At 41.4% G+C, this 72,089-nt stretch overlaps 1 protein-coding gene across 2 annotated transcripts; it reads left to right on the top strand.

Annotated features, from left to right (window-relative positions):
* The first annotated feature begins 16,354 nt into the window (after positions 1-16,354).
* Positions 16,355-55,462, top strand: Rab11fip2 (RAB11 family interacting protein 2). Of its 2 annotated transcripts, XM_041661289.1 has the most exons (6): positions 16,355-17,391; positions 22,517-22,959; positions 23,779-24,247; positions 28,534-28,575; positions 45,505-45,550; positions 51,310-55,462. In XM_041661289.1, exons 1-6 carry the CDS (start codon positions 17,039-17,041, stop codon positions 51,535-51,537), a joined length of 1,581 nt encoding a protein of 526 aa, XP_041517223.1. In that variant the 5' UTR covers positions 16,355-17,038; the 3' UTR covers positions 51,538-55,462. The 2 variants fall into 2 exon arrangements, with proteins under 2 accessions (XP_041517223.1, XP_041517224.1); XM_041661290.1 differs by lacking the exon at positions 28,534-28,575.
* The last annotated feature ends 16,627 nt before the right edge of the window (positions 55,463-72,089 follow it).

Here is a 72,089-nt window from a genome sequence, read left to right on the forward strand (position 1 = left end):
TTTAGTACCAGATGGTAAGGAGCTGAAACAGTTAAGGGTCTTTGATTAACACTTAGTGAACACAATCTATTCTAGGTCTGGAGATTAAAATGCTCGTTGGTTTTTGTTTTAGATGGCTCTGGAGATGTCTCTGTATCTTTGATGCATATGAAAAGCCATAATCCCCTCTCCTCCTCTTTGGCGAAGACTTAAACAGAAAAGCCTGCCAGTGAAAAGTCTGTTTGCAGTGGTAATGTGCTTGCGTGAACATTTTGGGAAATATTTGCTTATTCCTCACAACAAATATTTGGCACAGCCACTAAGTCTAAAATAGTAGCTAAAACCGGCATGGAGGTATTGCAGAGGCAAGCTTTAAATAACGCATTTCAATGCAATGAAGCATTGAGCATGGAGTTTACACTGGAAGTGTAAAACACACGTTTCCAAGAGAAGAGATAGAAATATAGAATCACAAAGACAGTTTGTAATTAAACATAAACATGAGTCATGCCAAAGATGCTCTTGTTTTAAGCCCTGAAGGAAGAATTTCTTTGTATCAAGGCTCTACTAAGAAAAGCAAATTTTCCTTACCTTGCTTAGAAAGCTCTGTGTTGTAGTGGGGTATTAACATGGCTCAACACCAATCTGGTCAGAGGGCCACAAGTATTTCATCTTTACTCAGACCTCTGTTTGAACTCCAGTTCCTTCACTCATTAATTTTGTGACCTTGGGATGAGTTTGCTTTTGTTTTTAATTCCTGTGAGTATCCCAATCCAAAAGAGGACAATGACATGATACAATAAACTTATTCAAAGCCTCAGTAAATTGGGACTACCAACAGGAAATGGCTATTTTTTGTCTGCTTGTTACTTCTAGAAATGTTTGGAGGGAAAATATATCTACTTTTCTCATTCAAGACCTAAAGCATTCATAATGTTGTGTCTCTGCATTTAAATAACTGAGGGACTAGAAATATTAACTCTCCCTTTGTGTTCAGATACAGTGAGGCTAGAACAAGCAAAATAACTGAGCTGCTTAGTTCAGAAAAGAGTCGGCTTTAGAAAAAACTAACTAGTAAGGATTTCTATAAAAGATGAGTTGATCCAGCGAACAACTAGCTGATGATTGGCTGACAACTTGAGGAACTTAGCCTTGATTTCCACTTATCCTGTACTATGATGTCATGGCCTATCTCACTCACTGGCTCCACCTCTGTCTTGTGACGTCTACTCTGAAGTCACCATCCTCTGCTCCACTCCCTTTCCAAATTTCCCCACTTAGAGACCCTGCTGGAACTCTTATGATAGTTCTCTTTCAGTAGACCTAAGAAACAGCTCTTGGCTTGACCAGTCGATATCTTGGAGTTTAAATAGAATTAAGACTCATGTTCTTATCCACAACAATGTGTGATCCTCCCGTTGCAGCAAGCATCATTGAAATCTATAATTTACAGATTCAATGCAATGCTTACCAAAATCCCAGCAAAATTCTTCAAAGAACTCAAAAGAACAACACTCAATTTCATATGGAAAAACAAAAAACCCAGGATAGCCAAAACAATTCTGTACAATAAAGGAACTTCTGGAGGCATCATAATTCCTGACTTCAAACTCTACTACAGAGATACAGTACCAAAAACAGCCTCGTAGTAATATGAGCGGTGGCACCCCGGCCGCCTGCTAGCTTATGCCCTGAAATAATTACACGGATACTGTATTCTTTTAAACACTGCTTGACCCATTATATCTAGCCTCTTCTCGGCTAACTCTCGCACCTGGACTAGCCCATTTCTAATAAAGTGTGTAGCACCGAGGTGTGCTTACCGGGAAGATTCTAGCCTACGTCCATCCTGGGCTGGAGCTTCGTCGCTCTGCCTCAGAGAGCAGAGCTATCACATCTGCCTGGGAGAGGGGAGCATGGCGTCTCTGAGCTCACTTCCTCTTCCTCCCAGCATTCTGTTCTGTTTACTCCACCCACCTATGTTCTAACCTATCAGGGCAAGCAGTTTCTTTATTTAATTAACCAATGACCTTCCTCCATCACAGCCTGGTATTGGTGTAAAAACAGACAGGAGGACCAATGGAACTGAACTGAAGACCTGGATATCAATCTACATATCTATGAACATCCTGATTGTTGAGAAAGAAGCAAAAAATATAAAATGGAAAAAAAGAAAGCATATTCAACAAATGGTGCTGGGCATAACTGGATATCAACAAGTAGAACAATGAAAATAGATGTATATCTATTGCCATGCACAAAATTTAAGTCCAAAGGGATCAAACACCTCAACATAAAACCAACCACACCATACCTCATAGAAGAGAAAATGGGAAGTGCACTTGAATGCATTGGCACAGGAAACTACTTCCTAAATATAACCCTAATAGCACAGACACTGAGAGAAACTGGTGTGGGAGGTCCTTCTGTCTATGTGTTTCTTTTATTGGTTAATGAATAAAGAACTGCTTTGAGCCTATGGCAGGGCAGAACAGAACTAGGTGGGAAAAGCTAGGCTGTATGCGGGGAGAAAGAGGGCAGAGTCAGAGAGACTCCATGGAGCCACTGCCAGAGATAGACATGCTAAACTTTAGCTGGTAAGCCACATGGTGATATACAGATTAATGGAGATGGGTTAAATTAAGATGTAAGAGTTAATAAGAAGCCAGAGCTAGTGAGCCAAGCAGTGTTTTAATTAATATAGTTTCTGTGTGATTATATCAGGTTGAGCTAGCTGGGAGACATGGAATGAACAAGTGGCCTACTGCTACAAATTGGTGCCCAGTGGGCCCTCCTCCTACAAGAAACCATTAATAAATGGGACCTTCTAAAAATGAGAAGCTTCTGTAAGGCAAAGGACACAGTCAACAAGACAAAATGGCAGCCCACAGAATGGGAAAATATCTTCACCAACCCCACATTGGACAGAGGACTGATCTCCAAAATACACAAAGTATTCAAGAAATTGGTCATCACAAGAATAAATAACCCAATAAAACATGAGGCACAGATATAAACAAGAACTTTCAGCAGAGGAATCTAAAATGGCGGAAAGACACTTGTTGAAATACTCAACATCTTTAGCCATCAGAGAAATGTAAATCAAAACAACTCTGAGATTCATCTTACACCTGAAAGAATGGTCAAGATCAAAAACACTGATAACAACTTATGCTGTGTTTTTGTTTTTTTAATCTGTGCCTTAAAAGTAGATGCTTAGCCACTGACCTGGTTAGGCACTATTTAAGGTTGTGAAGTTTATATATGCCAGAACAAATGGGGGTCATTTCTCTTAACACTTTCCATGATACTTCTTAAAGACCTTTGCCATATTGGGAGGATCCAAAAGCCAGAGTGAAAAATATTTATAGCATATGAGTGTTATGAAAAAAATGTAATCATGAACCAATAATACACTAAACTGGTAGGACACAGTTTACATTAGATCATAAGAATGAATATCAAAAATATAGGCAATGTTTTTGAAAAAAAACAACCCAGCAGTAAAAAATTTATTTATAATACAAACCAGATACTCCAAAATAATTTGTGGTTTACTTAATTCTTACCGTTCATCCTATATTCTTTTGAATAAGCTGAGGGAAGGCACCCGAGTAACTACCTCAGCTGGTTTTGATTTTAATTCCAGAGTTTCCAGTGAGATGAAAACTCTAGTCTATGTAACAGAAAGAGATGGCATGTTGTTTTTAGAAATTTAGATTTCCCATTCAATATAGCTACTTGTTAAAAAAGAAATGTATTACAATAAATTTCTATATTCCAGAATTATCTTATTATTTCTGGGCAAGAAATAATTGCACAGAAATTCCAAGTAGAGGATGATCACGTTGTCCCCCCGTATGTTCGGCAGTGTATACTCACAGAAAATCATTACAGTAACAAAACCAGCTGCGTAGAATAAAAAGTAAATGATTTACAAGGTTACTATGAGAAACTACTTTATTTCGTATTATCATAAAAAGAACAGAACTGAATATTTGCATGACAAATTGAAGAATCCAGACATTCCAAATGCAACTTGGCTTTTTAAAAGAAGTTATAAAGATGCTGAGGCTGGAAGGTGATTTAAAAAAGCCTACTTCACTAAAGAACATTTAAATTTGAGAAGTCATCATTTGCCCAACAGTGGAAATGGGGAAGACTACAAGCAGGAATCTAAATACGTGGAGTAAAGCGTGCTCCTGTTGTAAACGCTAAAGACGTTAAGAACGTAGCGTTAGTCTGAACTTTATTTCACTTAAGCAGAGAAGTAGAGTGCATTTTTGTTCCTAAATGAAGCTTGACCCTGAAATTTGAACCACACCAAAACCCTTAGATGTCTGTGTTTTAATGTGTTTTATATATTTATCAATCAAAGCATCTGCCTGCCAACAGTGCAGTTCAAGAGAACTGGTCCCCTTACATCCCGACTCAGCTAGGAAACCAAGGCCTCCACTAACTCAGAAACCCAGGTCTCTCCCTCCACCCAGACACGGCCACGGGGCGTGGAATCAGAGCTTCTAGGATGGCCTGCACAAGAAACAAGAGCTAGGTTCATGAAACTCCATCTCAGCCATGGGTGAAAGCAGAAAACCCAAAGTTAGTGCTGCGGGAATTCAAACAAAGTTAACAACTATTGAGGAGAGGCACAGGTCAGAAACAGCAGAGAGCACCGAGACAAAGAGGAGGTGCCAAGAGACGGGGTGGGGGTGGGGGGAGACGAGCCTGAGACACATCAATGGTGGGTCAACCATGCCAGGCATGAGTTCCTGCTGCTTAGACCCTCATGCTCCAGCTCAGGTCTCCAAAATGTGTAACTCAGGATTGCAATTTGGTTTAAGCAACCATGAAATTTCTTATGTCTGATTTTACTTCACTTATATCAATATAATAAAACCATTCTAAGCAAATTAGTAGCTATAATTCTCTGGTTCCTGGAGCTAAAGAACCTCTAATTATATACATATGTGTTAATTATACATAGCCTATACAAAACATAACAATAGATTATTATGTAATTATATACAATACATTCATAAATTATAACATAATAGTTTACTATGGGGTATTTATAAAATTGTAATGATATAGTAAACATGTAGAAATTACATATAGTATGTATGTTTTATATTATACTCTATGCTTATAAAATTAGAGGTTCTTATATATGTCACTAGATCAGAGAAAGGCCCCAGAACACAGACTTTTATGACTGAAAGGTAGAACTGGAGTCTCTTCAAGAAGCTGCCATGTTAGCATTCTCTTTTGCCCTCATCCTTTTCTTAGGCAGGAAATACAAGATACCCAGTGAGTTTAACGGTGGGTACACTGGACGAATATGGAACATATTTGAAGCATAATTGAAAAAGTATATAAATGAGTGCAATGGAACAGCTTTTGGTTTCTGTTTTCATCCCTTTGCTCCATCTGTCACAGTAACACTATGCAGCGATACACCAGACATTACACCGCAGAGGCCCCACACTCCAAATCTTGGCTTCTTCTGTGGTGTCTTTGTTTTGCGAACGTAAACATCAATTTTGCCAATTGATGAACAGTATTAAGTGAGGCTGACTGGCTGAAAGAAGATGAGGACCAAAATATTGGTGTGGGTGGTTATATAGGTATGGGATGAAGACAAAAAAACCTCATTGGGGCTTGTTCAAGCGAGTCCAGGGGAGACAGCAAAAGCATGGGCAAGTCTGCCAAGAATGTTTGCTCTTAGGAGAAAGTAGCTACAGAGGATGAGAGATGGGGAGCATGTGAGTGTGCGTGTGCGTGAGCGTGTGTGTGCATGCGCATGAGCGTGTGTGTGCATGCGCATGAGCGTGTGTGTGCGTGAGCGTGTGTGTGCACGCATGTATGCATATGTGAGAGCATGTGTGCATGTGTGAATGTGTGTGTGTGTGCCTGTGAATAGGTCCAAGAACAATGCTGGGTATGATTTTCCAAATGCTGTTGTTTTTTTCCTTTTTGAGACAGCTTCACACTGATTTGTAACTCGCCAGGAAAGATAGGCTGGCCCAGAAGCCCTGGAGATTCACATGGACCTGTCTCCACCTCTCTAGGACTGGAATCACAGGTGACTGCCATCATGTTTGTTTAATGTAGGTTGTGGGGATTGAACTCAGAGTTTCATGTATGCAAGGCAAGAACTTTACTGACAGAGCTCTCTCTGTGTCCTCTTCCTTTAAAAAAATATGTGTTAGAGACTGCATTTTTTTGATGAGATTGATTCAGTAGAATAGTAAACCCTTCAAGATGGGGGAAAAAGAAAGAATAACTTCAGTTTCCAACAGCTGGAGAGGAAGGGATGCACCCCATGGCCTGCATGCATAAATTGTTCTCAGAGGGGAACACAGACAGGGGCTGGCATTCCTTCGTGAAATATACTACTATCCCTGCAACTCAGAAGGGGCACTGATTTTGTAAAGAAACCTCACCAAGACAATACTTCTTGTCACAGTGTAATCCAACAAGAGCCTAGATATTTTTCTGTTATGCTGGCAAAATTGAACTCAATTCATATGCACTTAGTTCTCAGGACAAGGTCACTAGAGTTATCAAGTTTTGAGCATCTGTAAAATTTAGTCCTAACCTCCTATGACCAGGAACCGACAGAACCCTCTGCCACCTCATGCCAACACAGAAAGCCCTTCAAGTCCTTGGGATCTGGCTATCACTCCACTTTGCTTATTATGCAATATCTCTCATGCTAGCAATACTAACTACACAATCAGGTGCTAGATAAGAAATGTGTGGCTATTGTCCTACATATGTGCCAACACAATTTCTATTGTGTTCCCCATTTCTCTTCCTGTCAAGATCAGTCCAGAAAAAATGTCATATTGGATACAAATAATAATACAAATGTAGTTTTAGGTAGCTTCTTTCTCCTTATGCTCTCTGAAACAAAAACTAAGGTTTATGTCAGGGCTGAAGCTGAGGGCTCAGGTAAAAGTTTAAGTACGAAGGGTCTGTTGGCATCTGTCCCCACCTACTGTTATCCCATTTAAAAAAAAATGTAACAGGTAGAAGGAACCTCACCGTAGTCAGCCTCTGTTCCTTGATTCATATCCTGTGAATCTTCCCGATCCCAGCCAGAAGGGTCCTGTATGCCCATCTGTGGGGGTTCCTGAAAAGGTCATGACCAGCAGTGATCTGATCCACAAGGAGGCGGGTGGGAAAACACAGCTTAGTCGATTTATTCAGTGCTGGGTCAAACTGCTGGAGTCTGTTGCCAAGTGGTTTATTACCAACATTTATAAACACAGTTTTGAAAAAGTTACCTGGTGTAATACAAGCCCTGGTGCACAGAGAGGCATAATTACATTTAAACTTAAAGCACATTTCCTCTAAGAAGATGGCTGATTTGGGGTTGTGAGCCTAGCCTTTAATGGCTGAGCCATCCTTCGATGGTGGCGCACGCCTTTAATCCCAGCACTCGGGAGGCAGAGGCAGGCGGATCTCTGTGAGTTCGAGACCAGCCTGGTCTACAGAGCTAGTTCCAGGACAGGCTCCAAAGCCACAGAGAAACCCTGTCTCGAAAAAACCAAAAGAAGAAGATGGGTGATAAAGATAGATTTTCTGCGTTAGTTTAAGGGCAGAGGGAAGGATCTAGCATGATCTTGGTCATCCAGATAGGATAGAGGTTATTGGGGCTGTTAGTCACCTCTGGTACTGGTTGTGGGTACCTGGGGGAGCTCCTGGCTATACAGATAATGTAAGAGCCATTTTCAATACTACTAGCCACCTCTGGTCCTGGTTGTGGGAGCCTGATATGGCCTGACCTTACAGAAAAATGCAGATCGCAGGCTGTTAATTACTTCCAGTTCCCAACCTTGTGGATGGGAGACAGGTTATCTGTCCTTCCCTTTGAAAGGACAGTCCAGCAAGCTTAACGTTCCTGGTGGTCTGTGGGCACAAGGACCTTTATGCTCCCAACACCCATCAGCTCTCTCTCCATCACTTTCACAGCTGTGGGGGAGATGAACTATTCAGAGGGTCTCCTGTGAGACTCAGCAGGATGCCTCAAACCTCTATCTATCTATCTATCTATCTATCTATCTATCTATTCATCCATCTATCTATCTATTCATCCATCTATCTATCTATCTATCTATCTATCTATCTATCTATCTATCCATCCATCTATCATCTATATCTATCTATCTATTATCTATCTATCTATCTATCTATCTATCTATCTATCTATCTATCTATCTATATCTATCTATCTTGATACCGATATCTTGATCTTTATCAATCTATTCTTTACCCTGCAGAGGAATCTTTGTCTAACCTGCCTCTTTTTGATTACATTCTCTGGCCCATCCCCAGACTGGATCTTTCCTGGAAGTACAGGCTGGCCTTGAACTTACTCACCACGCAGTAAAAGGCAATTCTTTTTCCTTAGCCTTCACATTACTTATTGCAAAACTCTGGCCATTACCTCTTTTCTTCTTGTCTACTTTGAAATAGGAAAGTGGGAACTGATTTTTTTTTTCCACATTGGCTTTCCTTATCTGAGACTCTAAGCATAGCTCACCTTGCACTGGCCTGAAACCAGAAGGTCACCAGACACTGCCAATTACTAGGAATGAGAGAGGTATAAACGGCATAAGCTGTTATCAAGTCATTATCAACCTTATAACTGCATGAGCTTGTTAAGGCATGTGTTTCCAAGAAAGCACCGGGTTTGCCTTCCCAGAATACATTTAAATTTAGCCTCATTTTATAGTGTTTTCTTTGGTTTTGCAACAGACATCAGTTTCAGCCCTTCACAAGGATTTATCTACATAGCCACCGAGCTAGGTTTTGATTCTGTAAGTGCCTTTCCTTATAAAATTGAGTGGGCTTTGATACAGTTTGAATGATGGCAAACTAGAATTTTCTTGCTTTTTAAATCTGTTCAACTCATATCATTTTAAGCAAATATTGATGCTTGAGAAAAATTTGTGAATACTAATGCATCCGTATTTAATAGATACAAACCTGAACCTATGAAAAATTTCATAGTTAATAAATTCTTTCTGTTTATAAAAGACTTTTCCATCCAGCACTGTTCTCTGTTCTGCAACAAATGTTTAATGCTGATTGAGGTAGAGGGTCTGCTTTGATCTCCTGAACGAAACCCAACATTTTTTCACAGAAGACAGCCAATTAGCATTTCATTTTTTTTTGTCATGGAAGCAGAAGGGGTTAGTGAAGGCCTAGATGGTTCTTTTTCCATGGATAATGTCCATTAATACCCTTCGGTCTCTCTGCCATTTATGGATGCCAAACATCACAGTCCAGACCTCTGCTTTCTGGAGAATACCACGGCCTGCAAATCAGTCACTTATCTTTGCTGATCTCCGCGCTCTCACTGAAGCAGAGTTAGGCCCTGGCATCACGTCAAGGATGCTCAGGTAATGTTTACAGTCAATTGAGGTACAAGAGTTGTTGAAAAGATATGGAGGAGCTGCTTTCCAAGTGTCCTGTCTTATCTTGAAATGAACAACACTGAAGAAAATCTTGTGTTTAATCTTGGCTATCCAGATGGTCTATGATCCTTCTGATGGCTACAGGATGATTGTAGTTGAAGTTTTCAATAGCATGTGCTCCGAAAGCGACCCGACACAGGATGTGCAAAAGGATAAGCATGTGCTACTGAGCTCAAATATGTTTGTTATCAAACCCTCAGGCGGACCAAGTCACTGTTCGGTTCAGTTGAAAATTGCTTCAGGAGAGATGGTTTGAAATCTGACCCTGGAACAAGAAAAATTTGGCCTGTTCCTCAAAATAGCTTCTCCACCAGGCTATATATAAAATGTAAGAAATAAGAAAAAAAATGTAACAAATACCTTGGAAGATTCAGTAAACAGAAATGCAAAAAGGACCTGTAGGGCGAGGAACAAAGCCACTGCAGGCTTTGAGAGTAGCCTGTCAGCTAAAAGCTCTCCAAAATAACCCATATCCTAGAAATTCATTTCACTCAGATCATAAAATGTCCTGCTTATAAAATTATTTTTTAAAACAAAGTACAAGAACAATGAGCCAGTCCTTTCAAATTTTATTTACTTTTGGTGTGTGTGTGCATACATGTGAAGGTCAGAAGACAATTTAATGGCGTCTGTTCTCTCCTTCCACCTGACTCGGTTCCGGGGATTGAACTCTGGCCATCAGGCTTGTACAGCAACTACTTTACGCTGAGCCATCTTGCCAGCATAATCACTCTGATAATACTTTCAGTAATAATCAAGATTCCAATCATTGCTAAGCTCTACCTAAATAAATGGAAGCAGTAACATTCTGAAGAATTTAAGGTGGCTCATGATGAGACAGCGGAAATTGGAAGAGAAATAATTTCACTGTTTGGCAAAAACAATAATTATTACTTCAGCAAGTAGGACTTTGAGAATTCTGCAGTTAGAAGGGCTGAGGCACAGGGAGATGATGGTTTGCCAGGCCTACACATGAGAGCGTTGTAGACCCAGGAGTATAACTCAGACCTTCTGATGTGTGGGTCTATAGGCTTTTCTCATTGTCAGTCACAAGCTCCATTGCTGCTAGGAAACAGATATTATCCATTCTTCGGTTCAGGAGGTATCTAGGTTGTTTCCAGGTTCTGGCTATTACAAATAATGCTGCTATATACAGTTGAACAAGTGTCCTTGTGGTAATGTTGAGCATCCTTTGGGTATATGCCCAAAAGTGGTATTGCGGTAGGTTGATTCCCAATTTTCTGAGAAACTGCCATACTGATTTCCAGAGTGGTTGTACAAGTTTGTATTCCCACTAACAATGGAGGAGTGTTCCCCTTACTCCGTATCCTCTCCAGCATTAGCTGTCATTGGTATTTCTGATCTTAGCCATTCTGGCAGGTATAAGATGGTATTTCAGAACTGTTTTGATTTGCATTTCCATGATGGTTAAGGATATTGAACATTTCCTTAAGTGTCTTTCAGCCATTTGAAATTCTTCTGTTGAAAATTCTTTTTTAGATCTGTACCCCATTTTTAATTGAATTATTTGATATTTTGATGTTTAATTTCTTGAGTTCTTTAAATATTTTGGAGATCAACCCTCTGATGTGGGGTTGGTGAAGATCTTTTCCCATTCTGTAGGCTGCCACTTTGTCTTGTTGATCATGTCCTTTGCTCTACAGAAGCTTCTCAGTTTCAGGAGGTCCCATTTATTTATTGTTGCTCTCAGCGTCTGTGATCCTGGGGTTATATTTAGGAAGTGGTCCCCTCTGCCCTTGCATTGAAGGTTTCTTCTCACGTGGGAAGTTTACCCCTCTCTGAGGAGTGGATTGGGAGTGAGATAGTGGGGTGGGGAAGGTAGAGGGAGCAGGAGGAAGGAAGGAAGTGGGAAGTGGATTTGGCATGTAAAATGAGAAAAGATAGATTTTTAAAAATAAGTTTGAAAAATTATAGAAAAAAACAGATACTCACAGCAAACATGATGGCACCATGGAAAAGGTGTCTGTCAGACAATCTAGTTCAGTCCCTGGGACCCACATGGTAGAAGGAGACGATTAACTCCTGCAAGCTGTCCTCTGACCTCCAAGTGTGTGCTGTGGTATGTTCCCCACAAAAATAACTAGCTAACTAAGTAACCAAAAATATATAATTTTTAAAAAGAGGTATTGTTATAAAAATCCCTCTCTTTGCACAGTTCATAAGGAGACAAGTTGCATATCTATGGACTGTTGTTTATGATAGCTGAAAAATTGGAAACAATTTAAATGTTCTTTGGAAGGACAAAAGATCAAATGGGGTTTACCCATCTTATCCAACACCATATAACAGTTGATATAAATACATTCCTGTCCTATGAATTCATATGCATCTATTTGGTTAAGGGAACAAAGGTTGTCCAACATAATATTTTGAGGTCATAAACAAGAAATGGAAAATCTTCTACATGAAGTGTTGTTGCGTGCGAATGTGTACTCTGCCCCACAGATTCGTACCGTCCCCAGCACGTTGTCCCAGTTCAAAGAAGCTGCCGATAACAGAAGTTATATTGATGTCTACAAGAAAAAGTTTAAGACTTTTCAAGACTGCTTGCCCTATATGCAATTTCTTCCAAGTCTTGAGCCGTTGGTGTCATTTCCTCATGCAGGGCCAATTAATGAGAGCTGCATTTGCTTCCTTTCTCTTGTAGTAATATGGGGCAGCAGGGCTACGTCCCTGGCACCCCAGCCGCCTGGCTAGCTTATGCCCCGAAATAACAACACACAAACTGTATTCATTTAAACACTGCTTGGCCCTTTAGCTCTAGCCCTTACAGGCTAATTCTCACATCCCGATCAACCCATCTCTAATAATCTGTGAGCACCGGTCTTACCGAGAAAGATTCAGCATGTCTAACCTGGCGGCTTGCTTCATCGCATGCGTCTGCCCGGGAGAGCGGAGCATGGCATCTCTCTGAGGCGTCTGCCCCCGAGAGGAGAGCTGTGGAGTCTGAGCTCACTTCCTCTTCCTCCCAGCGTTCTGTTCTGTTTACTCCTCCCACCTATCTTCTAACCAATGAGGGCCAAGCAGTTTCTTTTTATTTAACCAATGACCTTCCTCCATCATTCTCTGATCATTAACTGCTTTCATTTGGGGGAGAGAATACATGGGACATCTTGAATATATACAGACATACATATATACACATATTCCTTCCAAATTAGAGGATCCATGATTAATAAATTACATAGAAAGGAAGTCTGCTTTAGTGTATTTTCTGCACCCAATTAGTTAATTAGAATTCAATTTGCTTCTCTGTGCTACAGTTGGACGAGCTGGAGTTGTGGCTTTGAGGGGATGCCCTGGTGCTTGCTAGGACAGATTCTGATCTTACAGATGGCTCTGAGAAGGCAATTTCCTTCCTGAAGACAGGCAAATGTGCGATTCAGACCCAGGCTTCTGGCTCAGGATTTGCACACTACATAGCACATTGCTTCTCATGTATCACAGACTGAGACCTCACAACCTCACAAGACTGATTAATCAGCCCAGTGATGAATATGAGACAAAATCATCCCCTAAACTCTCAATACTACTTCCTGGCAATTAGACTTCAATTTGCCAAATTAATGTCTTTTAAAAAGGGTAGTGTGTGTGTGTGTGTGTGTGTGTGTGTGCATGTGTTTATGAGTTTGTGCACATATGTTTGTGTGCCAATGTCCATGAGTGTACAGGTATGTGCAGGTGCATGTGGAGGCCCGTGGTCAAGTCAAGTTCCATTTTCTTGGTGCTATTTATTTACCTTTCCCTCCTTCCATTTATTAACTGACAAACAAAACCAACTTGATTTTTGTAAAGAAAAGGTGTCTCTCTTTTACCTGGAACTCACTAATTGGGCTAGGCTGGCTTCAGGAGTGAGTCTTCAGGATCTGTCTGTCTTTGCTGTCTCTGTTTCCTGCACTGGTTTTCAGACGTGGGTTCTGGGGATCAAGCTCAGGTACTCTATGCACAGAGTCATTTTTTCTAGCTCTTTGTTTTAACTGTGGGAATACTTATTTACACATTGATAATATAATTCATGGTCTTTGATGTACACAATAGGTTTCAGATTCACTTCAGGTGTGTGTGTGTGTGTGTGTGTGTGTGTGTATTAGAAGTTTGAAGGTTTTACTAATACCTTGGAAAAGCTTCTTGCTTCCCTTTGGCTTCTGCATCTCCATCTGGAAAATAATTAACACACCCATTACATAATGCATACTGAAGCATTAACACGCTGGACCCAGTGGGCTATTTAAACACAGAGGTTCATAATTGTCCTACAGGAGATCTGCAAGATGTGAGTTTAGAGATGCTGATGTTCAGTGGGAAAATCTGTAGCTCTTGGAATGAACTCCCTCATGAGAATGTCCTGAAAGGCACAGTACCTGCTAACTGTTTTCATCTGTGAAATCTTCTGGTGGTATGTGTGCGTGTGTGTGTGCACGTGCATGTGCGTGTGCGTGTGTGCGTGTGTTGGATAGTGGCAAATAGTATTAAATTAGAATTTTCAACATTTTTCTCCTATAAAATATGTCCTTTAACTCAAGCCCTTGTTTTTGGGATTGTACTAAAGATTTCTGTACATGTCATTAGAAGGAAAAAAAAAATAAGTAGCTGTGTTCAATTTGGGGGTTGCCCTTATTCACTCATAGGGTCTTTCTATCTTTAAAAATAACTATACATACACACATCTTAAAAGTGGTAAAAATCATTTTTAAAACACAGAAAGAAACCTGAACACTTTGGTAGATCACTTTGATCTCAGTTCTTATATAAATACTATTATTTTTCCATATGAGCCAACCATATACTTGGCTCAGCTGGCCTATTTTTACATTCTGAACGTAGTGATGCAATAAAAAAAGAATCACTCTAGGAAATTACTGCCCTTTTATGCTGCAATTCTGGACTTTGACTCTTATGGTTTGTGCGTTTGCTTCCCCAGGGAGCAAAATAATGCTATTTTCTTATTCTGACTTAAAATTATTACCCCATGATTTCTGATCTTGCTAGATAGTATATTTGTCTCTACCTAGATTTTGAGAAAATTCAGCGTTAGATGTGATAGAAGCGAGGATAACACTTTCAGTTGTTCGGCTCTTGCCTTTAGAGCATTCTCTGCTTTGTGTTGGAGTTTGTTGTTGTGTTGCTGTGAACTATTGCAGCCAACTTCCACCCTAGAGATGGCTGTATTTCAGCGATGAGTTTCGGAATAATGCTTGTAAACAAGTTTATATTATATTATATCATTAATAAAGCTTACCGAACATTTTAAGCTCTTTAAGAACATGCATCCATTATTATAATTACTTGCCTATTGTTTAATTACAACCTGTAATAGAATTGTGAGGCCTTTAAAATATAGCTTGTAAAACTTCTAAATTTAATCAAATTGGATTTCAAGATGCTTATTGTGTTTTTCTGCAAGTTTCAGGTGTCAAATTATTTCTCTCTAGAGATGCTGGTGAAATTCCACCACTGACTGCTCCAATGCACCCTTTATAAAACCCCGAGAATATTTTCCTTCAAACTTGACAACTGTCCACTCTGGGATCCAGATGCGATGCACGCAGTGTGATGGTTTTGTTCTGTGTGATGTGTTCTTTGCACACATGGCCTTTCAAACACTGTCTCCCAGGGTTGGAAACTCTGCCTGGAAATAAGAGAAATTTTAAAACTTTCCCGAAAATAGGAAACACAATACTTAATAGTTTATGGCCATTTTAAGTTTGAAAAAGCACATTCCAACTTATCATTTGTTTTATTTCTCAAAATTAGTCCTGTAAAGGGAGAAAAAGCATTTAGATAACAGATTGGCTAGCTTGCCTACTAATGCTTAGTTCTCTGAAGGCCTTTAGGAATGTCCATCCTTTTGACATAGCTACAAGATGTGGTCATCTCTCTCCAAAGTTCTCCCTGGAGAACAGCACAATGAAGTTAAATAGTTGCATAAGATGTAAGTAAGTTTATAATGTGTTTGGCCACATTCATAGCCATTGTTGGCCGCAGGCTGGACATAGTGCCTGGCAGTCCAAAGAATTTAATCCCTAGGATGACATGGGTGGAAATAGTCAGCAGAGGTAGTATCTAAGTGTCTCCTGAGATAGAAAGAGCAGGAATGGCAGACATTCACAGTGTTGGAGGGAAAGCGCCACTTAGGATCACACAATAGTCCTCTCTACCCATGAAGTAGGGGCTTGGTCTCTAGGAGCACTCAAGAATGCTCAAGGAATGCTTTTGACACCATGCTCACAACCTAGATTGGAGACCATGGAGAGACGTGCTTCATCGGTGTATAAAAGTGGGACTCAAGGAACGAAAACGACTAAATAGTTCACAGAGAATCATGGTGGCCGGCATGGGGGACAGAACCAGATCTTCTGATGCCACCCCAAAGAGTCTATGATCTTTATGAAGCAATGGTAGCTTTGGAATCTATATGCTCCCTTCGCTTTCCGGCTGTGCTCAGGAGGTCCCTTTGGGCAGTAGAAAGTTTCCTCTTCAAGACGGATGGAGACTAGCTGGATGAAATGTGCATCTGCCATTGAAGAAGAGCTATCTGCGGCATCACTAGCTAAGGACACCAGGGCTGGGCCAGGCACAGAGCACACAGCCCAGACAGAGTCTGGCTTTCCAATATGAAAACTGGTTCTCTCCCAAGTGCAGGCGTTGTGCAGGACCCAGTGCCGCCTCTCAGAATCCTGCTGTCGGCCTGGGCGCGCTGACACATCCCGAGCGAGCTCAGCAACCGCCAGGCCTGCACCCCGGCGCCCACGGTCTAGGGCGCACGCCCCAGCCTCCGCGTCCCGCACCCCGCCGCCGCGTCGTCACGGCAACCAGGGCGGCGCTAACCCCCAACCCCGCCCGGTCCCGCCCCTCGCGCAGCCGGGGGCTCAACATGGAGGAGACGGCCAACCCGGAAGTGGCGCGGCGGCCGCGCGCCGGGTGCTAGGAGCCGCGGGTACCCCCGAGCCAGGCCTCGCCCCGTGCCGCCGCCGGGGTCTCCCCCGCGTCCCGATCCAGGACACGGCGGCGGCTTCCGCCCCGCTCGCCCAGGCCTCCGCCGCTCTCAGGGGTGGGAGGAGCCGAGGCGAGGCTGAGCGGGCGGAGGGAGCCAGGCCCCGCGGGCCGCCAACGGTTCGGTTCGTATCAGCCGGGTCGGAGGAGGAGCCGGGCCGCTCGGGGAGGAGGCCGGGCCGCAGGGGCGCAGGCCCGGGGACGGTGGCGACGCGAGGCGGCGTCCGGCTGCGCGCGGAGGCCTGGACCGGGCGGGCGGCCAGGTGATGTGGCCCCCTGTGCTTCTGCGGGAGAAAGGGACCCCCGCAGCGGCGGCGTCCCCCGGCCGTCCGCGCCGGTCACTTTGACATTAGCCCGTAGGGATCTTGGGGCAACCTCCTCCCCGTCCCCCCCAATTCCCTTTAAGCTTGCTGTCGTGCCCTGAAGGATGCAGTGATCTGGGAATCGGGCTCTCCCTGCGGGAGGGGCACTGCCTGCACTTCTGAACTCTGCAGAGGAAAAAAAAAAAAAACCAACCCAACAACAAAACCGAAAAACGTGACAAAAAACAAAATCCCAGAATGATGTTGTCCGAGCAAGCCCAAAAGTGGTTTCCAACCCACGTGCAGGTCACAGTGCTCCAAGCTAAAGATCTGAAGCCGAAAGGCAAAAGTGGCACCAATGACACATACACCATAATTCAGTTGGGCAAAGAAAAGTACTCTACATCCGTAGCCGAGAAAACGCTGGAGCCGGTCTGGAAGGAGGAGGCCTCCTTTGAGCTGCCTGGGTTGCTTATGCAGGGCAACCCAGAGAAATACATTCTTTTTCTTATAGTGATGCACAGGTCCCTAGTGGGACTGGATAAGTTTTTAGGGCAGGTGGCAATCAATCTCAATGACATCTTTGAGGACAAACAAAGAAGGAAAACAGAGTAAGTTATATAATTTGTCTTGAATGTTGGGCACTTAAATATATGGATATACTTGTTCTTGAACATAGTATGTTTGAGGCATTGGTCTTTGGAATTGAAATAAGATCCAGTTTTAAGCACTTCTATTTGCATGACTTTGAAGAAAAATACCCTTTGCTGTGAAATTATATATATATATATATATATATATATATATATTAAAGTAGAGTTATTAGTGATCTGTTATTTTTCTCATTTCTGTGTGAGGTAAGCAGCTCATCATGGGATATAGTATAGTGGATTTTAAGAAATACTTTTTAATAAGAGGCCTAGAGCATGAACTAGAAAATTGGAAGATTAAATCTATGCATGTAATGGTCTATGGTCTATGTTTGCTGAGCACTGTTAAGAGATAAATTACTAATAAGGGCTGTCAAAAGATAAATTCCTGATTTTAGAACTCTGTATTTCATCATTGTAAACAGTTGGCCTTTATTTTTGCCCCACCAGTTTTCAGGGTCGGTACTTCTTGATAGAGCAGAAAGTTGTTAAAAGGGGGGGGGGGGTTGGAAGTCTGCACAAACATCTTCAGTCTTGAGCCCACTGACATTTTTCCCCTTTGAATATGCAGTATAGTGGGGCTATTGTTTACTAAAGAATCAGATCGGCAAGGCTGGTGTGTTTAGACCGAATTAACCGTTGTAAGATTGGAGAAGTGATTAAAGTCTGGCGATGCAGTGATTTAATGGCTTCTTCCATGAAAACATGGCTTTTTAAACAGAACTTTCAAGCCTCAGTTAGACAGACTTCAGAAACCAGAGTACACATCAACACCAGGATATGTTCTAAGCTGAAACTAGTAGCGTGTTTGGAAAGGTGGGTCTCTTTCTGCATCTTTAACAGTAACATGCTTTCCTGGTCTGAAGACTCACTGAGATGAGTTTGAGGAGGGAGGGAGGAAGGAACTCACCAGAGGACTTCACTTTTCCATTGTTTTCCAGTCCTGGTGCAAGTTTATCTACCCTTCAGAGCACCTTTTTACAATGGTAATTTTAGGTTCATGTTGATTTCTTACATTTAAACAATAGTCATCTTTTTTTGTTTTCTTGTAAAACCTGCCAGCAGACTTCACTTAATAGGAATTGTTTTTGTTTCGTTTGAATCAAGTCTTTACCTAAGACTTAGTGTATGTAAGGTAAAATACTAGGAATACAAGAAGAACAAAAGGTAAATATTCAACGAGGAGAGGAGAAAAAGTTTAAGTTGTATATTTAATGATTTTAAACTTCTTGATATTTAACAAGTAGCCTTTACTTTCTTCTGAAAGTTTTTTCATCATATTTAAAATGAAAATGAATAATAACCAAATAATTTGTCCCAAATTGTCAGTTTGGGAGTGATTTAGTATAAGCTCTATAAAGTGTTTTGACTCTGAGCTTTTAAGTATCCACAGCTTCAGATTTCTTAGCATGCTTTAAACAGTAATTTTAATATTAATGATAATATACTACAGACCTCTCAAATGTAAATTCTCCAAATTTAAGTAGGCCCAAGTGTGTATACAAAGATCCTGAGAACGAAATAGCCTTTTACAATTTCTTGTTTTATTTCTATCTTTGGCAGCTCTGCAGTTACAATAAAGTAGACCATGAACAATCTCTAATATCGCAGTCTGTCTATAAAACTAAGGAGAGCTTTTGGAGGGGGATGCTTTGAAATGCTCTCAACAGAGCTGTGATGTCACTGCATCCAAAGGGATTTTCACATGGTATTAAGCCCTTAATATTTTGTGTGGGTGACTAAATGGGAACTGTGTATTTGATGAGGCATCTTTATTGGTAATATTTCTAGATTTTTAATATATTTAATAGCTTCCTTTTCCAGCCCAGCTGCACATGTGGCCCAGTAAGAGACAGACTTGAGCCACCAGTGTATTAAAAGAAAGGTATTTAATATTCTGCACATTGCTAAATCTTGTCAGCATATTCCCAAGTGCTTTCTGGAAAAGTGGAATGAGTGATGAAGGCTACCAGCTGATTGAGATGTCCCGTGGAACTGCTGGGTGTGACACTTTGTACTTTTTGATAGTGAAAAGACCGTGTTTACACTTTCCAGTTGTGCCATGAGAGGCAAATAGTATTGTGCTTAAAATTGTTTTAACTTAGTTTTCTACTTTGAATATATTCAACTATATATATATGTATATATATATGAAGGGGGAAGGGCTTGAGTCAAATCCTTTGAGCAGAGAACTTTTGCATTTGCCTTCTTTTAATAGATGTCTGGGTTGGTTCTGGCATAAGATTTATGGAAATAGCACAATGTTTAATCATAGAATGGGAAACTCGTTGATGCTATTATGAAATATCCATTGATTTTTTTAAAAATAAGCTATGTTGGTGGTGTCTTTTTTCTTAATGTTCTCAAAAATTAGTAATATCAGAGTACCTAGAGTTAGGTATGAGTTGGACATATGTAGATTTTAGGGTGTGTGTTTGTGTGTGTGTGTGTGTGTGTGTGTGTGTGTATGTGTCTGTCTGTCTGCCTGCCTGCATTGCACCTGCCTCCTGGCCTCTGGCCTCCTTATTGCCAGTCCTGTCCCATTTCTGACCACACAGCACCGATTGCTTGGGAATCATTCCCACATGTGTGGCAGTTTTGGACATGGACCTGTGCCCACTGAAAATTGAACAGAAGCCATATACCATTACAACCCAGCACTCCAGAGGTGGAGAAGAATAGGCATTAATCCAGCAACTCCCAAGTGCTGTGTCTTCATTTGTCCCTTTGAAGCCTGGGAAAACAAACACTATTCCAGGATTCTTGAAGTTCTCATTAAGGTCAGTTTCAAAACAGAATAGCTAAAGTTACTTGTCAGGCCTGCCCTTTAAATCAGTGTGTTTATCAGAGTTCTTTGCAGGGTTTCATTTTGTTTGTTGTTGTTTTGTTTCTATAGGGAGAGAAAGGGGAAAAAAAATCCATTTACACTTACTTGGATTCAAATGCATTGTTTTATTCTTTAAATCTTGCATAGGTGTATAGAGTTTCCCAGTAAAACCAAAATGGTGCAAGGCATGTGTGTTTGGAATTGACTCTTACTGATTTTTTGAAAATAGTTCTAAAAGTAAAAAGTAGAGTGACATTTTAGTGTAAAGCAAGCTTTCCTCAAGGAGCTCTCTTGGATGAGAGAACCCCCCCCCCCCCTTTCTGGTTAAATACAGTGTTCCATAACGTGTGGCAGCCATGTGGTTAACCTTATTAACACGTGTGCTTCATCAAGTAAGAACGAGCTTGTATTTTCTGCAGATGTTTCTCATCGGCTTTAGATGTTTTCCTCATGGGTTTCCATCTGACTTGGGGAAATGGCTTGTCATCCTCCCGGCCTCAGTTTCTTCATCCCCAGATAAGGGTGTTAAAGTAGATAATCCATTTGCTCTTATTTCCAAACTTCTGTGAGTTTTGACCACCTTTTGCCCCCTTCCATTTTGGGGATATATTGTCCTTGACTTGGGTTCTATCAAATTGTTGTAAACTCCACATACATGCTTTTGTTGCTTGTTTGTGTGTGCGTGGCGAGGTGCATTCTTATAAAGAGTGTTTGCTCATTTTTCACATAGCCTGAGATTTTAGAGTATTTCTTGGGTATCACCCATCAGAAGAATTTCTCAGACTATTGAAAATGGCTCTCTTTTCCAAAACTCTAAGTTAATTCCGGGATGTATAGCTTTGCCTCATTTGGAGGTGTTCTGAGAGCTCATGCTTGTGTTTGGTGTGTTCCATTCTGCAGTTCATTGCTGCTTTCTTATTCCCAGTCCTGCTTAGATGTTAGCCATTGTTTAACCTTTTCTTAGTTCAGGGTCTTAGGAGTGCCTTCTATCATAAACTGTTCTATTGTAAGAAACAGTTTGTTTTGGCATCAGTATGATATGTCTTAATTGATTGAGTCATTCCAGTTCAATAAGGAAGCATGGCACCTTCATGGAGCTGCTATAGGTTGTTTGTCGGCTCTCTGTCCTGTTTGTGTGCTAGTCTTTGGCTTGAGGTACAGTAAATTTAACCATCTTTTAGCTATCCTGTTGGCAAACAACAAGAAAAAAAAGTAATATAAAATTAGGTCAGAGTTGCTTTGTAGTAAAATTCATTGCACTCTACTCAAGCTGTATTAAAACAGCAGCATGTCTTCAGAAAGGGGATCCGACTCCGTGGCTCGATGATGAGAACCCTGGGGAGCGTGTGCAGGTTCAGGCTGTTTGCCCTGTGAAGTGACCGCTGGTGACACCAACAACTGGAAGATTCCTGATGGATAAAAATACTATAAACAAAACCAACATAAACCCTGCTTCTTATATTGTTCACTTGGAAATTGGCTGTGTGATGCAGGACGGAAGTTCCTGTAAGCCGGGGCCAGCTTTGTTTGTAAAGTCCTTTTTATTTAGCAGAGTCAATAGCTTTCTGGCAGGAATTATTTGATCTTTTTATTCTTTGAAAACTTCACAAGATTTGTTGTTTATCACTCTTTACATTTTATTCCCATTCCATAATTTATTCAGGAAAAGGCTTAGTTAGATCCATTTTATATGAATATAAGTACTGGTACTTGGAGTTTTGATGATCAGCACACTATGTATTATCCCAATTATTTATATAATTCTTTTACTATAAGTCATATTTTGGAATGGGTATTAAGTATTTTTTAAATGTCATCATTATTTGTCATTTTATGGTACTCAGAAATACTAAGGAGTGACGAATTTATAAGTTCCTGGCTCAGTGTCTTTGAATGTTAAACATAACCTTAGGCCATTAGTAACACTTGTCCCATATGGAAGCATAATTAGCTATTGTTGATAAGAATTTTTTGATGATGATTTTTGAATTATGAGGGGGAAGTTTATCTAAAACCCTTTATAAACTTTCCAAAGGCGCATTCCTTTGGTGTGTGTCACTCTACAGAAACTAGGACCAGTTTGTTTGTTTGATTTGTTTTCTTTTTAAACAATGAGTTAAATTAGAAATTTGTGGTTGACTCGTTCTTATTCAATGTGTAGATTGATGGTTAGTCACTTTACTTAAAAATATGCCTGGATATAACAGAGTTTGCTATTACCATTATATGTTACAACCAACTTTTTCTCTTCTTTTGAAGGTGGTTCAGATTAGAATCCAAACAAGGAAAGAGAATCAAAAACAGGGGTGAGATAAAGGTCAATATTCAGTTTATGAGAAACAATATGACAGCAAGTATGTTTGACTTATCAATGAAGGATAAGACAAGATCGCCTTTTGCAAAATTAAAAGATAAGATGAAAGGGAGAAAAAATGACGGGACATTTTCTGATACATCTTCTGCAATTGTTCCAAGCACGCACATGCCTGATGCCAGTACTGAATTTCCAAGCAGTGAAATACAGATGAAATCTAAACCAAAAAAGCCTTTTCTTTTGGGTCCTCAGCGGCTCTCATCTGCCCATTCTATGTCTGATTTAACTGGGTCCCATTTATCTTGTGAGAAACTGAAATCCAGTGCTGTTGGCCCGACACATCTTCTCAGTCGCCAGATAGATTCCTTTGGAGTTGTTCCAGAAAGCGGTAAGTGGCACTTATTTCTTTATACTCCCTATATTTTGTGTATTTGTGTTTATAGTATAGGTGATAATGAAATGAATCCTAATCTTCTCTCATGGCCTGGCCTTTTTCTTTTTTTTCTCTGTCATTTCTCCTTTTCAAAAGCTTGTAGCAGTGCTAGGTTGGTAAAGCGCTTGCCTTGAAAGCATGGGGACCTGAGTTCGGTCTCCAAAACCCACATAAAAAAGGCAAGGCAGGTGGTGGTGCAGGCTTGTAATCCTGTGCCCAAGAGGTGGAGCAGGTGGATCCCCGGGGTTCCCTGCCCAGCCAACCTAGATTTCTTGACAGATTCCACACCAGCGAAACAAGAAACAGGATGGGTAGTTCCTGAGGAATGACAGTAAAGGTTGCCTTATAGCCTCCACAGACATCCACATACACACCATAAAACAAAACAAAAAACAGTGCAGTGTGTATTCCATTCTGTTTACGTGTTCCTAGAAAGAATATCTATATCCCGAGGAAAGTAAATTTGATTCTAATGATGTAAAAGTTTAAGACTTGCCAGCATGGTCATTGACAGCAGATCCTTTGGGTTGACCTTGTACTTTTCTTGTATGTTGGTTTCTAAGCAGTATGATACTAATTGCCTCACAATACACTGTATTACCTATCTACTTCATCATATCCCTCACCTAATTTTAAGATTGTTTTGACTATTTTGACGGTTAATATCTTTAGCTAATTGCTCTCATTCTGAAGCAGCAGAAGTGTCAGATAGCTTAATAGCATATGTCACCCATCACCTACTAATAGCAAAAAAAAAAAAAAACCTGTTTGTAGGGAGTCTCAAGTCTCCACACCGAAGAACACTAAGCTTTGATACTTCTAAACTGAACCAGCGTGGCAGCACTGTGGACGAAGGCGAACCCTCCTTTGGAAGACAGAGTGACCCATTTACAAACGTGACTGCCTCGTTACCCCAAAAGTTTGCAACACTGCCAAGGAAGAAGAATCCATTTGAAGAAAGCAGTGAGCCCTGGGACAGCAGTGTGAATTTATTTTCAAAACCAGCTGAGGTAAGGAAAGAAAATAAGAGAGAGAAAAGAGAGAAAGTGAGCCTCTTTGAAAGAGTGACCGGGAAGAAAGATAGTAGAAGATCTGAGAAGCTGAACAATGGGGGATCTGATAGCCCCTGTGACTTAAAATCACCTAGTGCGTTTAATGAAAACCGGCAGGACTATTTTGATTATGAATCAACCAATCCGTTTACAGCAAAATTCAGGGCTTCAACTATAATGTCATCGTCAAGGTAAGCTCACCAAGGAGGGGTGTGTTCCATTTGGGGAACCTTGTACTTAAAAGTAATAAATATTTATTTTAAATGCATGAATATTTTATATTCATTTTATTTTTTAACCTATTTTTTCTAGCAATTCATCATAGACCTATACATTGTTGCTTGTATGTGTCCTTAGAATTGAATGTTTTACCTTTGGAAGGACAAAGACTTCTTCCTCTTACCCTAGTCTGCCCCTACCCATGGGAGCCCAGAAGCCACCATAGATAGATCTTGAAGAAAACAGCCTGGCTTTTGATGAGACCCAGTGAGAGTGAATAAATCATGGGTATGAATTCAATCCAGAAATGTGTTTCTAGGTACTTCCTAGGGATTAAATCCTGGGTTGTCTGGAGAGTGTTAGTGGGCCAGTAACAGTCAACATGCTGTTCTTTAGCAAATGCTGGCTGGAGTGTTAATATTGTAATAAATGTTAACTGTCCTTATGAAATGGATGATCAGAAATAGCTTTTATTCATGAATTTCTTCTGGAATCTGGTGGCCAGAGCCCTGAGATGACAAGTAGTCATAGCTGTAACCAGCTGATGAAGATTGGTCCTTCCATATGTACTGCTGCTTACTCCAGCAGTCAGGAGTTGTGCAGACATGACTGCTGGAGGGCCTGGTACAGGAACCTCAAGCAAAGGTGAAGATAACCTTAAAACTTCAGTAACTGTGGAAGAACACAGTAGAAGCAGAGTGTTTGCCACATACTGGGAGCTTTTCCTCGAGTTGTAATGTGTAATATATAAACCTGAGTGGGATTCCTTGCTTTGTAATCCTATGACCTCCAGATTTCAGCATCTACATCTTCTGAGGAGAAGAACACAAATAAATCAATCTTTTGAGGCAAAGGGCAAATAATGCATAAATAAGTACATAGTACAAAGCCAGGCGCCAAATAGAGAACCAATAGGTAATCATCACTTCAGACTGAAATCCTTGATTGAAGCCTGGTCCAGTTTTATGTAGAAATATGGCATTGGTATTAATGCCTTTATTATGAACGGAACTTTGCGATTCAGATGTGGAACATTCCAGATTTAGGCTTTTTGTATGTGAAGTCTATGTAGCTGTTCTAAAATCTCCCCAAACCGGACTCTAAAGCATGTTGGATCCCAGGAGTTTTCGGTAAGAGACAGGTGACCTCTGTCTTGTTTGATGTGTTGTCCTGTATTGTTTTCTTTAAGATTAGTGCTTTGTGTTCTGTCCCACTACAAACAGAAGATGAAGCCTCACGGCCACTTGGGTAGGCCTTGCTCTTGGGCCTTTCTTGCTCTTAAAAGTTTCCAGAGGGAAGTGCTCATTTTTTTGTTGATTTGTTTTCTTTTTATTAGATGGGGATTTGTTGTAGTTTTAGAAAAAAGATATTCATTCTCTATTTTTATAGACGATAATTCAGAGAAACAAATTTTTATTTTGTGGTATCCATAGTCCATTGGAGAGTTCAGTGTTGATGTGCTATTGTAACATGCTGATACTTAGTGTAGTCTCCTTCATATTTCATGAAATCCTAAGTACAGGAGTAGATAGAGTGTGCCTCACCTGTTTCTGAACATTTTTATTTTTGTAGGAAATTGTTGAAAACAATTGTTCAAGGTAACTTAGGGATTGGCTAATCCAGGTAATTTTAGAGTCAATGAAAAGCAACAAAAGGGGAACTGGTTAGAAAACAAAAATTCAAAATTATGCTATCATATGAAAAATAAGGCTTCTCAAGTCTTTAATGCCTTGGGCTGCCATGGCTTTCAGTAGATTTCAGCTTCATTCTGTTGTACTTAATATTAATACTACTTTTATCAAAATTAGGACTGTATTCTAAATTCTATGATTACAAGTATATAAGAATAGACTTTTAAAACAATTTAAGATGTTTTTCTTTGTGTTTATGAGGCCATAGGTATGAGGACAAAACATACATTCCTGAAAATCTCTTTCTGTATCAGAGTCATCTTTCCAATAAATTAAAACATTTGTAATTAATGGGTGGCTCCAGCTAACATACAAAACAGTTGGATATAAATGGACAAATAAAAAGGCTGCAGTTCCTAGTCTACAGCCAGCAGTTTTAGTGTGGGTGGAATCTGACAGGATATTGCCAGCAGCGTGTCCAGAATTCCTGTCCTGCGGTATCATCCCTCAGCTGGATCAAGCAGCCTCCAGACCAGGGCTTTTGATGCTACACTGATCATGTAAGAATTCTTTTTCCAGTATGTTAAGTAAAACTTACTTAGAGATCTTCTGGACTTTTGAGACCCTTGGTTTTGAGACTACTGAGTCAATTCAAAGCACAGTTCCTTGTCATGAAACTGGTTGTGAACTGACATGCCTAGGATTGTAGGAACCATGCCAGTAGCCTCGAAGTGATTAAGCATGGGACTAGAACTGAAGAATTTTCTTTATGTCTCTTTATCTTCAGTAATTAAGAACGTAATTCTTAGAAGTTAAAGGTTTTAGTTTTTGTGTATGTAACATCTGCTTCAGTTAAAAAAAAACACATTGGAAACCACAAAATACATTTCATTTTGCATCTTGAGATTGTTCCTATAGCCTTGTGAAAATCTGATGAGGAAATTAGCCAGATTGCCTGCTGTGCTGATTCTGCAGAGTGCAAGGTTCCTTCCTCACTGATGTTCACTCTTGGAATGTTCTTCCTGGTACCTTGCTCGGCTTTCCTGAAGCCTTCCCACACTGCTGGAGAGCAATAGTGGTTTCCAGGCTTGGCATTTTCTGCTGCAGTCTACTGAGGGAATGCCGTAGTTACTTTTCCCTCCCACTCTCATGATAATTTAAGGGCAGGGCCTGCATTTCATTCATCTCTTTGACCGTAATCTCCAGTGTGTTGCTTAGCAGACAGTCCACATTAGAAACTTTGGACACACACATGGCAGCAAATTAGGCCCTAGAAATGGTTCTCGTCTGCCTGTCTCCTGCTCCAGCCTAGTGTGAGCTGTGCAGATCTTCCTGATAGACTAAAAATGGATCCAAGAAGTCAGTGTGTCCTTTTTTTTTTTTTTACATAAACACTCTTTAAAATCTAAGAGAGTAAGAGGTGTGTCAGATACACCTATTAGCCCAGCAGTCAGGGGGTTGAGGCAGCCTGAGCAACTTAATGAGATCTCATTTCATAACTGAAAAGTTTAAATAAATGTGCAAAGATGTACTCACTGGTAAGGGTTCTTGCCTAGTGTGTACACGGTTTTGGGTTAAGTCCCCAGGACTAATTTAAAAAAGCTGAGTTTTACAGTAATTAAGATTTATGGCACGAGCAAACATTTCTAGTATCTATGTGGGTAGGTAAGGCTAGGTTATCCTAGTAACTCCAGATCTCAGTGGCTTCGGCAGGGACATTCTTAGAGAGGAGAGTGGGGTCTCTCATCCCCCACACAGTTTCTTTGGAGCCAGGCTTCTTCCTTCTTGTAGTGCCACCTTTGTTATTTTTCTTCAGAGATCAGTGAGGCACACATGGAGAGGTAGGGGCCATCCATCTTAGTATGTTGTCATGTGCTAGCACTGGAGTCATGAGTCTGCATTTGTCCCTTTGGCCAGAGCTCAGCAGGTCCCATCCTTACCTCTGCCGGAGCAGGCCTGAGGCAGGGAACTCCACAGGAGCAGGTATGAGGGGGTGACAGCTGAGGGAGTAGGTAGGAACCAGAGACTTTTGCGGGACAGGGCCCAAGCAAGGGACATCTACGGATACATAACTGGTTTTTAAAAACAGATCATAAATGATCTGAAAAGTAGAAATGGGCAGATGTGTTCACCCAATCAATGTTACTTTTTAGACCGAGTCTCATTGTGTATTACAGGATGGGCTGGATTTGAGCTCCTCCTTCTTAAACCTTCTAAGCATTGAGATTACACCCGAGTACTTCCTAAGCCACCAGTTTGTTGTGTTTCCTGCAGTCAGCATGTTACTGTTGTGGTTCTGTACAGAGGCGACGTCAGCATCTTTCTCTGCAGCTTCTGCTTGCCCCCATTGTCTCATCACCTCTGTCTTGTTGACTCTCTCTGTAAATGTCAGCCATGCTCATCTGTGTGTGCATTTTGGTGCTAGAACGAGTGTGTTGAATATGTGTCTTATGCCCTGTAGAACGAGTGTGTTGAATATGTGTCTTATGCCCTGTAGAACGAGTGTGTTGAATATGTGTCTTATGCCCTGTAGAGCGAGTGTGTTGAATATGTGTCTTATGCCCTATAGAACCAGTATTTATTCTCTGGCCTTTTGTTTTCTCAACTTCCACGCCTTCACTCTGCAGTCCATGCTGGCCTCAAACACCTCTCCGTTGTTGGAATTACAGGTATGCATGACCACACTGCACTTTATCTCCTGACCTTTTCCAGACATAGGGTGCTGACGTCCATACTCGCTGAGCAGAAATGAGCCTGGATCCCGGAAGGGTTGAGATCTGAAACAACCAGCTGGACTCTGAAAGACAGACGCTCTCAGAACTGAGTGATAAGATGCTCCCATGCAGTCACACTTACTGGTATTTGTCTTTCTAAGTGAGCCGTGGGTCAAGGTGCCTTCCGTTCTGCTTTAGAAAGCTCAGGTCAGAAATGCTGAAGAAGTGTGGGTCCAAACAGCAATTTTAAACACTTTCTGAATGTTAAGGCTTACCAGTGTTTAGCCTTTTCTTACTACCCAGCTTTTCTTTTTGCTTAGCACCCTACTCACCTCGGGAAGCTCCTTTCCTTAGCGGCTTCTCTGCCTCTACCCCAAGAGTGCTGTAAGCTATATGCCATTTCCTTCCCTGGACTCAGGCAGGAGGGGAGTCAAAAAACATTCACAGTGCTAATAACTCTTGCTCTCTGGAGTAGAATCCTGGTGTTTCCCTCATTTGGATTTTTTCAGATTTGTCGAGGAGTTGGAATTTCTATCAGATGCATGTGTCTGGGTCTTAGGGTAGTCTCTTGAGCGTCATGCCAGTGGTGGTGATAGTTTATTTATGTATTAATAAATAAAGCTTGCATAAAGATCAGAAGGGCAAAACTAAGCCACTAGAGATCAAGCAGTGGTGGCACACACCTTTAACCCCAGGATTTGGGAGACAGAGGCAGGTGGATCTCTGTGTGTTCAAGGCCACCCTGGGCTACATGGGCTACAGATCAATGCAGAAACAGATCCAGGCGGTGGTGCCTCAGACCTTTAATCCCAGTACTAGGGAGGCACATGAGGGAATACAAAACTGGAGGAGAGAGAGGCTGTGCCTGCTTAGTCTGCGGTAGCCAAGCCTTGGCAGAGGGAAGATTTCTCTAGTGGCTTGGCTGCTTTGCTTTTCTGGTTTTCTGGTTAAACCCCAATATTCTGTCTCTGGGTTTTTATTATTTGTGATACAACCCCCAACCCTGGCCTCCACTCATGTGGGCCAGTGCTAATCAGCCCTGGCTCCTGTTTCATTTTGTTTATAAACTGTGGTTTGTTGGATTTCCTTTCACATGAAGTATGAATCTTTTCATCAGTGTGCCTTGAAGGAAAATCCGTGTTTTAAGAACTTCCCACTAATGGCCAGTCAGGTTTTAAACTTGCCGAACTAAATTGTATCCCTCTAGTCATACATATTCAGTTTGGACAGCTGGGAGTCAGGTGTGGAGCTGATAAACTGAAATTTGAATGGACCCTACCTAAGGTAGAGAACACAGCAGGGAAGACAGCCTGGCTAAAACAGATCCTCAGACAAATAGGAGATTCCGTGTGTTGGAATAGGTAAGAGGAACCTGAGTAGACAAGCCTGACCTGTATCTGGTGTTTATGGGTACATGGGATGAAATGTTTGTCGGGGACAGATGGAACCTGGCATCAGTTGTGATTAGTGACTCAGAAAGCATTCATAGTCAATTGAGGAGATGATGTGTGTTTTCCTGAGGAGGTTGGAAAAATGTCAGGCCTCCTCCTAGTTATAGGGATTCTTTAATTCCATGGAGACAGTTACTTCCTGTCTTACTTTAACAAGCAAACAAACAACAACAAAAACCACTTTTGTCTCCCATTCCAGACAGGTACTCCACCACGGGTACTCCTCAGCCCTCTTTTTACTTTTCCCTTGAGACAGGGTCTCATTAAGTTGCGCAGGGTGGCCTTGAGCTTACCACAGGCCACGCTGATCTTGCAATGGTGACACTTCTGCCTCAGCGTCCAGAGTGGCTGAGATTATGGACCTGTGCCACCAGGATGGTATCTTGAGCGTTTAAAGACACAAGTAGTAAAAACCTGCTTCATGTGAAGAGCTAGTGAAATCAGAGAGCAAGAAGTAATGCGAGGCCTTCTGCATTTGTCTTGGAAACGTGGGTCTGCCTGCGTTCCTTCCCTTCTGCTTCACTGCAACTCTGATCTCCAGGAAGCCCTTGCTCAGTTGCTGGACGATAACTTGGTAGTGAGCTTTAAATTTTATTTCTGAAATTTTTCATTCTATTAGGTCATGTATTTCACTTGTATCTGGTCATCAAAGAACCTAGCCCTCCTAGCCAATGAGCTCAGACCAAGTGTTTTTTACAAAAGTATGGAAATAGTGTCTAAGGTGAAGACGTTTTTTATCATTAATATCTTGCAGTTTTACTTGACAGGATCCTTTGGGGATCAGGTAGCTCTCTATTCCTTCCACCTTTAACTGCTCATTTCCTATTTGTGATTGGGTCACATCATTCTTAGGAGCTACAAAAAATAACTCAGATGTATGTTCAAGTTAGAGCAAGAATCACCGTAAACTGTTGCATGTAGCCATTATCAGGAAGCTGTAACATGCCCATTAAAATAGACTATTTTATTTGGAAAAAAAAAACCCAAGTGATTCTAAAGAAAAGGTCTTATTCATAGTTGTTACATCTTGCTTTCCAATGTCTTCTATGGACGTGTGTGTGTGTGTGAATTTAGCATTCCTTAGCATTGTAAACCTCACTCTGTATAAGGACTTACTTTCATATCTGTCTGAAGATGGCTTGCCTACCAGTCTGTACATCGTTTCTGTGTCTGAAAACCTGCAGTCTCGTTGATGAGACTAAGAATGACAACTTTGGGTGATTTTTTAGAGTCCTCAATCCATTAGTGGCCAGGGATTTACAGGATTTCCCATGTAATAGTGACTGGGAGTGAGAGGCATGGGTGTGATTAGTTCCCACAACACTGACTGGAACTTACGTGTGACTCCCCAGAGAGGACTTGAAACTTTTCTACCCTTTGTCATCCTAATACTCATTATAATGGGTCTCATTAATTGGCGCATCTCCCATTGGGTTAATTTGCAGATACCATCCATGCCATCTTTCTGCTAACTCTCTAATGCCAGTTGATATTTATGGTCTTTAAAAATGAAAACAAAAAAAAGATCTGTAACAAAAAAGACAAACTTTGCTAAGTTTTCCTTTATTTTTTTAAGTTGAGAGATTAAGATACAGAGAGATTATGTGTGAGAGAAAAGGAAGCAAACACGCCACAAACCCCCACAAAAACTACTGTAGGCTAATAAACTGATGTGAAAATTTCTCAATTTACAGCACTTGACAGGTGCTAAAAGAAAAGCATCTTTAATTTTAATGTGTTGTTAGGACCTCTTTAGAGAGACTGTACAAGTTATTAACAAGGTCCTCCGAGACAGGAGACGGGTAATTAACAAGACCTATGGAGATATAGTGTAGGTAATTAACGAGTTCCTAGGCACTGGACACAGGATAGCACGTGGTGAGTCTGATAGTTAAGAGAGCTGGTCGTTATGATATGACCAAGTGCAGACAGAGCCTGTGCATCCTCTGGAGCTTTCCAACAGGAAAGTATTAAGATTACATTCCAATGACCCCAGCATGCTGGTTTTCATAAATCAGTACATAAGCTTTTTAGTTGAAGGTAATGTTTGAGAGAATAATTATTCCTTTGTAAATCCAAGAAACAGAAGTGCTTGCTAGATGGAGGTTGATGATCTTTACTGTAGTTAGAGGGAAATCCTTCAGAAGGACATACATTGTGTATTTCTCAATTGTTTTAAACATTGTTGGTTGAGTGTGCTTTTTATTTGTGGCTTCTTATCTAAAACTTCCTATTCTAGGTTATCTTGCTCCTCTGGTGACTTTAAGGTATGGTCAGGCTTTTGGCCAGGGAGGAGAGCATGGTGGGGACTGTTGGTTTTTAACATCCTACCCTGGGTTCCTTCATTCAGCTCTCTTCTTCCTTCAGGTCTCAGAATTGCTGTCACCAGTTGCAAATACTGGTTTGATTATTTCCATGTAACTTTGATATAGGTGTCTGAGTTTTGATTTAGGAAACTCCCAGGCAAGCATTTTGTTGCAAGCATGTTGTGTTCTGGTAGGTGTGTCCAGTTAGTAGCGCAGGCCATATAGGCCGAGAGACTGTGGCCTGACACAACACCAAAAAGGTGAAAGTTCTTGACTGTGTGGTTTTGAGCATGGCCTTTGTAGATGACGTCATGTCCCAATGTCAAAAGCTAGGGCATGCCGGCAAAGGTTAAAATCTGATGGGTTTCTGATATTTAATGACCTGTTTCAGTATGGCTCCTACAGGCCATCAAGATGAATATGTTTCTGAATTCCAACTCTGGTATCGAATAATACTGTCATTATTTCTTTTCAGTATTTTCCATATGAGAGAGTGTGGTGGTTTGAATGAGAATGTATTTTATTAGCTAAGATACTTGAACACTTGGTCTTCAGTTGGTGACATTGTTTGGAGACGTTAGGTGAGGCCTTAGAGGAGGAAATATGTATGGGGGGGAGGGGACTTGAAAACTTAGGCGCTGTGGTTGAGATGTGAGTGCCAGCTTCCTGCTCCTGCTGAAGGAGGCTCACTGCTGTGTCACCTGAACTAACTGAATGTGCTCAGGCTTCCAGAGCAGTTTAAGGTGGGTTGTGTACGATGGGGTTAGTGCCTTAGCCCAGAGCTAATGTGGAGTGCCTGCAGGGAAACAATAGGAAGGGGATGCCTGAGACTGGGGATTGCTGGCTAGAAATCTATGAACATTGAGCTGCTTTGGGTGGATAAGGGGATGCTTTCCGAGAAACACTTTTGTGCATTCTCCTCCCTTTGAGTGAGACAATACCAAAGGATTGGTAAGAGGAGAAAAGGAACCGGTGTGGTCATGATATGGTGTGTATGTGCACGAGTGTGCATGTGAGCATGTGTGTATGCGTGCGTGCCTCTGTGTGTGTGTGTGTGTGTGTGTGTGCTGTAGGTCAGCACTGAGTATCTTCCTCAATCTCTTTCCACCATACTTTTTGTGTCAGCGTCTCTCACTGAACCTAGAGTTCACCAATTTAGCTAGACACGCTTGCCAGCAAGCCCCAGAGATCCATGCCTGCCTTCCTAGTGTGTTACAGGTGCCCGCACATTCTGGAACTGTGCCTGTCTGTTGTGAGTGTGCTGGGGACCAGAACTCAGGTCCTCATGCTTGCATGGCAAGTCCTTCATCCCTTGAACTGACTCCACAGGCCATGATGTGTCTTTAATTTGACAAGATACAACATTTTTGAAACTGTTTTGTTTCATACAACAGTGTAAGGTAAATGGTTTCTGAATTATACTTAGGGTGTTAGTCTCGATGGAGAGGTTTGAGGTTTTGGTTTTTTTTCTTCTTTTTCATGAGGTGGTGTTTCTTTGTCTTTTTAACCCCAAGAATAGGGACTGTGTGTTTTGAATTAAAACTAGGAAGCTAGTATGAAAACATTAACAGCTCTTGCAAGTCTGTTTTCCAACACTTGAATAATCTTTGGCTTCTTTGAACACAAGAATGCAAATTTCAGTAACTTTAAAGATTTGTGCATTTAAAGTGTCTTCATCTTATCGTTATAGTGCTATGCCCATTTCTTTCCACTGGTTTTGGCTTTTCCAAATCTTGCCCTTCTAAACTCCCATGAGTTTGTCATTGTGAGAATAGCGTTGCTTCCTACACCATTTTATTCCTACACCTACGTTTATTTTTGTGCACACCCCGCCCAGCCTCCTCGCCAGGCCTCTGCTCTCTGTGCCTGGGACATTTCCAGCTGGGCTCTGTGATCCCAGCACCTGATACTGTTTGCATTTTATTGATGATAAAGCTTTACCTTTTGAAATGCAAGCAATGTATTTATGCATTATGTATTTATGGTAGTAACTACTATAGCCAGGTTGTCTAAATATCTAATGGTGATGTATAAAATAGACCAAAAATTGTTACTGTATTCATTTACTCTGTTTCTGGAAACAGTAGTATCTGAGCATATGACATAGATGTCTTTGAACCTACTATTTAAAGATGAGTTGTTCCTCTTTGAATTATATTGAGTATAATATTATATAATTATGAATAGATAGTTAAGTATTTGTTAGGTGTTGAATGATGTTTTAATGTGTTTTATATACTTATTTTACATTTGAAAATCTTTCTGATGAAGGAACTAATACCATGTAAATAACTGTTGCTTGAGCATGCCTGGTTTTCTTAAAATTTGTATCTCCAGATTTTCTATATGGTTTCACAAGCATGTGTAAATCTTCACTTAAGGTTAGGAATGGAGGTTTGAGGGTATGATTTGCATGGTCAAGGTCCTAGTACCCCAACAGCTGGGAAGGTCATGAAAGAAACAACCTGTTACCAACAGAATAGAGTATATCCTATAAAAGTACAGGAAACTAGCTATGGAAAGGGAGAGTTAAGAGAAATTCAGTGTGCTGAAAACTTGGGAAAGGTTTCCTCAAGACAGATGTCTCTGGCCTTGCCCGTGACAGTTGAATATGTACTTTATAAATTGGGAAATGAGTTGATAGAACTATCCACTTTAGTAAACAGTAATGAAGATCATATAGAAAGTGTTTAGAGAGCCATGTGTGGTGCTACACAGCTGTTATCCCAGCACTCAAGATGCTGAGGCACAGACATTTGTTCAAGGCCATCCTTGGCTACATACTGAGGCCCTGTTTCAAAAACAACCAAACAAGTATAGCAAACAGGAAAAGAGGCTATTTGGTAAGTTTCACAGGAATAGTTTCTAAGTAGTGATTTTATACTATTACATTATTAGTTTTTCATTAGAAACTGAGCAATATCACTATTTCTTTTCTAGCTAGAGTTAGGGAGCCGTATTCCATTTCTGTCCTTCTCTGCCTAGTACATTCCTGAGGAATTATGCTTGCTTCTGCAGACTATCAACACTCCACTTATTGGTGCAACAGCTCAACTTTAAACACCATGGACGCTTTGTTAGGGAGCTTAGCATAGAAAGTTGGTGTCCAGCCAGTCATGTATTTTGTTTATGAGAGACATATAAATATGGTTTTCATATCTTTTTTATCATCAAAGAAATGAATTGTCTAAAGCTATGAGAAATTAAAATCACACTGAATGTGATTTACATTTTGATTCAGGGTTATATTTGATTCTTCAGCAAAGGATTTCACAGTGTACTATGAAAATAGAACATTTTGAAGGGACCATGGGATAGGTACAAGTTCAGAATTGTAGGTCAGGTTTGGGTTTACATCTTTGGTGGGAAGCTATGGGGCCTTGTACGTTAGCCTTTCACTGTGAAATAAGGTAACCTGATGGGGAAGAGATTAACATGGGACACAGAGTGCTGAAGGCAGTGCTGGACACATAACTGTAAATGGGCACTCTGGCCATGATCTCATGACACAGCATCTCCAGAACACATACCGACTGTGCTAACTAGGTTAGATGGAGATACCACTTGAAGGAATTATTAGAGTTTATTAAAGAAGGCAGCTCCAGCTGTCATAATAAGAAGGATGAGGACATTTATTGGGAATTTGCAACATTTCAGAGTTCCTTTTGAGAAGAGCCCTGCTTTAGGAAATCCATGGGAGTGCCAATGTGCCCCTGCCACTGTTCTGTTATTGTTGTGTTTTTATAAATAATAAGCATTTATTATTGAACAGAAAACTTATAAAATGAGAATTTGAATGCAAAATATGCTTATATTGTTGTCATTTTACAGGAATCAGTAGGATCTTAAAATATTACTCCCTTGGGAATATTAAAATATTCCTTTAGATTGCCAGGGTTCAAGAGAAAGTGCTTGTTTTCACGCTGGAGGAAGGAAGATTATTGCCCTTACTTGGTCATGGTTGTTCTTGCTCCTCATACACGTACTCCATTGCTACTGAGAGACAAAGACTACGTGAGAAGTCTAGCTGCAGTGCTGTAGGCAGGCGAGACGAGCCCAGGGCTGTCCCTGTGTCAGCCCAGCATTCAGGAGACAGCAGCCAAAGGTGCAGAAGTATGGATGGGCAGAGTCAGTCAGCCTGGGGACAATGGGCGGGGAACAAAAGTCTCAAAGCATAGGTGAATGGAAAGAGCTGGGGGAAAGGGGGAAGCTTTAAGGGCTCTCAGGGACCCAGTGTGTCTAAAGTGTCAGCGGTTGGAGGTGGTGGTGGCACGGGCCTGGCTCACTGGGAACTTGGTGTGTTGTGGTTTGATTTTAGCACCTAGTTCTCTAGAGAGCCAGCATTCTTCAGCACAGGGGTAAGGTTTCCAGGTCCTATTTAGGAAAACTCAGGAAATTGCCACCTGGGCCTGAGTAGGAAGAGACACAGGAACTCAAAAGTGCCAGAGAGGCCACATTTCAAAGGCACTGTTAGATTCTGGAAAAACAAACCCAACATTGTGTGACATAGAGCAGTTTCCATTATAAAACCTAAAGGATACCCCTTCCTCCACAGCCTCTCCAGCAAAGGCTATCATTGGAGTTTTTTTTTTTTTTTTTTTTTTTTTTTGGTTTTTCGAGACAGGGTTTCTCTGTGGCTTTGGAGCCTGTCCTGGAACTAGCTCTTGTAGACCAGGCTGGTCTCGAACTCACAGAGATCCGCCTGCCTCTGCCTCCCGAGTGCTGGAATTAAAGGCGTGCGCCACCATCGCCCGGCTCATTGGAGTTTTTTATTTTAGCCATTCTGACAGGTGTAAGATGATATCTCAAAGTTGTTTTGATTTGCATTTCCCTGATCGCTAAGGAGGTTGAGCATGACCTTAAGTGTCTTTTGGCCATTTGAACTTCCTCTGCTGAGAATTCTCTGTTCAGTTCAGTGCCCCATTTTTTAATTGGGTTAATTAGCATTTTAAAGTCTAGTTTCCTGAGTTCTCTATATATTTTGGAGATCAGACCTTTGTCTGTTGTGGGGTTGGTGAAGATCTTCTCCCAGTCAGTAGGTTGCCTTTTTGTCTTGGTGACAGTGTCCTTTGCTTTACAGAAGCTTCTCAGTTTTAGTAGGTCCCATTTATTCAATGTTGCCCTTAATGTCTGTGCTGTTGGGGTTACACATAGGAAGCGATCTCCTGTGCCCATCTGTTGTAGGGTACTTCCCACTTTCTCTTCTATCAGGTTCACTGTGTTCTGACTGATAGTGAGGTCTTTAATCCATTTGGACTTGAGTTTTGTGCACGGTGATAGATATGGTCTATTTTCATTCTTCTACAGGTTGACATCCAGTTGTGCCAGCACCATTTGTTGAAGATGCTTTCTTTCTTCCATTGTATACTTTTGGCTCCTTTATCAAAAATGAGGTGTTCATAGGTTTGTGGGTTAAAATTCGGGTCTTCTATACGATTCCATTGGTCGACTTCTCTGTTTTTATGCCAGTACCACACTGTTTTCATCACTGTAGCTCTGTAATAGAGTTTGAAGTCAGGGATGGTAATGCCTCCAGACAATCCTTTATTGTATAGGATTGTTTTGGCTATCCTGGGTTTTTTGTTTTTCCATATAAAGTTGATTATTGTCCTCTCAAGATCTGTGAAGAATTTTGATGGGACCTTGATGGGGATTGCATTGAATCTATAAATTGCCTTTGGTAGAATTGCCCAGCAGTGGGAAAATTTCTATAGCGTAAGAAGCTCCAGATGTCAGCATTGGTGGGAACCCGTGTTTTAACTGTTTTCTAAATAAAGAAGCATATAGGAAAATCTGAGTGGAGTAGAATAATGTATAATTTCTAGTGAAATTATCCATATGTCTGTAGAGGAAAAGAGTGTTTTGTTGTTGTTGTTTTGTTTGTTTTTGTTTTGCTTATACGGGCAGACAGGGAGTTCTACAATCCTGCTGAGGCAAACTCGGTCACTGTGTATGCCTTAGAGCTGGACATGTCGGCCTGGGATCTTCTGCCAAGTTAGCAGAGGAGCCCATGGCTTTGTCACCAGGGAAGAGGCTCTGAGAATTCACTGCTGTGGACAGCCCTTCTGGAAGACTTTGCAGAGGTGGCAGGGCCTTGAGTGCTGGGCATGAACCCTCCCTGTATGCTGCTCTTGAACACCTGAGCCCTCCTGGGGACCAGGGGACCACAGCTTTGCTTCAGATAGGACTTGTCTCAGTCACAGCCAGCAAATCTGTATCTTGGCCAAGAGTGGAAAGGATGGTAGAATACCCCTCCCGCTCCTCATGAGATCAAATGGTCTTCACACCTCCCCAGAAGCAGGCAGCTTTGGTTCCTTAGGCAGATGGAGATGTGTACCCGTCCAGTGAGGGGCTGTTGGTACTTTGCTTTCATTACTCTGTCCGAATTCCCTGTTGTGCTTCTGAACAAAGGGGACAGCTTTCCCTCCCACAGCCACTACTAGTGGTGGATATGTGGCACTAGCAGTGGCAGGCTAGGGTTTCCTTGGAGCACAGAGATAAACCGTTTCCTCAGTGACAGAAGGGTCTTCAAGAGAGGCATGATAAAAATTATGGAGTAAAATGTCTGAAACTTTCAGGTTCATCTTGACACGCCAGGGAAGTTGTGTGAGTGTTGCTGGATTTATTCTTCTTCTGTATTAAGGGTGCTTAAGAGGAAAAAAAAACCACTTGAGAGGCTTTGCTTTAAAGGAGTGGTGTTTGGCTTCCACGGGACTTACATGTGGGAGCCAGTGAACTGTTGTGCTGACATTTTAGAGACATAATTCCTAGTACTTTCCTCCAACAGGAGAAGGTAATTAGTTAATAAACTTGATTGAAGCCTGCCTTTCTTTTGCAGGCGTCTTCAGGTGTTTGTGTTCTGGCCGTTCTCCAGCAGCACCTAGTATTCGCCATAGAAAAGCTGCTGTCCACGACCTTTGGCGTTACTGACCGCGGTTTTTAATTGTCCTGCCTCTGAGGTCTCCTGAAAGATATCTCACGAGAATATTAATAAGCAAATTGCTGTTAATCCCCACAGACACTTGTGCATTAGCTCTGTTTTGTCACTGGAGTGTGTGGTGTGCCCAGTCCCAGGGGAGCATGCAGAGCTGTTCTGTCGTTAATTTGACTTAGTCCTATATTGCTTGCTTTCTTCCAAGAAAGAAAGAAAGATGCTGTTTCATCTTGTCCGCTCAGCTTTATTTGCCCGTGTAACAGACATAATTATAATGGAAATGCGTTTACTAAAGAATCTCTTTGGCTATTTCAATTAAAACTTTTTTGAGCTTTGGGAAGAGGACTGTTGACAATTGTTTAGAACTCCTCTCTTCTGAAACCACTCTGGAACATGAAATAACTTTCAGAGTTTACCCAGGTGGGGGCAGTCGATTAACTTGTGTTTTGGTCAAATAGCTACAGATGTGGCAGGTTGTGTGTCCGAAAGCCAACGGTTGAGTTAATCTTTTTGAAAGTCCATTAATTTGAAACATTTTAATTTTCATTCACAGTCTTTCTTGGTTTTCTTCTCTGTTGCTGTGATGAAGACCATAACCAAAAGCATTTGGGGAGGAAGGGGTTATTAGTTTACAGTGATGATCGCTCATGAAGGGAAGGCTGGGCAGGAACTCAAAGCAGGAACCTGAAGGCAGGAAATGATGCAGAAGCCATGGATGTTCGCTGCTTACTGACTTGCTCCCTGTGGCTTGTTCAGGCTGCCTTCTCATGTACCCCAGGGCTACCTGCCCAGAAGGCAGCACCACATACAGTGAGCAGGCTCCCCAAGATTATTGTTAATCAAGAAGGTGCCCACAGGTTTGCCTACAGGACGGTGTGATGGGGCATTATCTCAGTAGAGGTTCCCGGTTCTCAGAGGACTCTAGCTTGTGTTAAGATGACAAAAACTGACCAGGACATAGCTATAAAGCCAGAATATTTCTCCCCATTTTGAAAAGAGCTGAAAACAATCTACTAGTGTTCTCTGAGATATAAATATAAGTAACTTTTGTTATTTATAAAAGGGTCTTCTCCATTCCTTGGGGATTTGCCGTCTAGTTGGCAGATACTGTATTGACTTACTATTGATTTCCTCAGCCGACCATCCTCACTGGAAAGATAGCTGAGTAAAATGTGGTGGGGTTGAAAACTTGGCTTAAGAATTTGTCATTATTCAAGCAGAATATCCAGGCCAGAGTTTTTGACAGTTAAATCATGAGGTTAGACTTGCATCTGAGATACCACCATTGCCAACAGAGGCTTGGCTAGATTGGATAAGATGGGATGAACAGAGGTGCGACCATGCTCCCATGATCAGAAAGGTAGCACACATGAGAACAAGGAGATGTGATCTGGGCTGAGTCCCAAGAAGGGTGGGTTTATGGGTCTGATGCTCCCTTTTGGGTACCCAGGAGATGGTTAATGGAAAAGGCAAAGGGGTAGTTAGTTTAGGCACATTTACCTTGAGGTGCAGGTAGTAGTCTTGTTCTGAGTCTGTAGCAAGACATTTGTAAGCCCAGTGTTCTAGAGGATAAAGAAGTTGTGTTTGTAGAGAAAAAGATTTCAGCCATTCATCCATGTTGTGGTAGCAGCTAAAGCAGCAGGAGAGGTGAACCATCTAGGTGGAGTAGAGAGAGGTCTGGCCACTTTCCCAGGAAATAGCTGGCATTTTCCAGTACAAAAGGAGGAAGGTGGCAAGGAGTGGGGCATCGGGACTTCAGGAGGAAACTTAGGCTGGCTTGCTGAACAGAAAAAGAGTCTCAAAAAGAAAGGGTAGCCATTGATGAAATGGAAGGAGAGATTGGCAAGTGAGGTAATTGCCTGGTAAAAGAAGTTCATCATCACAGAAGCTGTGCTGGAGGTGTGGGGCTACAAGAGCTGGTGTTCATATCTACTCTCCAGTATACCAATCCAGTGCTGTGAAGCATATTTCTTTCATAGTCTCATACATGTTAAAGGTTTAATGATGCACCTGGCTTCTTGGAGCGCCTCCTCCCACCTGCCCTTGCCACTGAAGGAAGCCGAGCTTCCTAGAGTCTTCTCCCATCACTTAAGGACAGGATCAGTAGGATACTGACCTCAGAAAATAATTACTGTCAGAAGTTCTCCTTTGGTGGTTTAGAGTTACACTTGCTTCCTTCACACAGTAAGGTTCTGACCAGTGTCTGAAGATACTGCCTCTCCTGGTGCCAGGTGGCACATCTCTGGAGTTGTCAGTACTTTGGATTCACATATTAAATGGAAAATGCACAAAGCTGTCGGCCAAAATAAATGTTGTTGTTTGAACAGTGATGGTGTTTAGAAAGAGAAGTAGGAAGTGTGAGATGTTCCCTAAGCTTTGGAAGAGCAGTCTATGCAGTGGTAACCTCCTGCTTGGAGGGTTTCTAATCCTGAAGCCTGGTGGTTACAAAGTTGTATCTGCTTGTAATAGGCCTTTGTTCTCAGGTGTCAGTTGTCTTTCCAAGTGCTTTAACATTCTGAATAGTTCTTCCCCTGTCTTAGAGCTTCCTGCTTTACAGACTGTGTTTGCTTTAGGAAGGAAACATGTTGAGTACCACCAGACGCATGAGTCACCACTGTAGCAATCAAGTTGGTCACTTCATAGGGACAGGTTTGTTTTTAGTGCCTGGGTACGGAAGACTAGTATAAAACAGACTGTAATTTCTACCCAGTTATTATTTACTCATCACTCTAATATACATTAATAAATGATATTAAAGTTAATGATTTCTATAAAAATAGTATTTAAAAAGCACAATAGTTTATATTTTAAATTATATAGAGTTTAGTTGTAAACATTTTTCAGAATTTTTAAATGAATTTGCAGATAAAAAAATATTGATGCTTTTACCTGAAAACTTGAGTGTGTTACGGTTAGGACACTTTATCCCTTTAAAATATGTTTATAGCCTGGCGGTGGTGGCGCACGCCTTTAATCCCAGCACTCGGGAGGCAGAGGCAGGTGGATCTCTGTGAGTTCGAGGCCAGCCTGGTTTATAAGAGCTAGTTCCAGGACAGGAACCAAGAAGCTGCAGAGAAACCCTGTCTCGAAAATTTAAAAAAAAAAATATGTTTACACACATGAGTTAAAAATACTTTTTAATCTGTTTAAAAAGTACTTTAGGATCCTGTGACTCCTTCAAACTTCCTCAGGTCTTCTTCTAAAATTAAACTTAAATTCTGGAGTTTAGTTCATATAGACTCCCTCTTCTCCATGAGCATATCCAGGTTTATTTTCTACCGGATTGAAAACACCATCCCCTCACTCGTCAGCAGCTCAGTTGAGCAGTCAAACTGTATTGTTCTATATCTTGTCTGACCTGAGGACACCAGTCCAAAGAGAGAGATAGCACAAATTGGTGCCACACTTCAATAAATAGAGACATTTTATTTTGCACCACACTAATTCAGTCCAGTTCAGTTAACTCTTTTTTTCCACCATGTAAGGACAGATTTTAAAAAGGCAGCCATGAATGACTGAGTTGGTCATGTGTTTGACATGTCAGTGTGTGTATACAAAGCAAACCACAAAGGAGGGCTTAGCCTTTGGATTTCAGACAATACCAGTGTGGGAACCTCACTCAGCACATGGTGCAGAGTGGGAACAGAGTGGGGACTTCAGCTCGCAGGCAAGCTCACTTATATCACATGTGCTAAGGTGGAGAGCAGGGGCTGGGCTGGGGTAGAACAGAGCAGATCAGAACCTCAAATGTGGAATGTCGATATTTTATTGAGAGGAGACTAATATTGTTGGGAAACATGCTTGCTGCTTCATGGATGAGGTCTGAGGTCCTTGAGTTTGGCCTTAGAACTCCTGCAGTTTGTACTCCAAAGTCCTGTAGTGACACCACTACCTAGCACACATCGCTGTCCCCAAGTGTCCACAGAGCGTCTTCTCGACAGCCAAGCCTCTGTCTTTCATGGAGTCTCAAATTCTGCTGCTCCCATGAAACAGGCCTTTTTAATGAATGCTGTAAGAGAGCATGACTCCCACACTTGTTCTAAGAATTTTGGGATACCCCACCCCTCCGTCCTGGAACAAGACTTTATCCCACAGTGAAGTGAGGTTGGCCATTTCATCTAAAATGCCCGTGTTGAGCTTTCAGCTGTACTCAACACTCGCAAAGATTGGTCTGCAGGAAACAGGCATAGGACTGGTGTTCCAGTTAGGACAGATCTCAGAGCCAGAGTCTACCAGTCAGTAGTGGAAGAACTTATATGAGTTGCCTGATATCCCTTATTTTTTAAAATGAAGTTTTGGAAGATAGAAAATGTTATCATATGACCCTCTTAATTGGCATGAAAATAATAGTCAATTTTGATTAAGAGTTTAAGAGTGCAGATAAGGTACTTCAAATGTTCACGAAATAATTTTCATGAACTCTTGGTTTTCCACGCTAGTCCATTCATGTTCTCTATCCATACAAGCAGTCTTGTTTGAGAGACATTTTTACCATCATGGTTTACAGGTGAAAGAACCAAGATGTAGTCAAAGTAACTTGGTCACAAGGCAACAGGCTCAGGGGTGGAGCCACTGCTCCAGGGCCCTCAGCCCCTTCTCTGCTCATGAGCACTCTGGTGCTCTGGCACCGTGTTACCCCAAGACTGTCCACCAGTGGACATACGGATAGTACAGTATGCTGCTTATCAGGAAACAATACACAAGGTCATGGAGCAAGGGAAACGAGTCTCACTGGCCCTTTCATTCCGCTAGCTAACATTGAGAACTGGAGACAGCAGAAACCACCCATTAGCAGTTGCTCCCACAGTACAACACTGTAGGTACATGCGACTCTAATGGGGACTTTGTTGTTATCGTTTAATTTCTTGTCAGGGCTTTGAGGCATGGATGAGTCTATGACATTAGTGTAGGACCTTGAAGAAAACCATGCAGATGGTGACATACAGGGACGGGAAATGTGGCGGTCACATAACCCTGCCAGTGGTTCACTGCAGGTGCGCAGTGTCTCTTGGTTGTCTGCCTAGTCACCCAGCCTACTGCAATGTTCAGGTGCTTCCGTGGGCTCTCTTCCCAGGAAAGGTCCACACCCAGTTCTTATAATCTGGCTCTGCAAACCTGAGTCGTAATAAATGTACCCTGACTGCATAGGAAATTCTCTTGCAGAAGTCCTGCAAGCATCATGCCTTTTAGGCTTTACAGTGTGGGACATGACATGTACCTGGAATTAGGGATGTGTTCCAGACAAGATTTCCAGCATCTGCACTTTCACACAGTTCAGATTTTAAAAGTGAATTCCTTGACTCTTCAGAGGAGTCTATTTTTTTTATGTAGTATGCAGATAATGGAAAAATATGACTTATAGTTAAGTCTTCTTTTTAATGTGTGTATGTGGAACAAGAAAAAAAAACCCTAGGACATTAATATGCTTTGTAGCTGTTCCGGGGATAAGTGTCTTAAATGCTGGGTACAATTTAAAGTGGAGGAGCACTGATGAAATATTTACTCATCAGATGGCTTTGAAGTTGAGCTTCTCTGGGGTGGTTGTAGTCTCCTTCCTAATGGGCATGTATCAAAGAAGAAAGTGGCTGTGGCATTCTGCTGTGAATTCTCCAAAAGAACACTATCTGTTTTGTTTGGGTCTGTTTTCTGACTAAATTTTGGAAGCTAGCTACTTAGGAATCACATTAATGACAGAAATAGTTTCAGCCCCTGGACTCATTCTCTTCGACAAGGTAAGGTTTGAAAGTTAGTTTCTCCAATACAGCTGACATTTTAAACAAAGGGTGGCTGAGCTCTTTTATTTTGTAACCTTCTCAAACCTATATTTGCTCAGCTTTCCATAGTAATATATCAACAGGGTTGAGGTATGTCTATATAAGATGATGAATATTTTATAAGAACTCCTTTCATGATATATCTTGCTGGTAAAGTCACTATGCTTAAGGATATTTAGAAACTGAGTATTTAAGATTGATGGTTCTTTGATTCTGATAACTGGAGGATTTTCTTTGAGGGTTTAAACCTGCAAATGCTTTAAGGTTGTTGAGTAAATACTGTTTTGCTATTTGAATTGAATTTCACTTACGTAAGCTAGGACTTTAGACAGACGCGTTTCAGTATGGCTTAAAATATTTCTGTTTCTTACTGTATAGACTTGCACATTTAACCCTTATTTTATGCTTTTCTTACTTAGTTTTCATATGAATCCAACAAGCAGTGAAGACCTCAGGAAAATCCCGGTAAGTTGGCAAGGGGTTACACAATCACCAGAGATCAAGCCTGGCTTCTCTGTAGCACATTTCCCAAATGCCTCTGTCTCCTTGACCGCCTTCGTGGCAGAAGTGTTGATCAGTGTGATGGTTTGGGGTAAAAAAGGAAAGTGAAATTGAGACTGCCTTTAGTATACAAGTGAGTGTGACTTCTGTTTGTGCTCAGAGACAGTTCAAGCAGATGCAGTTACAATGGAAAAATACCTGGAGTATACCTGTTTCTTACTTGTGACCTTACTGTGCAAGCTGTGTATCAGAGTCCACACTGGAGCTGTGAAAGGAGACTCGCGTTCACCAGGCGAGGCTGTGGAAGGACACTTACTTTCCAAGTCAGACAAAACCAGAGCCATCCCAGGACTGGTCGGTGGCAGTTGGTTAAATGGATGTGCGTCGTTTGCAGGGATTGCTGAGATGGCTTAACTTTGTCTTAATGTTATCTGAATCATATATCAATATCATATAGGAGAGTTCAGTTACATCTGAGTCTTCTAAATATGTTGACCTGGAGAAAATTCACTTTATAAAAATACAGGCAGATGTTCTTGGGGGAAAACTACATCAGAAAGTATCAGAAAGAGGCCGCTGGCTGCCGTTTCAACATCTGTCCTTAATGCGTATGATCCAGATGTGTTTGGTTTCAGTCTAGCAATCTCACATCACAAGTTCTGGTGTATGGTTTGTCTAAAAGAAGTTAAGGTGGGTTACAGTTTATTTTAGAAGCCATTCTAAGTGCAGATATGTGTCTGAAGAATGGTAGAAGACACTCTGGATGCACAGGGCTTTAGATAATGCTTTTGCTGTTTTTTGTAAATGACTTTTAAGTTTTGATGTTTCAGAAATACTCAAGTCTTTATAATATGGCAGTCTTGAAGCAATGTCAGATTATATGAAGTCAGCCTTTGATCAGATAGTGAAATGAATTCTACTGGGCTGTTACTTAATCTCAAACAAAATGCAACATCAAAAATCGATTTAATATGTAGTTATCGTTTATTAGGTAACCTTAATTACAATTTCTGTGTGCTTGCAGATGTACTTTTCCAAATCTTATAATTTATTGCTGTTAAAACATCCTCAGAAATCTTTAAAGAAATAAAATGTGAAAATTGTTTTAGTTTAAGGATTTAAAGGTGATAAAAGAATCCTTGATGTGTGATTATTTCCCTCTGGAATCTAACTATTCTAAATGACAGTTAAAGGATTACTAGGTGTTGCTAATGTACTGCAAGATACAATTAAGAGGAGAAAGCGTCCTTACAGACTAGTTTTCAGGAAAAGTATTTGAACAATTTTTATGTTGACGATTATAAGATGTTTGAAGTAATTTACATGAAGTTCTCCAGTAATAGCCATCCACCAAGTTATTTTCTCTCCTTCTGGACTGAGTATTGTGTAATTAGGTTTGTATGTCGGCTATGCTGGTGCCAACACCTGTCTGTGGAGGCTCGGTGTTTAGGCAGGAGCAGTAGCCAGTTGAAAGGGCAGTGTGAGCTCTTTAAGGCCTAATTAAGAACTGAAAGGGAGATGAAGAGAGGAGGACAAAAGATGTGAAAGTAGCTGGGATGATGTTCCCAGAGCAGAGTCCCTCATTATACAATAATGAGATGATCCGCGAACGCCAGGCCCTCATCTCCTCCCTCGCTCCCCTCCGGTCGCCATGCATGTCACTTCGTACCCCACCAATATTTGGTTACCACGACAACCTTTCTTCAAATCTTCAGTTATTTTGAGTCATGATAATTTGCTTTTGTCTGGATTTAAATATTGTAAAATTTACATATATATATTTCCTAGTTTAGAAGACTAGATTGTGTGTAAGGTAAAAATAGCGAATAATTCTGAGAATCTTGTACATGAGTCTTATTATTTAAAATTCTGATGGAAAACATCATAGAGGACTGTTCTTCTCTTGCCAGTCCTCCGTCTTTGCGTCTGCACGAGGGACTTGACTTTTAGCAGATATGAAGTAGAGAAGGGAAAAGATCAGTTGTGAAAGGAAAGAGACGAAGAAAATTTGTATTAAATTTCAAGATAGGAAAACATCTTAAAATTGTGTGCTGCTCATGAAGTGTGGGGGCAAAATCCTGAATTCGTGGCAGTCCTATTGCAGGCTGCATTTACCCTCTACCGGTTTCAAGGTTGCAAGGTTTCAGTTTTCAGTTTTTCCTAGATATGAGTAAATACACCTTTGAAAAATATTTTTTGTATTTGTTTGAAAATATTCCTCTTTAAGCAAACTACTTTTTGTTACCAGAAAACCTTTCAACATTGCTTATATTAGTTAATATTCATGTTTATTATTTCCTTTGAAGTTCTAAATGTGTGTGTTAATATATCAATTTAAGAATTGTATGCCTAGAATTAGAAAATTTACATGGTTCTCAAATACTGAGTAAAATCTGGAGCCAAGGCTGAGCTGTATTAATTATTTTTATTCTTTCAGTGTAGTTTATGGTACATAGGTCTCTAAGATGTTTTCCTGTTCAGAAACCTGATGCTGAATTTTGGGTAAAAATCCTCCTGAAAAGAGGATAGGAGAACCTTACTAAGGGCAAAACTTCATTTCTAGGAAGTAGATTGGGGTGAAGGAGATAAGGAATATGTGTGTATATTGTTCATTCTGACTGTGAAGTCTTGGTAATCTTGCAAGACTAAAATGATTCCTATCATGGTATTTAGACCACTTATAATGGAATCTTTTTGGCATGTCATTTAGCTTCCTTATTTTAAGGTAAATGTTAAAATATTAACTACATTAACAAGTATTATTGGTTCAGTATTAAATATAACCCCCACACCACATGTGAATGATTTTTACTTATTTTTTTAAAAAAGAAAAAATCTTTTTTCATTTTACATACCAATTCCAATTCCTACTCCTCCCCTCCTCCCATTTCCTCCACCTTCCCACTCCCACCCCCGTGAATGATTTTTAAATGTGTGCTCTCACTTGTAATTTAAAAAATATTGTATTTATATATAATTTGATTAAAATTAGAGAGTCTTAATGGATGTCACTATGTTAAATTCATTAAAAGAAAGCAGGAGCATAAAGCCGGCACCCTGTAAGTAAAATAGCTCGTTCAGTTTAATTTCATAATCCCATGATTCTCAGATTTTCCAGTAAATATTTTGTTAGTAAAGTAAAATCACAGTAGTTGGAATTTATTATTTTAAAATGCAGTTCAGGGGAAAAAATCAGTGAATGGATGGAAGAATTCTGGAGCTGAAGGGAGTTGGAGATGCTCTATCAGATAAGGGGTGTGAGACGCAGTCTGATTCCTGCCTCGTTTTTATATATTATTACTTGTACTAAAGTACAAAGGTTAGTTTATTTCTAACAAAGTAAAAATATCTCTATAATTTGTCTTGTCTTTACTATAGAAAACTTCATAATACAATGTATATTTTATGAGAATATAATTAATACATTTGTAATATACCTCTAAACATCTGGTACCAATATTCTGTGTTATAGGCTAAATTGACCCAAGAGGGAAGGTCACAGCTAACACTTAGCTCCAGAATTATCCTTACAGGATTTAAGAGCAACATTTGAAATGTTGGGACATGAGTAATTTAATTCAGAAAGTTTCAATTTTTTTGTATTTGCTAATGGAAAATAAAATGAGTTGTTTAAAGTATTTATTTCAGAATTCAAACTCACTTTTCTTAAATATTACGTTTATTGACTTATGTTTAAAATAAATTTATAATAAACTTCAATATCTAGTAAAGGATTTGATTTTCCTGTTTGAGGTCTTGGTAATTATTTTTTTAAATGGTACTATTTTAAGTTAACATTTATTAAATGTTAAAAAGTTATTGGCATATTTTATCATGGTTTTATAGAGGCTGTTAAGGCTTTTGTAGCATCCAAATTCATGCTTTCATTATTTCAGTAGCTCTGGAAGTAGCCTCTGTTCACTCAAACTATCTTACCCACGGTTGCTGTGTTAGTTTTCTAGAACATTGCCTCAAAGATATTTCTGCTTACAGTTGATCATAGCAGAAAAGCTAAGAAGTGATTCGTTTCTGCTTAGAAACCTTAAATGGTTTCTCATTTCCTGTAGGAAAATGCTATCAGTCCTCAAGGGTGACGCTGCCCAGGCTGGATGGTGCCGTGGGCATCACCCCCCACCCCCCCACTTGTTTTCTGGCCACACCTCTCTGGCCAGCAGCAGTCCACAGGACCTGAGCCCGTTTGCTAGTTGTCCACGCTCATCATACTGCCCATTTCTCCTGGACAGTGTGGAGCCTCCTGCAAGCTGTCACTACCCGAGCCCAAAGGCCTGGGGTACGTGAGAGACTGTAGCCTAAAGTGTGCACGTCCAGGAAGAAGGGTGTCACTCTCACTTCCGCTGGGGTCTTGTGGTGGGAGCATATGGTGAAGAGCCGGCCTGGGCTTCAGTTGAAAAGTTCTGATGCTGAAAATGGGGGAGACACAAACTTCCTGTGGGAACAGAGCTGACTCCCCAGGCCTCAGCCATCCTCTGTGGGGCAGATTCTCTGAGTCCTGCCTTAGGAACAAGAAAACTAGAGGGATAGAACTGTGTTTTCAGGGCATAAATGTGTTGCTTTGTGTCTAGACATTTACGTAGTGACGATCTAAATCCCAGGACCTTGGGATCCAGGGAGTAGTGCAGGCCCATCTTCGTTCTCACAACACTGTAAGAATAAAAAATGTTAAAGCAAGACCCTCTTTTGGTTATATTTATGCTTTGTTTGTCCCCCCCCCCCATTTTTTGGCCACTAGAATATCATTAGCTGAGTGAATAAGTGGGAAGAGAGGGCGTGCATCTGTCCTGGCTGTAGTGATGTGGCTGTAGCTGAGCCCTGAGCGTCCTGATAACAGGGCATCAAACAACTGGATGCTGTTTGTGAGAACTGAAACAACCATTACTCGGGAGGGGGGGGGCTCATTTGCTGGCCAGCTAAGACAGAAGTTATACCCGTGGACCATGACCATTGATTTCGTTCCAGGTGCCTTCATCATTTTTCAACAAATTAGAAATCAGACTCGTATTTCTGTATCTCATAACCATCACCACTAAAAAGTACAGACGAAAGTGTGAATCTGAATTTAGTGGACTGTTTCTTTGACCACAGCATCTGGATATGTAGTATCTATAAATACAGGGTCTATCTGTGTGGGGTCTGTATATAATGTCTATATGTACAGTGTCTATCTGTGTGGGGTCTGTATGTGTGGGGTCTGTACGTAATGTCTATATGTACAGTGTCTATATGTACAATGTCTATATGTGTGATGTCTCTATTGCAGTTTCTATAACTTCTTGGCAGTTCTTTGGTTAGATACCTACAGATGTTTAGTTTTAACTTATTTTCATTACATTGGCTAACTTATAGTCTGAAATTATAGAGCATATCCCATCCATTTCCTCTAGCGTACTGGGGATGGAGCCTAGGGCCTTCTGGAAGCTAAGCAAGTGCTCTGCCACTGAGCCACACCCTCAGGACTCAAGTTGTGGTTTAGTCCTTGCTAGGATGTAAGAAGGAGCTTCATGTGCAGAGTCAAACCAGACTTTTCGTCTCTCTGCCCTCCTTCCTGCCTAGATAGCTGGCACCTGGCAACTGGCACCCTGGTTCTTTCTATGGCTGAAGAGAAGCTTTGTCAGCCTCAGCAAAACCAGAGATGAAATTCTGACTAACTCTTAATGTCGGTCACTGGGTCCTGCCTGCTAAAGGAAGTCTGCATTTCATTCCAGGACAACAATCCTTTCGATGCCACGGCTGGGTACCGGAGTCTGACCTACGAGGAGGTGCTGCAGGAGCTGGTGAAGCACAAAGAACTTCTTCGGAGGAAGGACACCCACATCCGGGAGCTGGAGGACTACATTGACAACCTCCTGGTCAGGGTGATGGAGGAGACGCCCAGCATCCTGCGAGTGCCCTACGAGCCTTCCAGGAAAGCTGGCAAGTTCTCCAACAGCTAGTGGAGCCCACAGGACAGTATTTATAGTTGAGAAGAGAGAGTGAGAGAGAACAGGAAGGAAGAAAGGGAGTGTGTTATTGGAAGAGACCACAGTGTCAGGTTTCACCTCCTCTCCTCCATCATTGGGAAGAAGTGTTGGTCCTGTACATTTTCACAGGTTTCATCTAGAGTGACCTTCAGAGGGCGTAAACCTTCAGAGGGCGTAAAGTGCTCTGAGCTCTGACACTGAAAACAGGCCATGCCCTGGTGAGTGAGCAGTTCCGTGGCATCATTCGGGTGCTGGTTCTGGACCCCTGTCTGCCATAGGCCTGGAGCCATCTTCAACAGCCCATGAGCTATTCCTCAGGAACAGATTCCATAAAGCAGAACTAATACTATTGCTGGATTCTTAGGAGTCAGTCTAGACACAGTTAGTGTCAGGAGCACTGCTCATTATGAACACTACTAAAAAAAGCAAGTTCCTCCTATATATGACTATTGTGTTCAAGTGTCTCTGTGTATACAGTACATGCATATACCTCATATACACGTGTGTTTTTAAGACATTGAAAAACAAGTGGTTGCCCTAAGGTTAGGATACCAATCTCTTAGTTTAAAATGTGCTTTTGCAGTATACACCCAGGATTGCTTGTTACCAGGACCGCCCCACCTCAGTGGAGAAGCTACTTCAATCCACTCCCAATTCTCTGAACCCTGATTTTGAAGGGATTCATTCACTACATCCAACTCCAGCCTCCAACATTAACCGCCACCCCCACCCCGAAGCCCAGTGCCCAAAAACGTGTCAAGTGTTTTCAAGTAATGGCAAAGTTTAGGACTCTTTATTCTTTCCACAGAAGCAGTGTTCTCCTGGTGTTTGAGTTTATGGAAGTGTAAGCAGGAGATGGGCTAGTACAATTTGCTCTACTGTAGATCATCGCAAAGACAACAGCAAAGTCGTATCTGAAAAGGAGCTGAGGGTGGGGAGCTGATAACTAACCCAAGGCAGCAGCGAGTTCTAGGATGAAGAGCTCGGTTTCAGTTTCATCAGTAGTAGAACAGGTGGTTGCCTTTGAGCCCTGACCAAAGACTCACCGCCTAGTGAGTGTTGAGAGCAGCCCTCACCATCGTCACAGCAGGGGCACCCCACGGCCACCAAATTAAGGGGTCTTTGTTTAAGCCCACCTGCCTAGAATGCCAGTTCCTCTGTGGATTAGCTTTATGTATTTGTAGAAAATTATTCTCAAATTTAAAATGAAAAGCAATGAGATAAGAATATTGCTGATCTTCTGCTGGTATTTCAGCCTTTCAGCTCTAAACACTCTGAAACAGACTGTCTTTCCGAATTGAGAGTGAAAGACTGCCTGCACATAGAGACGGATGTGGAGAATGTCCAAACCCCGTAGTCAACTGCAGAAAGTTAAATGACAGCAGAGATTATAGTTTTGCTGATTTTCATATTTTTAGTCACAATATCCCTTGTTATCTGTATTTTCTGAGTTTCTGTGGTTTTCTAGAAAACATGGGTTTTGAAGTGAATTATTTCCCAAATACAAACTTAGATACTTTTCTAAATTTAAAATAGAGAAGGAAAAATGGCTTTTTAAAATCAATTTTCCTTCCACTTATAATTAAAGTGATTCTATAGTAAATGTCAAAGGCTAGGGTAGATTTGATTTTCCCATGTGAAGTCTTGGTAAATATTATTTTTAAATGGTGCCATTTAAAATTAACATTTATTAGATGTTACCAAATTCTTAAAATTCTTAGCATATTTTCATCATGGCATTGCTGAGACTCTTTAACTTTTTAAGTCACCCAGATCTGTGTTTTCAGTGCTGTGACAGATATCTGCAGGTGCACTGACATGCTTTAGCCAAGTGTGTCCTTTCTAGAGTGAGCCTGAGCTGTCTGTCGGTTTTATCCTAGGAATAAGTTTTACATAAATCTCATCTGGAAAGCATGATTCAAATGCCACGGCTCCTTTTCATGAGAAGTAAGTTACAAGGCACAGTTTTTGCCTTCATAAGAACTCGTGTACGTGGACTTATCTGCCCCTAGTGACTGGCCAGGCTGAACGGGTGTGCCTCTTCAGAATCTGAAATGAAGCTTTGTCCAGTGGCAGTCTTATAGGCAGTGAGGTTTATCTGAGACACAATTATTGTTCCTAAATTAAAAACAAAAGTCTAAGACAAATAAAAAGTATCCATTTATGCTCTGTAAAATGTTATATTCACTCGTCAACTTAATGTTTTTGTCATCAGTCAACAAACATAGAAGTAAAAGAAATGAACATAGCCTGTGGCCGTGCCTGAGTGTAAGTGGGAGCCGCACTCTACACTGAGAAGCCGAGAAAATGATTGGTTACTTTCCAAATGGCACACGGAACTTTCTAGTGGTTTATTTTTGTATTAACTTGTAGTGGAAATAAAATGTATGTTTCAGTAAACAGTGCATGCACAATAGATTTTTAAAGGAAATTTTATTTCTACTTGTAGCCTAAAAATACATGCTCAAAACCACTTCTACTGACAGGAAGATTTTTTAAAAATCACAGAATCAACACTTCTCTCAAGCCTGATTTAAGCTAACACACCCTGTTACATAATTCAACTATTTTTTACAACAATAGTATTTTACGATCCGTCTCTTCCCAGGTCTAAGCTCAGCTTGACAGTATTGCATATCACCTGGCTGCTGGGCCTTCGGTGTCGTTCCTTGAAGACCAAGGTCCTTGCTCAGACTTGTACATAAGATGCCGTGTAACCCATTAGTGGTAGTGTTGGGAGCATTGCCTTGGCTGCTGTCGTCTGCATTGGCCCTAGTTTTTCCCTCTTCCCATGAACGTAGTATTATTCATAGATTATACATAACTACGTGTATTGCTTTTGGCAGTAAATCAAGATCTAGTTGTAATTTTCCAGTTGTGAAAATGTCACCTTGTGTTTAAAAGGGTTTCATGAGTGGAAACCTAAGTAAATAAGCTCATTAGTGATAGACCTGCTTTTCATGTCCCTGTTACCATCTCCCCACTCCTGCTGCATCCTACTTCCCACCCCCATGTGAGTGCTTACTCTTGAACAAGGAGTCTTAAACAAAAAATAAGAAGGCAGACTTGCCGTCAGTAAGTATCTGTAGTAACTGTTACACTAAAGCTTTTATTTTACTGGATAGCTTTATTTCCCCTAAAAAATAAAAGCAGCTTACCTTGGATTGGGAAAGCAGGCCAAACTCTTTGCCGTCTGTGTGTTCATCTTTCCCAAAGGTGCAGTAGGTGTCACGCGCATGTGTGGGTGAGGTGTGAGCATGCCCAGTCACTTGATCTGCTCAGCAGAGGGCAAGACTACACTGGGAGCTCTCGGTGGTATGGAGAGGGTCTGTCAGCACATACTGAAAGCCCCCATTTTCACAGATTTGTAACTTTAATAATCCAGATGCTGTCCTTGGAAGTATTTAATATGCAATAGGTAGCACCTTCACTAATTAATCTGCATACGAAGGGCTTTCTGATGTATTTAATAAGATGTGTAGAAGCTCTTCAAGCATTAAACTAAAATTGACATTTTATTTCATTTACTTTTCTCTGTCAAAAAAAAAATCAACCCTTACAATGGAATTGAAATCTGTTACTTAATGGTACATTTGGGCTTTTTAATTTCTGGAGCTTCTAGATTGTATGTATTGTGAGGAATAAAAAATGCTGCAGATCTAGAAATGTATGTTCTTAGCAAGTATTTGAATGATGTAAGCATTATTTATAATTGAAGAGTATTACCCCTACCTTCTTAAGTAAATGCTTAGTAATTCATATACATTTTTGCAGGTACAAAAGTATATAAACATTGTATAATGTGACGGTTGTATAATTTATGTAATCTGATGCATGAGTCAGAATTTTTATATATGACAATTGATTTGTTATAGTCGATTAAAGTGTTTAAACTTAATCCAGTAATCAGAATATCTTATTGTACATAAAGCTGTCCCTGTCATGCATTTCTAAAGGCTTCTTCATTGTCTCTTGATAATGAGACAGGTTGTGTTCAATAGGGCCTCTAGAACTGTCTGCAGGGAATGCGGTTCTGAGCAGTTATGTAGAAGTCAAATACAAGTACCTTCTCTCTCTCTCTCTTTCTCTCTCTCTCTCTCTCTCTCTCTCTCGTGTGTGTGTAGAGAGCATACATAGGTCCTTCCCTTCTCTCCACAGGGGCATTTTGATATTACAGATACTTATACTACTGTACCCAGCTTTTACACGGAATCTGGGGATCAGACTCAGCTATGAGGCTCTCATAGCAATCCCTTTATCCTTGAGCAATGCTGACATTCAGGCCAAGGCCATGGCAAGAGCTCTCTCTGTGTCACTGCATTTATTCTTCACAGCCCAGGCAAAGAAGACCCAAGGTTCCAGAGGAAATTGTAGTCAAGGAAAAGTAAGTTGGGTTGGCAAAAACATGGTTTTTCTAACCACTCATCCTCAACTGATGGCTGAGGCCACACATGCCCACGGCTGTCATCATGACCATCTAAAAACATACGTGCCCATCTGAGAGAGCACATGTGTGTCTGAACATGTAGATTGTGGTGCATTCAGCACTTGTGTGGCTCTGGATTCCAAGATATGGATCATGTGAATTCCTAGGTGTCACTTGGGCCCTATAGAACGAGAGCTGTCTCTACAAAGAGGCATACCTTCTTACTCTATAGTATTTCTTAGTGTTTGCACAGTCTTTAACCTCCCCCTTCTCTATGATGGTGTTTTCTCTAGTCAGTTTCCATGCTAGCCAGCTCTAGCCTAGTCTTCACTCTGTCTGCAGAGACAAAGGCATTTGAGGGCAGTTTGGAAGCTGAAAGGCAGTGGCCTGAAGCGGTCATTTTTCAGGGTAGTTTTTGACTCAGTTCCTGTCTCAGAAATGATACATTCAGACGGGCTTGTGATCCAAAAGCATCACATTTTACGCTTTCCTCAAAGAGTCTTGAATAACACATGTTCACACTTCTTTCTTTTTGTGGATATATACTTGCTTACAATTAACTATTTGAACCAAAGTGCTCCATATTCTCATATTTCTTATACATTAAAGTTTCATGCTTTCATGCTTGAATGTCTAATGGTTTTATCACTTGGTAATCCCACCGTATGCCAGGATTCATGGCAAAAAAAAAAAAAAAAACCAGATTGTAAATTTCTTAGGTGTTTTCAACTCTACTGTGTGGTGGTCAAATTTAAGACAATGTCTGAATAATACTATTAATACCAAAGTTGGTGAATTTTTTTAAAAGAAATGAACATAGCAAATATTATAGCTGCTGCAAAGCCACTTGAATTCTGCTGTACCCTCATTAATAGTGGGAGAGCAGGAGGCTGCAGGCTCACCCAGCAACCGTCCTCCTGGTGCTTGAGTAGGAGGCTGCGGGCTCACCCAGCAAACGTCCTCATGGTGCTGTGAGCAGGAGGCTGCAGGCTCACCCAGCAACCGTCCTCCTGGTGCTTGAGCAGGAGGCTGCAGGCTCACCCAGCAACCGTCCTCCTGGTGCTTGAGCAGGAGGCTGCAGGCTCACCCAGCAATTGTCCTGGTGCTGTGAGCAGCAGTACAGGTACTGCACCCACACACACTGGGGCCATGGCGTTAGGATGTATGACAAGACAGTGTTGGGAGAGTGCAGATGACACACCGGATGCCCTTTCCTGAAACTGCTCAGCTCCGGGCACAGGTCTGGAGGTATTAGATACCTTGGGGATGGAATTGCAGGTTGTTGTGAGCCTCCTGACGTAGGTGCTGGAACTCAGGTTCTACATTTAAGAGTTGAGCCATTTCTCCATTTAATATTTTTTGTAGATTTTTTTGATTTTACACATTAGCTATTTAAAATACTGTCCTACTTTGGATCCACCCAGACGAGTAAACCTGGCTGGATTGAGTCACTGGTGCTCACAGCCTTGTCCTCCAGCAGCATCTAGGAACTCAATAATTTGAATTCCCAGGCCCTCCCCAGCCCTTACAAAGTCATAAGTAAACTCAAAGATAGTAGCATAGGAACGAGAACAGGGTACAGTCCACATTCAGTGTGGTAAGAAAATATATTGCATATATTTACCTAAGTCCAAACTACACTACGCTGAATGTTAGAGCCAGCTGGAAAGTGTGGGTGGGAGACTGGCTTAGTAGCCATTTCCTGATGTGGTGATGGTAGCTCTTACTTTGTCAAGCAGCCTGTTCATAACAGAACTCCTATCCTTTCCATGATCAAAATTGAGTTGAGGGTCAGAGAGATGGCTCAGTAGGCACTTGCCACCAAGCCTGGTGACCCAAGTTCAGTCTTCAGAATGTACAAGTAGAAGGAGAGAGCCTGGCTCCTGCAAGTTGTCCTGGCCTTCACACATGTGCTGTGGTGTGCATAGCCGCATCCATGATGTTAAAACTGATGGGAGAGTATCTTCATCTTCATCACAGTAATGGCGTTGACATTAGCAGTGTGCACATACTCAGAGACCTCCGTGTTTTATGTCAGTTAGGCTAACCCTTAGATGATGACTTTGGTCATCTCTCATAGAAACCGAACGAGGGGGGGGGAGTTAGACTAAAGAGTGTAGGCCCTCAGAAACTTCCAATAGGCCCTGTAGTTGCAGTCTCTTTCAGAAAAACTTTGCTCAAGATAATATTAAGAGAACAGAGTGGGCTTGTGTCCAGTTTATTGCCTTCCCAGTTAAGAAGGAGGCCTTGTGTCCCTGGGAGATGGATGGAGAAACAGTGGCCCCAACTCCAGGTAAAGGTGATTGTCAGCTGTGGGTTAATTACAGTTATATTCTGGGGAACCCTACTGGAAGACTCCTCTTTCAAAGAGATAATTTGCTTCATGAGCAGCTAGCACATCTCAGTGTCATTTAGTGCTTTTTTTGTTTACGTTTAAAATTTTTATTAATGTACCACTATTAAACATCTTCCATGATTTAAAAGCTGTAAAATATTTTAATCTGTGATGCTTTACAAAGCCATGCACTTAATGCTATATAATATGTAGCACTTGAGATCATCTGTTAGGAACACTTGAAGACCATGAGACACTTGTGAAGATGTGTACAGCATATGAGGCACAAGACATGGAATATGCAGGCCGCCTTTCTGATGGAGACAACCCATCACATTTTATTTTATCTTTGAATAAACTGTATTTAAATTATTTTAATTTTGAAAACAATGTGGTCTAAAACTTGACAAGGAGACCTTTCAAAATGAAGCACTTTTCTAATTTCAGGTAAGTGTCAAATGACATTTTAGGAGCTGGGGAGATGGCCTCAGTAGGAAAATGTGCTTGGTGCGCAAGCATGAAGATTTGAGTTCAAATCCCCGGTGGGTGCTGATGTAAGTATGGCCACACACAGGCTTAGGCTGGTGGGGTGGGCGGTGGCAGAAGGATTGCTGGAGCTTGCTGGCTACCAGCCTCACTCTGTGTTCAGTGAGAAGCCTGTCTCCAGGGAATGGACTTTAAAGTGATGGAGCAGGACACCCAGTATCCTCTGGCCTCTTACACATACAGGAAGAGTATTACTGCACACAAGTGTGCAAATGCCATTTGACTTACCTGATTTGAAGTAAAATAGTGGCATCAAGATGAACTAGAATTATGCTTCTGAGAGTCTGTACTTCAATGATAGTTTCAGAGGAGGCTTCAGTCCCATACAGTAGTCATAAGAAGTCACTGTATTCTGAAGCCAAGAGGGAGGCTGTGGTGAGGGTTCACTGGAAATGTTCCGGGGCCATCCTTTGGCCTTGAAAGTGCTGATCTGAGTACTGTGACTCACTGGGATTATGGGCCTCAAATAGTGGCAAATAGTCCCTATGAGCTTTTGTCTTTCCTCTGAATTAAGAGGAAATAGAGCAAATTTAATATTGTGGGTAAATTCATGGAATAATCCTGTAAAATCTCTCTCTCTCTCTCTCTCTCTCTCTCTCTCTCTCTCTCTCTCTCTCCCCCCCCCCCCCCCTCTCTCTCTCTGTGTGTGTGTCCCTAGCCATGTATGTATCCATATGCCCATATGTGAATGGGTCAAGACCAGAGGTTGACATTAGGAGTCTTCTCCAATTCCCTTCCACCTTATGTTTTGAGACATGGTCTCTGTCATCCGGGAGCTCACCAGCTCAGCTATACCTGACTAGCATGCCTCAGAGATATTCCTGTCTCTGCTGCCTCAGTGATGAGTGTAGTTGTTGTTTTTAACTCTGACTCTTTTGCTTTCTATTCTTTGGGGGCGCTTCATGCAGCTCCCAGATAAATCACACTTAAGATTTTCTCTTACTTACAAATGCCCAGCCTTAGCCTGACTTATTTCTAGCCATCATTTCTTAAATTATCCTGTCTATCTTTTCCATCTGTTGCTGGTTGTCTAGCTGGGTGACTGGCCCCTGATCTCCTCATATCCTTTTTCTTTGCTTGCTCCTTGATCTTCTCTTCCCAGATTTCTCCTCCTTTTTATCCTCTCTGCCCGCCAACCCCACCTATCCTTTCTTTTGCCTTGCTATTGGCCATGAAGCTCTTTATTACACAAATCAGGTGTTTTAGACAGGCAAAGTAGCACAGTTTCACAGATTTAAACAAACACAACGTAAGAAAATGCAGCACATCTTTGTGATAAGTATTTTGAAAATCGCTGGTTTCTCTGCTGATGCAATAAGCCAAATTCAGTTAAATTAATAAAAACCAGGGGGAAGAAAGCAGGAGAGAAATCACATGGCAGGTCTATGGGTCAGTCTGAAATACCATATAGGCATGGTCTTGAGCATCTCAAGGGGAGGAACCAATGCTTGGCAGGCTTTCTCTGGGGAGGGGTCTCAAGAGAGAGAGTTGGGGCTGAAGCAGAGCTTCTACCTAAATACTTTATATCATTAAACTAATGTTCCACAGCATAAATAAATGCAACACATCTTAAAATAATATTCTACAACAGTTGGGATTATAGATACAGGCCTTGCACCCAGGTTTTCTACTTGGTGACTGGGACTTGAACTCATGCTTGTGTGACAAACACATTTCCGACTGAGCTATCTTCTTAACCCTGGAAATTGAAGGTTGCTCAGCCATGAGAGACACCTGGATTCACCCTTTCCAGCAGGAGGAGTGCTAATGAGCCCACCCACATGGGCACATTACTTGATGGGCTGTAACCTATCAAGACAACTTCTGGAATATATCAGATTGGTATGCGCCTGAGTCCAGTTTAACCTCCACTAAACCACGAGAACTCCCAGAGGACTGCAGTCTCCTATCCCAGAATCACCTTGAGCACTGAGTTCCTTTTTAAACATTTCCACTTATTTTATTTTATGTATGAATGTTTCGTCCACACTCATGTATGTATACCACTGCATGCAATGCCGTGGAGCCTAGCAGATCGCGTAGGATCTGGAATTGCAGTTACGGATGATTGATAACCCTGTGGGTGCTGTGAACAGAATCCAGGTCCTCCACAAGAACAAGTACTCTCAGCTCCTGAGCCTTCTCTCTGAACTGCTTTTAATCCTTGTGTTCTGGTGCCCAGACCAGATTAATCACAATTTTGTTTTTAAGTGTCTACTCCTGCTAGTCTCATAGTAGCCCAGTGACACACTTGTGGGTGTGCTAAACACATTTCCTTATCAAAAGCTGTAGAAGACCACAGTATTATGCCATATGCTAACTTGTCACTGGCTATTCCAGACCCATCACCGCACTAAGGTATCATTCATATTATTTTACCTTTCCTTCCAATTCTTTTATCAGTATTACCAAAGCCACTATACTCGTTTATTACTTTCCACCCAAGATAATTTGCAATTCTCTCTTCCCTTGACTCCCCTAGATTGACCATTTTATCATCAAATCAACTTGCCCTGAGGCCTTCCTACTTATAGAGATACTCAGTACATTGAATCAAAGTCACCCAAGTTGTTACCCTGATTTTATGTTTCCATTTCCAAGAGACTGCATGAGCTTCCATATCTTTGCATGTCTAAGTGGCAAATTTACCAAACTTTTACTATTTTCACATGCATATTACACCATTCATTTATTTCATCATTTCTAATTGTGTATAGTTTCAAAGTTTTAGCTTCCTGGAACTAACATTTAGAATCCCACACTTCATTCATCTCTAGCAAAGTCAAATTTTATACACTTATTTGCATTTAATATGATTCTTTTGAAGCTCACTGTAGTGATTTGAATAGGAATGGCCCCATAAATTATGTGTTTGAACACTTAGTCCATAGGGAGTATAACTTTTAGGAGGGATGGCCTTGTTGGAGGAAGCATGTCACTGTGGGGGTGGTTTTGAGGTTTGAATTCTCATGTGCTGAAGCTGTGCCCAGTGTGGGACACAGTTCACTTCCTGCTGCCTGCAAACCAAGATGTAGGACTCTTCAGCTCCTTCTCTAGCACCATGTCTGCCTGCAAGCCACCATGTCCCACCATAGTGATAATAGATTAAACCTCTGAAACTCTAAGCCAACCCCAATTAAATGTCTGTCATTTATAAGAATTACCATGGTCATGGTGTCTCTTCACAGCAACAGAAATCCAAACTAGGACTCTGAAAATTCCTGGTAAGGGAGTTTGAGTTCCATCCCTGGATTTCTAAAATGAACACTTTCCATGGGGTCCATATTTAAATACTTGCTGGACGGATGGCAGTTATTAAGATCTCTACGATTTCTATAAAAGTCTGTTTTAAAATAGTTTTGTTATAATAGATCACCCTCTGAAATGAGTAAAAATAAAAGGCCCCAGGGATTCACACAAGAAGACAAATGATTGGTATAAAGCATTGTCAGAGTGAACTGCCAACAGGCAGAAATACTCAATTCAGACTCCACGTTCCAGGATACCAAGCTTTGATGGGCATATGCCCTCAGCTTTTTAGTCATCCTGTTATTGTGGCAAGCGCTTACTCTAGCTGAGTAGAGGCCTGTGTGTCTGTACTTCCTGCTCCCTGACATTTCTGAACAGAAGGAGAGTCCTGCTCCCCTTTGCTGCCATGCTCAAAGGTCACATGTTACATCCCCAGTACTCAGTAAATGTATGTTTGAGAAGGAAAAGGAGGCAAGGGTAAGTGGCCAGAGAAAACAGCCAGCCAGGTGCTTGAATAGTATGCAACAAGTAAAAACCAAGAGATTACTCAAAATATTTAGTATACATTTATAAGGGGAATGGAAAAGGCCACAGGAAAGTGTATTGACAGTGAACCTATGATTTTACCAGCTAGAAGAATAGAAGAAACTGGTAGAGGGATTGCTTAAGAAAGTGGCTAGCCTTTTATATGAAGACATTAACTTTCCCGATACCCTTTTGAATTGTTTCAGGGTTTTCTTTTTTACATATCCAAAAACTAGTTTCAGAATTAAATAAAGTAGTAGATTTTTTTGACCAATTTCTAGGCAATTTCACTATTATCTGGCTGTAAATATATAATATATATCATGCATCCATATTCTGTGTATAATGTATATAATATTATCTGACTTCAGAAGTATATATGTATGTTCTGTGTATAATGCAGAATCTATATGCAAAACCACTGTAGTATAGAAGTAAGAAACTCACATGTGGCCAAGAATCTAGAGTTCAGCATGGTGTGGTGGCACTGGTTGCCGTCTCGATACTTTGGAGGTAGAGGACAGCCTGGGCTATCTAACACCCCCAACTCAAAATGTGCAAACAAGAAAAAGGACAGCAAAAGCAGAAGCTGGGCGTCTTTGTTGTCATGGGGTATCCAGGACATGGCTCCTCTGGCCAAAGCACGGAATGCTGTGTGTCCGGTTCTTCATAAAGACATGTGCTGATGCCCTTCTTGAGGGAGGACCATAGTGTGGAGTCCTGCTCCTCCAGGGTTCTCAGATAAACAAACACCCCATGGAATCCAGGACAGGAATTTCTTCTGCTTTTTCCTATGTGTTGGGCAGCAACTTTCTACAGTTTACTTTCTTTGCCATTTTGTTTTCCTTGCCTTGCATCAAATTCAATGACCAGTATATGACTAGGTGACTATTAACTGATTTAACTATCTTCTTATAACCAAAATAATTTGTAAATTGACATCAAGACAAGCGTGTATATTTTAAAAATAAACAAACAAGATTCATGCACTCATAGACAAGTGAGATGCAGCTTCCCCCTGAAAACACAGTATCTCCTAGGTAATTTTTTAAACTAGAGATATTTAATTTTAATCTATCAAAAGAAAATTTTCAAATTAAAACAGAACCAGAATAAGGTGGATCCCATCTTCAAAAAAGTCTGTGAGAGGAGGCAAACAATAAATATTCAATAGAGTGTTCCAAACTAAAATAGGCCACAGAGGCATACATAAATGCATTATGCAGATATCTCTGGATTTTGGATTTGAAGTAGGTAATAGAGTTTTGATGGGTAGCTGAAAATTGAATATGAACTACTTAATAAGTGAAATAAATGAAAATTTCCCGAGCTATGTTCATAGTTTTGTAATGCAGTGACCTTGTTCTTAGTAACAGGATGTGTCAGAGTATCCACCAGTGAAAACTGTTGCTGTATATGCAATTGATAATTCAAATGGCTCTAAAAATGTATGTGGAACTCAAACAAAAGAAGCAAAATGTCCTCCCTTTGCAATCATGGTGAAAAGAATTCATGAGGACAGAAGGTATTCTTAGTCTCATTCTCCTGTGAGTCTACCATTTGCAAAATAAAGAAATGAGAAAAGAGAAAATCTAATTTGATCTTCACAGAGTCCCAAGGTTATCCAATGGATGCTTAAGGCAAACAAAATATAAAACACCGGTTCTCAACCTGCTGGTCGTGCCCCCTTGATGTCAACCCTTTCACAGGGGTCACATATCAGATACCGTACATATCAGATATCTACATTATGGTTCATAACAGGAGCAAAATTACAGTTATGAGGTAGTAACAAAAGTAATTTTATTGTTGGGCAACACTACAACATGAGGAACTGTATTAAAGGGTTGCAGCGTTAGGAAGGTTGAGAATCACTGATCTTGAAGAAGAGAAAGACTCATTAGGCTGGGTTCAGTGCTCTATCATCCCCCTGGCTTGGCATTTACCCCCATATTATATCCAGGGCCCAACCCTTTAGTTTTTCCTAGGCCTTGAGACCTCTGTCAGCACCTGCTGTCTCCTCCCTCCTTTCCTCCCTCCCAGCTTCTATTTCCACCCTTCATCTGCCATAACCCCCTCTCTGCCTCCCCATCCTGCTTCTTCACAAGTTCCCCCAGGGATGGCTCCCATCAGGGGTCCCAGATGACTTGTTTTGCTCAACCTTTGCCCCTGGCCTACAGCTTTCACTCCCCAGGTGTCTCTGCTCTCAGGCTTCAAGCCTCCCTCCCCCACCTAATTAAACCCAAGTGGTGCCACCTGGCCTTTTCCTTCCTTCTTGGGTCTTTTGGCCTCTTTTCATGGATTTTTTTGTCAGTATCTCTGCCCTTGCCTGCCCTCCTGTCTCTGAAGGTGCCTGTGGGTCCACAGGTGTCCAGGGCTCAGCTGTCACTACAGTGGCTGATGGCCCTTGAAGCAAGCAGGAAGACCTATCTGAGAAGGCCCCTGATCATCCAGGCGCTGGCTCTTCACAAATACCCTGACAGGTAGGTGGCTTGTCTGTGACCTTCTCTACTGAGGCTACTATCTTGGACTGTATGAATGCCAAGGGGGCGGGTGCTCTTGCCACCCCATCCATCCCCAATCTTTCTTTGACTCTTCATAGTCTAACTTGAGAGTTGATCTCAAAACCAACCCCTGTCATTCCTCCTGAAACCCAGGAATTGCCAAACAACCCACACAGATTGTTACTATGGAGACTGTGATTCTTGTTCTTTGTTCAATCTGGTAGGGAAGAAAAAGCTCAGGGATTGGTTCTTGCCTGGCTTTCCCAGATAGAAACTATAACCTGCCCAGTGAAGTTGAACAGGAAACTAGTGATTCTAGTTGCAAATATATATTCTGGCATAGAAAGTGTCCTAACACGCTGATCTTCCCTGCGACATGCTACAGTTGTCCCTTGATGTCTCTAGGAAATCATTGCCAGGATTCCCGTGTACCGAAATGTGCAGATGCTTGTGTCCCTGATGTCCAACACTATAGCAGTTTGCATAAACAGTCTACAGACACTGCCCATCAGAGCACTGGACATACATATCAGCTGCTACTGTCATGTGTATGGCTGCTGTATATACACAGTATATAGGGAATATTGACAAGAGAAAACATCCAGACATGTTCAGTACAGATAAAGAAATTTTTCAACCCAAAGTTGGTTGAATTCATGGAGCAGAAGTAGGAAAGGGGAGGAATGTGTATTCAGCTGATTACAGAACATGATCACCCCCTCTAGTCAGGTCACTGGGTGACATCCCCACTACCTTCCTTTTTTTAATCTTGAGTGTTCTCTATACTTTTACAGAGTTTGAGAAGCAGAGAAAAATAAGGACGGAGGACTACATATATAAATTTGATTCAATTACTAAACTTTTTTGCATCTATTTCCTCATTTGATAGAAAGAGGAAGTGATTTGATGTTATAAAGTCTCTCACAGCCCTAAAACACCACAATTACAAAGTGGTCAACGGAAAAAAAAAATACCTTTCAGGGACCAGAGATGTAGCTCACTTGGCAGTGTTTGCCTAGGATACAAGAAGTCCTCGGTTCAACCCCCAGCATTGCACACACCCAGTATAGTGGTGCATGCCGGTGCTTGAGAGGTGGAGGCAAGAGGATCAGAAGTTTGAGGTCGTTCTCGACTGCATAACTAGGTAGAAGCCATCAGGATCATGATACTCTGCCTCTAAATCAAAATCATCAGTTTCAGAGCAGGTGGTTCCATGTTTCCCAATTCTAGCAGCTTGGTTTTGAGCTATGAAAGCTGAGCTGAACCCAAGACTGCACTAGTGTCAAAAGCACTGGGTGAAAATCAAAGAGCAGCAGCTGGCAGGACACCTGCAGTGCAGGAGCACCCAGGGTCCCCCCCCACATTACCTCTCTGAGGAGCCTTATGCTGACACCCCAGGACACCCTGCCTGCTGTCTGCCTTCTGCACTACAGAGCCACACTGGGTTTCATCACCTCTGTTAAGTGTTTGATGATGGTACCTTTGATGTGAGCCTGGATCGCCAAATCAAAGTGATGGTTTGTTTCACGTTTGTCACACATCCCGGTGATTCTGAAGCCAACACAGAAGAGGAGGCACATTACAAGAGGGATTTCTCTCTCTAGCCAATTAAGGTCATTCAAGAAGTTTCCCAATTTAAATAGTTGCCCAAGCAGAGAATGACTGAGTCTCCCCAGCAACAATTTACTAAGAAGGCACATCAAATCATTGTGAACCGACCGAAAATGCATACATAAAAGGTACGAGCCAGCAATTACTTGGACAATAACAGTTTACATAGAAGGCACACTTGAGACCTGGTGCTAAGCTGTGCGATGAATACTAATGTTACTTAGAAGTGTATTCACCCTCAGGTTTTACTTTGGTTATCCCACCAAGAAGAGATTTGAGAATTCTAACCCTAGTGAGGCACAAATACCATCGTAAGACATGATTTTGAAACCACATTCTTCTCTGACATTTTAATTCCACGACTGTATTTCCATTGGAGGGCATCAGTTTCCTCTCTATTTTTCAGCAAAGAAAGCCCTGGAGACAGTCCCGCTCTGCCCAGCCTCAGGAGTTGTAACTTACTGGATTGACAGGGTGGGAACCTTGCCTCTGAAGCACTTGGTCCTCTTTAAGGGGAGCATTTCTGCATTCTGGGATGTTCTAGTGACAGCGTGAGTGTGGTGGGTAAACTCTCTTTGTGTAAGGGCTTTGCTAGTTGGCTAGAACTGTGAATGACTGGGGACCAGTTCAGTTTCATCTAAGGTAGGATGAAGGACGGAGAAGCCTACTTCCAAGGCATGAGGCATCAACGCCCAGTCGTATAGTTTTACCTCTAATAAAATAGGTATCTCTCTTCAACCCAGTTGATCCTACATGCCTCCCAGTGTGGGAAGAATGGGCTGTTATTAAATGTGACTAAAAAAGTGTAGTAAGAGTAAGTAATCAACATTGACTTCCAGGAAGCCCTGTTCATTCCGTTCCTTCGAAAGGAGACCATCTGTGGAAAAGGGTCTCCTTCCTGGGAACATGCAATATAGTCAACTGCAATTAATGTTATTAATTTTAATTGCACACAGGATTCTTTGATGTCTTTAGTATTATTCTGCCTTACAAATGAATAGCACTACCTCTCTGGTATAAGTTTGGGGAAAGCTATTTTAGTCCACTTAGTATTACTGTCAGGCAGTGGGCTTTACCAGCGCACAGAACAAATTTGATGGTGTTTATATTTAAGCTTTCTTAACAAGGAAAACAGGAGGATTAGCTTCAGTAAAAACAGGAACAGCATTCTGAATGTGTTTTAACAAGTTTTCCCCGACCAAAATTAAAAAAAAAAAAACAAAACCATAGACCTATAGCATATCATTTTTAACTACACTAGAAAAAAAAAAAAACCAAAGGTTCCCCTAAAGAATTTGGACCATGCTCAAGGCAAGTTACAGCTGGATCCTATTATAGAAATCAATCTTTTCTCACCAATGCATTGTAAGACCATTTATATCTATGAAGCTTTTCAGTAAATTCATTCAATCAAAAGCAGTTTTAGATGCTTTGGCAAATATTAGATTACACATAATATACTTGTAATGTCAGCAGGGAAGAGAAGATGAGACCCACCCAGACCATTCTTCAGAGTGGCGGCTGTGCTCCCCCCAAGCCCCAGGCATGTCTCTGTGTAGATTGATGGGAGTTACTTTAGTGCACTAATGCTGACAAATTTACTTATCATTCATGATAATCACCCCTGTTGCTTCAGGGAGAAAATTTTTTAAGTACCTAAGTATTGGAGGATTAATTATTGTATGCTGAAAAGGAAGAAAGAACTTTGGGGTGACAGGCCAATGTTTGTCAAGACTCTGGTCCAGATAATCTTTTTTATTCTCTTATTAAATTAGAGTAGCTTGTCTCTATCGTTGCTGGTCTGGTCTCAAACTGGGGCATTTAGAGTTTCTTTTTTTTAAAATTTATTTATTTATTAAGGATTTCTGCCTCCTTCTTGCCACCGCCTCCCATTTCCCTCCCCCTCCCTGATCAAGTCCCTCTCCCTCATCAGCTAGAAGAGCAATCAGGGTTCCCTGACCTGTAGGAAGTCCAAGGACCGCCCACCTCCATCCAGGTTTAGTAAGGTGAGCATCCAAACTGCCTAGGCTCCCCCTAAGCCAGTACGTGCAGTAGGATCAAAAACCCATTGCCACTGTTCTTGAGTTCTCAGTAGTCCTCATTGTCCACTATGTTCAGCAAGTCCGGTTTTATCCCATGCTTTTTTCAGACCCAGGCCAGCTGGCCTTGGTGAATTCCAGATAGAACATCCCCATTGTCTCATTGTGTGGGTGCACCCCTTGCGGTCCTGAGTTCCTTGCTCGTGCTACCTCTCCTTCTACTCCTGATTTGAACCTTGAGATTTCTGTCCGGTGCTCCAATGTGGGTCTCTGTCTCTGTCTCCTTTCATCGTCTGATGAAGGTTAATATTCAGGAGGATGCCTATATGTTTGTCTTTGGATTCACCTTCTTATTTAGCTTCTCTAGGATCGCGAATTATAAGCTCAATGTCCTTTATTTATGGCTAGAAACCAAATATGAGTGAGTACATCCCATGTTCCTCTTTCTGGGTCTGGCTTACCTCACTCAGGATAGTGTTTTCTATTTCCATCCATTTGTATGCAAAATTCAAGAAGTCCTTGTTTTTTACTGCTGAGTAATACTCTAATATGTATATATTCCATACTTTCTTCATCCATTCTTCCATTGAAGGGCATCTCGGTTGTTTCCAGGTTCTGGCTATTACAAACAATGCTGCTATGGACATAGTTGAGCATATACTTTTGTTGTATGATAGGGCCTCTCTTGGGTATATTCCCAAGAGTGGTATTGCTGGGTCCAGGGGTAGGTTGATCCCAAATTTCCTGAGAAACCGCCACACTGCTTTCCAGAGTGGTTGCACAAGTTTGCATTCCCACCAGCAATGGATGAGTGTACCCCTTTCTCCACAACCTCTCCAGCAAAGGCTATCATTGGTGTTTTTGATTTTAGCCATTCTGACAGGTGTAAGATGGTATCTTAAAGTTGTCTTGATTTGCATTTCCCTGATCGCTAAGGAAGTTGAGCATGACTTTAAGTGTCTTTTGGCCATTTGAAGTTCTTCTGTTGAGAATTCTCTGTTCAGCTCAGTGCCCCATTTTATAATTGGATTGATTAGCCTTTTACGGTCTAGTTTCTTGAGTTCTTTATATATTTTGGAGATCAGACCTTTGTCAGTTTCTTTTTTTAAAAAAACATTGGCTAGAGAGATGGCTCTGTAGGTGAAGTGCTTGAGTTAAGGTCCCCAACACCCATGTGTAAACCTATGCATGGCCATGAGTATCTCTAGCCCTGGCATTGAAGAAACAGAGACAGGATCCTCTCCTGCACTTGATGCCGAGTCAGCCTAGCCAGAATGGCAAGTTGCAGGTTCAGTGAAGAGACGCTATCTCATAAAATAAGGTGCACAGGGATTGAGGAAGACATAATGAAGGCAGCCTGTAGCCTCCACAGTCCCACTTACTCCACACACACATTATCATGTACATATGCTTAAACCACACACGTGCACGCACACGCACGCAAGCACTCATGCAGGCGCACACGCGTGCTCACACAGCCACATAGGAAAAGTAAATTGGAAAACTTCACTCTGCCAACTATGCTCTACATGTCTCATCATGTAGCTCTTGTTTCTGCTGTCCCCACGCAGGGAGTGTACCCTAACGGTTAGAACAGTGAGCCAAATAAAGACCTACCGTGGACAGAAAGACAGGACTCCCCCTTCCTTCCTCAGCAGTCTGCAGGTGGAAGTCATGAGATTCAGTGGCATGATCTCTCTGGGCACCTCTGGGAAGGAGCCGATGCTGGCTCTGCCTTTTGGTGTAACGGTCATTATGCAGGCTTCGAAGGTCTCAGGATCAATCCAGCACCTTCTTAAGATTTGAGGATTCCAAGAAAAATGACTGTGATAATCTATAGCACAAATAATAAAAACTCAGAGGCAGATATTGGGGTTCAACCTGAAGATCAGAAAAGCAAAGCAGCCAGTCAATTTCTCTTACCTCTACCTCAGACAGAAATGGGCAATCCTGCCTCCATGAATTCTCAGAACGAGACTGAATGTCAGACCTGTCTCCTCCTGTCTTCTATTCCTCCCTAGTGCTGGGATTAAAGGTGTGTGCCACCACTGCCTTGCCTGTATGACTGACTAGTGTGGATCTTCAGGCAAGCTTTATTTATTCAGACACAAATCCTCTACTACCACCATAATCCAGGGGGTACTAGGTTAGATTTGTAGCATAAAAGCCCTGGTGATGCCCAGTGTTGGCGGGGTGTAGGAGTCTAGGCACATTGTTCAACTCTGGAGAGCATGGGCACAGTGAGTGTACAGTGATCAGCATAGTGAAATGCCTTAGAGCTTGGCAACTGTGCCTTTCAAGCTGTATCCTTTGGGGATTCTCTGACAGTTTCCAGGAAGGCTGCTATGGCAGAGTCCACTGCAACAGAGGTTTTCACGAGGGTGGTGAAACACAAAGCACATGCATCATAAATGCTTTGCCCCACTTGAGAGTCCCAGGATAGATGCGTATATAATAAGACGGACTGGCAAGAAAACATAAATGTGACTCTTTCCCAGCATCTGTGTAACAGTATTGCATATGTAAATGAACAATAACATTGAACAAAATCCTGAATTTTCCTAGAACAATTCACATTGAAAGATTAGCCTGGCCAACCACAGTGGTTGCATAGGATGGGAGTGAGAAAGAGTGGGTAGAAGGAGGACACCAGAAGATAAATAAACATGCAATTTAAGAATATAAAAAGAAGCCTTGCATGGAACAATAACGGTGTGTCAAGAGCCAGACAGTTGTTGTAGGAGGCAGCTTGTTTGTTCCCAGCTCCTTAGACCTGAAATAATCACACATAAACTATATTATTTAAACCACTGCTTGGCCTATTAGCTTTAGCTTCTTATTGGCCAGTTCTTACATCTTAATTTAAACCATTTCTGTTTATTTGTGTATTGCCACGTGGCTGTGGCTTACCAGCAAGGTTCCATCCAGTGTCTGTCTCTGGCAGAGCTACATGGCTTCTCCTGACTCTGCCTTCTTTCTCCCAGCATTAAGTTTAGTTTTCTCTGCCTAGCTCTACTCTACCCTATCACAGGCCAAGCCAGCTTCTTTATTAACCAATAAAAGCAACACATACACAGAAGGACTTCCCCACACCACAGAATAAGTTCAAACCTCTATATTTCAAATGTAACCCTTCCCTAAATTACTCCCCTTCCTTACACACACACACACACACACACACACACACACACACACACACATAAAGCTTGATATTTTCTCCCCTTGATATTTAAGGAGGGTTCCAGGGAGATTCATACTATCTGATGAAAACTCATAATGAAAAACATTTA

This window comes from Microtus oregoni, unplaced genomic scaffold (genome assembly GCF_018167655.1).
Source record: "Microtus oregoni isolate MIOR12 unplaced genomic scaffold, Mior012 000012F_ref0000307, whole genome shotgun sequence".
NCBI classification, from domain to species: domain Eukaryota; kingdom Metazoa; phylum Chordata; class Mammalia; order Rodentia; family Cricetidae; genus Microtus; species Microtus oregoni.

Bases quoted from the DNA above. Each gene is read 5' to 3' on its own strand.
- Rab11fip2 (XM_041661289.1), top strand. From the start codon at position 17,039: ATGATGTTGTCCGAGCAAGCCCAAAAGTGGTTTCCAACCCACGTGCAG. The intron at 17,392-22,516 runs GTAAGTTATATA...CTTCTTTTGAAG, and splicing joins AAACAAAGAAGGAAAACAGA to GTGGTTCAGATTAGAATCCA. The intron at 24,248-28,533 runs GTAAGCTCACCA...TTCACTCTGCAG, and splicing joins ACTATAATGTCATCGTCAAG to TCCATGCTGGCCTCAAACAC.